Genomic DNA, 72,089 nt, shown 5'->3' on the forward strand with positions numbered 1-72,089 from the left:
AGATCTCTGGGCTTCAAGTGAGGAAGGAGCCCCCGCAGAGATGCTGGGGCTCCGTGCTGAGGCCCCCCCAGCCGGCCTCCCTGCCCCGAAGCCCACTCGCCCCTCCAGCACTGAGCCCCTCCGCAGCTAAGACTGAACTTGCAGCTCTCTCACAGGCAGACATGCTCTCAGCAGCTGCTTTCATGCGATTGAAACGCCCTGTGATCCTGTGATCCTGTTGCCGCGGATGCTGGCGGGCTGGGCTGTTTGACACTTGTTTATTACTTCACTCAGACAAAGAGCATGAGAGCATGTGCTGGGAAGCTCCCGGCAGCAAGCGCTCGGGACATTTTGCTGGGGTGATTTTAATTAAGGACAGCAAGGATCACCCAGCTACGTGTCCAAAGCTGGAGCTACAGACTCAAAGAGCGAGGCAAATCCTGTGGATCCCAAGAGGGTCAAATTGTGCTCCAAAGAAGAGAGTTTCAAGGGAAAAGAGGGGATCCTGGAAGGTGGAGTGGTGAGATGGGAATGGGGTAGGACAGCCGTGGGGTCCGTTCCCGGCCTTGCCGTGGGCCGGCTCTGTGGCCTCTTGCAAGTTCCTTGGCTCTCTGAGCCTCAGCTTACTCACCTATAAAATGGGGTAATAAGCACTGCCTACCAGGTGACTGTGAGAATCAAATAAAATACTGTGCTAATCAAAGGGGGTTCTTTTCACTGCAAGGACCACCCAAGCTAACTCAGGAAGCTGGGGCATCTCCCAACATCCGTGGATGCTGGTGCGTGGAGACTGGGTCTGGAGTCAGCCGTCCGTCTGTCTAGCTGGTTCTGGGGACCACGTGCTCATGGCCTCTTGCCCCCATGCCTCTCCTCCATCCTCCTCTTTCTCTCAAATGGCTCCTGCACCCCGCTAGCTCTGGTTTGTTTGAGGACGGCAGTGTCTGCAAGGCCTGTACTCTGCCGGCCACTGTATCCCTCAAGTTCCCTCATCTGCATCCCCAGAGAAGCGCTGACTGGGCAGCTCCTGCCTGGGGCCGGGGTAGACAGGACGTGGGTCACTGGCCTATCGCTGGATGGGCTACCCTGGTCCCAGGGTCCACCCTGTCTCAGTCTCTGGGGTGAGCTGGAGTGGGGTCTCCAGCCCCAGCAGTAGGGGTCACAGTGTCGGTAGGTTCCCTGGGCAGGGGCCCTGTGGGGTTCCGTGGGGATTACAGCCCTGGGGCCTGTGTAAATGGGCCCAGAAGATGTCACTTCTCTTTCTCCCAGCGGGTCATGGACTCCCAATTCACCGACTCCACTGGGAAAGGTTTTCTGCACCCCTCCTGGTATTTTCCATCCCTCATATATGTTTCTAATTACATCTTTGGAGGCTCAGGGCCCCGTTAGCCGGGAGCTAGTCTGAGAAATACAGGCTGCACTGTGGTGGTGGAGAAAACCTGTGCTCTGGGACCATGAACTGTTCCGGAAACAATGCCAAATAAAGCAAAACAGAGACACCTTCCTGCAGAGACCTGCATCTGTAACCCATGTGGCTGGACCCTTTGTGCAGTCAGAGCTGCGCCCACGGGAGGAGAGCACTGCCTGGAGAGATTTCTTCCTCTTCATTCTTTGGGGGATATTCCTCTCGCACCCTGCTGCCTCCAGCCCTGGGGGGCCCTCCTGGTGTGAGTGGCTGCACATTCACGCACACACACACAAACATGCACACACACATAGCATGCACACACACACAAACACACACACATGCACACACACGCACCACACAGAGCATGTACACAAACACACACATATGTACACACACTCACTACAAATAGCATGTACACAAACACAAACACACACATGCACACACCACATAGCATGTACACAAACACACACACATGCACAGACACCACACATAGCATGTACACACACACAAACACATGCACACACACACACACCACACATAGCATGTACACACACACGCAAACACACCACACATAGCATGCACACACACAAACACATGCACACATGCACTCACCACACATAGCATGTACACACACACAAACACATGCACACACACACCACACATAGCATGTACACACACACACATACACACACTCACTACACATAGCATGTACACAAACACAAACACACACATGCACACACCACATAGCATGTACACAAACACACACACATGTGCACCCACCACACATAGCATGTACACAAACACACACACATGCACACACACCACACATAGCATGTACACACACACAAACACACACACGCACACACACCACACATAGCATGTACACAAACACACTCACATGCACACACACTCACCACACATACCATGTACACAAACACATACATATGTACACACACTCACCACACACAACATGTACACACACACACGCACACACACTCACCACACATAGCATGTACACACAAACAAACACATGCACACACACACTCACCACACATAGCATGTACACACACACACACTCACACTCACCACACATAGCATGTACACACACAGGCACACATACTCACCACACATAACACGCACACATGGGCAAACACACACACCCTCCAAGGGTTGCCAGCACAGGGAGGACACCCCACGCCCAGCCCCACAATTTACACTGTGGCTCAGGCTATGATTCAAATATTCTACACCGCCGTCCCCAGACGCCTGGGAGCCTCGCCCCCGGAGCACGCACTCTCTCCTCTCAGGATTTCCACGTTCACTTCAGCCAACACTCGGTAGCAGATCTGTTTACTTTCCGATGCTGTTGTAACTCGACCTGTTCTTTCAACAGCAAGGAAAAGCCGGAGGAGCTAAACCATTTGTGTTCAGGGAACTCACTGCCTTCCTGCTCCTGACCTCTGTCTGTCTGTCTGTCTAGTCTTGTCCAGAAATCAGTGTAGCTACTAAAAAAGGACATTCTCTTCACTTTCTCTTGCCCAGTAAGAAGCCAGAGCTAGCAGTGCTAAGGAATAACTAATAAGCTTACGAGCTTCTGCTTGAGTCTCCCTGTCTGGTTCTAGAAGGTTCTTCTGCCTCCACAGAGTCCCACGGGTGGTCAGTGTGGAGGAAGGAGAAGGAAGGGGCTCCAGAATGATGAAGGCTTCAGAGCCCCTTGCCCCATGAGTCAGTGAGCTCACTTACTTATTTCACTTTTGTTCATTCTGGAACCTTCCTATGATGCCAGCTAGTATTAAAAAACCTTTCCACTTAACTGATTAACAGGGAATAATAACAGAAATGTGCAAAGTGGCCTCAGCGGGAACCAAGGTGTGCTTCTCTAGGGGCTGCTCCACCCTCGCCGTGCCCCTTTGCTCGAGTGCCAAACCCTCAGGAAGGAGAGCGTCTGCTTGGCCCCGGGTGTCGGGGGACATGGCCCGAAGTGCAGGTGGCAGGAAGCGACAGTCCTCCCGGGAGCAAGTGGCATGGAGGAGGGGCAATCGCCGAAGGAGACTGGGGGGCTGCTGCCAAAAGAAACGGGATGGGTACAGGGAGAGCAAGCACCCAGGGGGCCACCTGTGTGACTGGGGGACACCCGATCAGCTCAGAGGCTTCCAGCCTCAGGGCGGGGAGATCAGGGCCTCCCTTCCCAAGGCAGACCTTCCGCAATGGCTCTAGAGCCGGGGCGCCCGAGAGCCAGGCCACCTCCCCCGTATCTCCTAAGCGACATTCAGAGGTCCCAGCCCACGGGGCTTAGCCGAGCTGGCCCACAGTAAACGCCGACGCCGACACGAGCTGTTGGTGAGAACAAAGCCTCAGTAGAAAGAGGACCCTTCATTTGTCCAGAGGCTGGGCCGTGCCTCCCATCCCGCAGTTGGTCTGGCGGAGCAAGGGGTTCCCGGAGCTGGACGGAAGGGGCGGCAGCGTCCGTAAGGAGGAGGGCTCGGCTGCCGCCTGCGTCCTCAGTGATGAGCCTGGGCAGGGGCCGTGGCAGAGGGACCGCACGAGCCCGGCGTGGAGGCGAGGATCTGCACGGGGAGGGAGGGGGCAAGGCCTCGGGCTGGGCGGCGGGGCTGCTGGGGCTGGATCCCAGCGTCCGCCCGTGGTGGTGAGAGCAGGCAGGTCACCGCCCTCTGGAAGAGAAGCGTCGTCCTCATCAGTGGGGTAACAACAGCAGCTGCCTCTTCAGGTCGTTGTCCGGTTGGTTCTGGGGTAGAAATAATCCAGAAGCAATATGGTGCGATGCTTCTTGGGCTGGAATTCCATGGAACGCTAAGTACGCCATCCTTCTCCCCGATGGCCTGGCCTGTGTCAGCTGACAGTAGAGGCCCCTCTAGGATTTCCAGTGCTCTAAGGTGCCTGTAATGGTGCTGACAAATGTGGCAGTAAAGAACCTTTTGGGTTATATTTAACTCAGTGGTTTCCACAGTTATTAACAACAACAACCAAAAAAACCCATGAAAAGACTGAAAATACATGTTGGGATTCACTGGTAGAGGGGTAGGGGCATGGGCGTTGGGGTCACCCAGGTGTTTCCTCTGCAGGCCTCTCTGAGCCTTGATTTTCTCTTCTGTAAATTGGGGACGTGAATGCTGCATCCCAGTGTGGTTGTCAAGATTGCACAAGGTGATTTGCACAGGTGCTTAGCACGAAGCCCAAGCTTGAAACTGGAGCTTGACAATTTCCACTAAACTCTTACACTGAGAACAAAATGTATTCTCTCATAAATTGATTATAGTGCTTTAGCACTTGGTAAAGGTTATCAGTAAGGAACCCCAGCAGATATATTCATAAGAACAACTCAAATATCCCTCACATATGGACTCTAAAAGAATGGTACAAGTGAACTTATTTACAAAGCAGAAACAGGCTCAGACATAGAAAACAAACTTATGGTTACCAAAGGGGAAATGTGGGGATGGGGGTAGGGATAAATTAGGAGGTTGAGATGAACATACACACAGTACTATGTGTGAAATAGACAATCAACAAGGACCTACTGTACAGCACAAGGAACTCTACTCAATACTCTGTAATAACCTATATGGGAAAAGGATCTGAAAAAGAATGGATATATATATATATATATATATATATAGCTGAATCACTTTGCTGTACACCTGAAGCTAACACAACACGGTAAATCAGTTATACCTCAATATAAAATAAAAATTAAAAAAAAAAGAATGAGAGGTTGGTAGATAACCCATACCTTTTTGGAAATATTTCTTTTATGTAGTTGTAGATGATTATTTATCACCATACAGGTATATTAGTGGATAAAAAGGGAATTGCTAATTAAAAAAGAACAACTCAAATTTCTAATCATATTGACTTATATAGAATACAAGAATAAGAATATGTAACTTTTGATAACGTAAAGAATTTTCTTGTAGATACCACTGCTCGTGACTAACATTTTATCACATACACATACTGGTCTTACATTGTGCTGGGAAGATTAGTCCTGGTTATGCAATATGGCAGCTCAACTATATGAACACCCCAAACAGGGCCAGAAAGAGCAATATGATGTCTCAAAACAAGATGGAAAACCCCAGACATTGTCCCTGGGACTCAGCTGTCATCAGCTGAGGTTAAACATGGTCACTGGCAAGGAAGGAGAACAGCAGACTATGAAACCTCCTGCTTCCCTTACTGAGTGCCCGTGGGTGTGTGGCCTCTGTCTCGTGGGTGTTTGTGTGAAGACTCACGGGGCTTATGAATGTTTATATAAAGACCGTGAGCTGAAATGGTTCATCTTTCAACAGAGACGACAACCAACAGAGAGACATCCAGTTCTCAGAAAAGACCAAATTTAAAGCCGAAAGTAAACAATTGTCATAACATGAATTCAAAGTAACACTCTAGTAAAGCTTCTGCATCATCTATTCCAGGGGTCTGCAAACTTTGTCTGTGAAGGGCCAGATAGTAAATATTTCAGGCTCAGTGGCCCAGACAGTCTTTGTCAAAACAACTCTACTCCGTCGGTGTAGAGCCAAACCAGTCACTAAACTAACTGGTATCAAACTTACCTTCCCACTGTAAATCACTAGAAATCTGGTCAAAATACTTGAAACAACTGTTTTTAAGTATAAACTGACAGGCAGGGTAGGATTCTAATCTCTGATAAAATATAAATAAAGTAAGCCTTACAATTGCCCTAGCCTTCTGCCTGTTTCTGAGCACATCCCAGACCAGAGCGCTGAGAGGGGTACCTTACCATGGTGGTCTTGCTGGGTTGAGAAGTCAGAGGTCAGAATTGGGGCAGGATGAAGTGGCCAGAATTTGCTGTTCAGAGTGCTGGAGAGGAGAGAGCTATATATAGAAGGAGCATGAACTATGTGTCTAGCAGTCCCCTTGAGTCTTAGATTGAATGCTAAGCTATACATTTATATAAGTAAATGATAAAAACTCAAGGAAGAAATAATAATAATTCTACATAAATTCAGAAAGTAAGAGAAAGGAGCATATCTCAACTCATTTTATGAAACCAGCATAACCCCAGTATGAATACTTACAAAGACATTACAAGAAAAGAAAACTACAGAACATCCCTCATAAACATAGAAGCAAAAATTCTTAATGAAATGTTATTAAACCAAACATAGCAATACATATAAAAGGATAATATAACATGACCAAGAGGGGACTATATCAAGAATGCAATGTTGGTTTAATATTCAAATACCAATCAGTGCAATCCACCACTTTAATAGAATGTAGTAGGAATAAACACATATGATCATCACAATAAATATAGAAAAAAAGGCTTGACACAATTCATCATTCATTCTTGACAAAAATTCTCAGTAAACTAAAAACAGAAGATAATTTTATCAATCCAATAAAGAGCATCTATGAAAATATTTACAGCTAACATCATATCTAATAGTGAAAAATTGAATATTTTCCTTGTGTGATCAGAAACAAGGTAAGGGTTTCTACTCTAACCACTTCACTTCAATACTGTAGTACAATCTCTGTCCAGTGCACTAGGATGAGAGGAAAAAATAAAATATGTATAAATAGGAAAGGAAGAAGTTAAATTGTATTTTTTTCCCACAGAAGACATGATTATATACATGGAAAATCCTAAGAATTCTACAAAAAAAAAAAAAAGCCACCAGAATTAATTAGTGGATTTTGCAAAGATGCAGGATACAAGTAAATACCTGAACATCAATTGTATTTCTATATACTAAAAACAACAACAGAAAAGGAAAATAAAAATACCATCTACACTATCAGGCAAAATCTTGAAATATCTGGGAATGAATGTAACAAAATATAAGATTTGTACACTGAAAACTACAAGACATTGCTGAGAAAATTTTTAAAAGACCTAAGTAATAGCATGCTCGTAAATTAGAGGATTTAACATTGTTAACATATTAGTTCTCTCAGACTTGTCAAATGTATAGATTTAACACAAACTCAACCAATATCCCAGCAGGATTTTTGGTAGGAATTGACAAGTTTATTTTCAAATTATTATGGATAATTATTAAATGTACTAGAAATGGCCAAACAATTTTGAAAACATAGAAAGTTGAAGACTTCCACTACATAATTTCAAGACCTACTACACAGCTACAGTAATAAAGACAGAGTGATATTCACTAAGGGTATCCATATCAATCAATAGAACAAAAGAGTCAACAAATGGTCCTGGAACAGTTTGATATCCATATGGGGAAGAATTAACCTTGACTCTTACCTCAGCGCCTATACAGAACTTGATATGAAATGTGTCACAGATATATACATGAAAACTAAAACTGTAAAGCTTCTAGGAGAAAAAATAAGAGAAAATCTTCATGAGAATGAAGTAGGCAAATATTTTTTTACACAAGACTCAAAAAGCATTAACCATAAAAAGAAAAAATCAGTTAGTTGAACTCATCAAAATTAAAACTTTTGATCCTTGAAAGACTTTTAGGAAAGTAAAAAGGCGGTCAGAGACTGGGAGAAAATAGTCTCAAAACATATTTGACAGAGGACTTATTTCCAGAACATATAAAGAAATCTTTAATAATCAGAAGATCAACAACCCAATAGGATATGAGCTGAAGATTCTGAGCATTTTACAAAAGAAGATACATGAATGGCCACTAAGCGCCTGAAAATGTGCTCAGCATCATTAAGATCATCAGCCATCAAGGAAATAATCATTAAAAACCCGATGAGACAAAACTACAAACCCAACAGAATGGCTACAGTTAAAAACTGGCAACACAGAGGTCGCAGCTGGTGACCAGGCGGTAGAGGGTGGTGCCTCCGTGAACAAGGTCCTCACCCTCCCATCCGGGAGCCAAGGCTCTGAGTGTCCCTGACTCTTGCCCTGCCTGTGTGTTCCTGAATGGGTCCTGCAGGATCCAGAGCATCTATGAGGACTGCAGCCTTTGTTCCTCCCAGAGTGGCTCCTTTCTATCTTTGTACCCTTCGGATATAGCTCCCATGTCTGCCACTCCCATCCCCACAAGCCTCTGACCACACTTTCCCAGCGTCCTTGGAGTTCTTTGACAAATTCCAAACTCATCCTAAGATTCCTGGGTTCAACAGGCTCTCCCTTTTGCCCCCCGTTGTCCTAAATGTGGCACAATCAGTGTTCCTTATAAAAGTGAGAGATGAGCAAGCTTGTCATTTCCTGAGTTTCTAGAACATCTAAAACTATAAAAAATACAACTGTTTTGAGTTTGGCAAAACACAAACTGCCAAGCTTCTTGACTTCATTTTGAAGTCTGTGTTTACTTAGAGTATACATGTATATATTTTCTGATATTTTATTTTCTGATGTGTCTCTTTAGGTCTTGCAAAACGATCTCATAAGTTATGGAATTTTCAAGAGGCTTGTAGAGTTTGTGAAGGAAAACAATTAAAACAACAATATGTTAAGTATTTTCTTCCTTAGAAACCCTATGACTCAACAGATCCTATACCAGGCAATACCAGCTCTCTCATCCCACACTGCAGGAATCTGTGGTGTAGAAAAGGAAATGGAGTGTGGAAACAATAAGTATATTCAGCATAGAAATTAGAAGCACATGTCTCTGTCTTCAGGGTTTTCCCACAAGAGGGAAAATGTGAGCAGAGCACAAGAGGTTTTTCTCAGGAGAAAAGTCCAGGCTGCGGGATCTGTTTTTAAAGTAAGATTTGGGTGTTCTTTAAGGGAACTAAAGATCAGAAAGCCAACAGCTCCCTGACTATCCAGTTTGAGACTACAGTAAACCAAACTGGTATTCAGCTTCCCCTGGCTTTGTGCATGGTACTGAAATATTTCAGAGAAAACAGACTGGGAGTTAGGAGGGCCATTGTATACATGCCGACTATTGGTTTTTTCTTCCCATCCATTACATTTCAGTGTTTGTGAATGTAAAAATAAAACTCAAATCAACTTCAAAAGTTGATGAAAAAATGAAATATCAATTACATATGATAAACCAAGGAGGATTGGCCAGACAGGATTATACAAAATAAAATAACAGATCCTTGAAGGCAGAATGAACATTTTTCACAACAGAAAGACCAGATCTCAGCCCTTTTCTGACTTGCATCTTTGGTTCTGGGTTTAGAGCTGGAAGTAGAGGTCAAAGTCATGGGTCAACCTAAGAAATCTATCACACTGAGGTATCAATGAAAGTGCTGTACAACAGACAGACAAATATTTAAGACAGACATACAAGAAAAACAGACATATAAGACAGAGAGAGACGAACAGATGGGCAGACAGGTAAGACAGATAGGAAAAGTGGAGGGCCTTTCTTGACCAATCAGTACCTTCTCCCACGAAACTCCCGGTCCCTAGGGATTTAGAGAAGACAAGGTGTTCTTTCTCCTTACAGCAAAGACTGGAATTTTTATTTAATAGTTCTATATTTTGTCAATATTCAGACACCAAAATGAACAAAAACGCCTTGGAGTAAACATTCCATCTAGACCCCTGTACACGGACAAGATCTCAGTTGATCTCCAGAGCACACTGGGGCCACAAACCCACAAGCTTCACCTGCTGTGATGGATGTCTACTTAGGAAGGTTTAATACTTGGGCAGGTCCTGAAGTTTGAGTCTGGAAAAGAGTAAGGGTCCTTCCCACCCCAATATCCCTGGTTCCCAAGTCCAGTGAAGGAGATGAACATTTGAATCAGTAGACTGAGGAAAGCAGATTGCCCTCCCCTTTGTGGGTGGGCCTCACCTAATTCTTTGAAAGCCTGAGTAGAACAGAACGGCGGAGCAAGAGAGAATGTGCTCAGCTCTGGCTGACTGTCTTCAAGCTGGGATGTTGGTTTTCTCCTGCCCTTGGACTCAAACTCAGACTGGAACTTACACCATCAGCTCTCCTGGGTCTTCAACTTGCCAGCTGCAGATTTGCGGACTTGCCAGCTGCAGATCTGGGGACTTCCCAGCCTCCATAATAACCACAACCCCATGAGCCAATTCCTTATTATGTATGTTAATCTCATCCAGAAAAATCCTCACAGACACACCCAGAAATAATATTTGGCCAGATATCTGGGCATCCCGTGGCTCAAACTAACACATGAAATTAACCATCACATTGTACTCTCCACTCTCATCCCCCTGCAGCTATCATCTTTTCTTTCTGCTCCCTTCACAGATAAACTTGCCCAAACTGTCCTCACTCACTGTTCCCATTTTCTCATATCTATACAACTATACATCAATATATCTTTATTGGTTCCATTTCTGGGAGAACCCAGAATAAAACAAGCATGCATAAAGGATTGTTTGTACTCGTGGTGGTTTTCACTGGTGGTGATCATGGTCATCTTGGCTGTGTTTTTAAAGATGAGTGGCATGAAATGATGAAAAGGAGACAATGAGAGCAACATGTCAAAGATACAGGAAAGAATGAAAATCAGCATGGAACGGTCCTGAGAATGGAGAGGTCTGATGGGCTCCAAAGAGGCTGGCTGCAGCAGTGTTGGGGCCACTCCTGCATCGTACCAGGCGAGAGGGAGGATAGGATAAAGGAAGACACGAGTGGGAATGATGATGCAAAATTAGAGCACTCCATGTGATGGCTTCTACTTTCTCCAGGAAGAAGGAAGGCGGATGTGTTGAGAGTTAAGAATTGCCTGGGGGGGGGGGGAAGAATTGCCTGGGGTCAGAGGCTTGAGTAGAGTGAAGACCATAAATCTGAGAGAGGGAGATTCCCTCCCTCCTGTGTTTCCACCTCCCTCCTCCTCAAAGCCATATATCATGGGCAACTATGTCATTAATCCCCACAGCCAGGTTTTTATTAAGTGCAAGAAATTTTGCAATATGATATAAATTTGATAAATGCTTGAATTGTTCTCTGGTGTTCTGTTTTTCATGCTGCTTCACTAACCCAGCCAATTTTTTATTCTTATAAATATTTCCAGTCTTTGTCAAACTAGGTGTTTGGCAAGAAAGGTCCACATCTGTTCACACATGGGACAAACCAGACCGATTTCTGACAGCCAGTAGTTTTTGACAAAAGAAGGGTGTGAATCTGCTCTCTCAGTTTCTAATAATAAGAGCAACAATGTGTCAGACTATATGTTCCAAAGACACATATTAATATTCATACATATTTATTCTTACAGCGTGATTGAGGCTCCTCCCACTCCCACTGAGAGGTGGTGTCTAGTTTCTCCACTCAGATCTGGGCAGGGACTTGTGACTGCCTGACCAAGGGAGTATGACAGAAGTTTGATGCTATATGATTTCCTATGCTAAGTCATAAGAAAAGAGACGGATACAGCTTCTTCCTGGTCTCCCGACCCCTCTCTTCCCCTTCTCCTTCTCCTTCTTCTGCTTCTCTCTTTCTCTCTCTCTCAATGTCAGGATGTTCGTCTTTGAAATCCAGAGACCATTATGTGAGGAAGCCCAAGCCACATGGACCGACCCACACGGAGAGGGGTGAGGTCTCCATCAATAGGCAGTGCCGATTCGCCAACCACGCAAATGAGCCACCTCGGAAGTGAGTCCTCCAGCCCGTCCAGCCTTCAGATGACTGAAATCCTAGCTGACACCTGCCTTTGCAACCTCACGAGAAAGCACACGGCAAGCTGCTCCTGGATTCCTGACCCACACAAAGTCATATGAAGAAGTACATAATTTATCATTGTTTTAAGACACTGAGTTTTGGGGGGCTTTGTTTTGCAGCATCGGAAAATTAAAACAAACAACACGAGTAGATTCAATAAATCGTGCTTGACCATCTACCTCTGTCAGAGTTCTCAATGCCCAGCACAGAGTCTCAGGGGGATAGTTTAGGGTATTTGATTTACAGATATCACCACACAGAGTCTGCACAAAATCCCCATGAGTCATGTACTGAGATTAGACCTATTTTACAGATGAGGAAACTGAGGCCCAAAGGTCACAGAGCTGGTAACTGGGAGGCCTAGGACAAGAACCTCTGTCTCTGGGATGACCATCAGAGCCTCCAAAGACATGCTGTCCCTTTGCCTCAGTCTCTTGAGGTCCACTGGGCCCATCTCAGGTCATAGATAAAGGTTGGCCCTGCCACCAACTAAGGGGAGACCAGCTTCGTGTTTCAGGCCAAGTGGCTCCCGGCCAGTTCTTCTACCTCCCCGTCTGCTCACTGCCCCACTGCTGGTCCTCCTGGAAAGACTGTGGCTCTGACTTCAGGAGTGTTTGTGCCTGATTAAAAAGCCAGTGGATGGTGGGAAGAAGAGGCCAGGATCTGCTGGAGGCTGTGGTGCAGTGAGAAACATAACACTTCTCCTTGGTGATGTCTGTTTTAGGCAGTGGAACCTGGGCCGATCAGAGCACCTACAGCCTCTGTCCCCCAGGCGCTGACCCTGCCACACTTCCCCAAATTGTCCTGTAGCCTCATGCCCTCCAGGCCCTGGGCCGCTGAGCCTGAGGCTCTTTGGGGCCTCTGCAGGGATTCCCTCACTTTCTTTCCAGGGGAGGTTTTCTAAGATATGTGCAATTATACCCATCAGTCCATCCTTTCTTTCCTTCTATTCATCTACTTTGTACGTTAAGGACGTTTCCTGAAGTTTCTTGCCTGTGAATATCAGCCTTCCCTGTTTTCCAGTGTTGATTCACTCCCCAGCACTATTGTTCCATCATTTTCCGTGGGGATTTTGCAGAGAGCGAACTTTGATTGAGGGGCTTGCCGTCTTGAACCAGATACTGAACATTTTTAATGGTCAGAACATCTCTGCAGAGTGAGTTAATCCAGGATGGGGAGCAGGATTTTGGGCAGCCCTGGCCTGCAGGAGGAGAGAGGTTGGGAGGGGGTTGCCCAGGCCTTTCTGACCTCACACCTTTTGCCCCTTGGAGGTTCTCTCAGGAGAACATGAGGACCTAGGGGCAACAGGCTCGGTGTGTGCCCTTGGCTAGAAACTCCAGGTCTCTAGATAATTTTCATCTTTTGATTGTCGTTAGAAAGGGTATACGATGAAGAGTACTAACTATTCCCTGAAGTCCTGAAGATGCAATTTCCCCACCCACAGCTCAGGGCTACTGGCCAAAAGCTGTTCCCGCGAACAAAGAAGAAGATGGCCTGTGGGGACATGAGTCAGTGACCTTGGCCTTGGGGAGGGCTGTGGTCCCGAGGTTCCAGTTAGGAAAACTCTGCACATTCTCCCACCCAGCCGAATCCACTGGAGCCTATGTGCCAGGAGACCCACAGACGATACAGTATTTATGGAACAGCAAGGAGGTCTCTAGGGACTGACATGACATTTTTGGGGCCATGGTCTGCTCTGCGAAGTCCTACTGCAAAGGGGGCCAGATCCCTACACTGGCCAATCCAGTCTACCCTGGTGCATGACTTGAGGCTGCATCCTGACCTGATGATCAAGCCCTACTGTTCTAAGCATCTGCTGCTTCTCCCACCCCTGGTCTCCTCAACCACACAAGGAGACCCCAGCAGCACCAGGGCCAGCTCAAAGGGCCATGGTAGGTCTGGCCTTGGTAGTTCTCTGGACAATGTGTAGTTAGGTTCACCGCAGGTCTTGCCATGACCATGTTGGACAAATGGCTGGTTTGGAGGCCTGGAGGCTGGGTCCATGCTCCCTGGCCCTTTTACAGCTCAAACCCCAGAGCCCAGACAAGGGATTCTGGAGCTGGATCCCTCGGCAGGACCTCTGTTGTATGCCATTCCCTGAGCTCAACCACTTATTCTTACTAGAAATGAAAAACCTTATTTTCTCCACGTGTTATCAAAGTAATTTGTGCTCATTCAGGAAGATTTACAAGACGCAAAGAAGTAGAAAGAAAAAAATACACGAAGTACCATCACCACTATGTATACTTTGGTATATTTCCTCTTGGTCTTTTAAACATGCATAAACAACAATATGTGTGTGTTCTGTACAAAAGTCTAACTAACCCAGGATCTTCCTTTTTAAACTTATTATGTCATAATCGTTTTCATGTTATGAATTTATTGGGGAATCTGCGTAATGGCTCTTTAATATTCTATCAAGAGTATTCGTAATAATTTTTTCACATTTCCTATGATTGGATATTTTGGAGTTTTTCCCCCCTCAAGTTTATTATTGCAAAAATGCTGAAATGAACCTCTGCCTATTTTTTTTAAAAATTGCTTTGGTCCCCAGAATAGATTCCCAGAGAAGAAATTAAGAAGTAAAAGAATATGAACATTTTTCAATCTCAAAATGTTTTGCAAAATTTATTTCAAAAATTCTTGAAATGATTTATTTTCCCTCCAACAGTGCATTAAAGTGCCTATTTACACACATCCTCTCTGGTTTTGGGTGATCTGAAGCATAGGGGAAAAAACCCAACAACAACTTGCTATTTTAAAAACAACTCCATGCACAAGATGCACATTGTAGATTAGAACATCCATCCACATATTTCAACAGGAAATCTCCCTCCCAAGCCAGAGTTATAGTATTTCATTCAGGTGAACTGAAGCAAATCTGGGGGAAAAAGAAACCGAAAAAACTAAGTTGAGGTGGTATTTGAAAGATCCTAAATTTTATTGAGGAAAACTGTTTTCTCTCTGCATGACTAATCCCTTCCATCCCTAAAAGGTGTGTCTGAGACAGAGCTGAACTGCAAGGACAAGGTCAGATGGACTACAGGCCTCTCAGACCCGAACCTGAGGTCACCTGGGGACATCAGCCAGGCTGCCTGCCAGACAGGCTCTAGGACGGATGCTCCCATCCAGCTCCCTTAGGAAGTATGTCAAATTTGTCAAACATTCTATACTCTTAACGTGTAAAGAAAGAAAGGGGGAAACGAGGTAGGAAAGTAGTTAGAAGTATTGAGCTCTGGCCTCCAATGGGAGGAGGTAAAACACAACTTCAGTGAAGGAAATTGAGACCATCTTACTCTTTTTCAACAAACAGAATGTGGGGGGAATCCAAAATGGAACACAGTGACAAATAAACCTAAATGAAAAATGAGAGGGCTGAGAAGCAGTGACATCCCACTAGCAATGAACACACCCGCTACCCAGATCTTGGTTTCTAAATAACATTGTCCAATTAAAGGAACAGGGCTCCTTGGAGAAACAGATGACACCAGAGCTGGCCCAGGGAATGTACAAGATTAGCCGGGAACATTCTGTAGTGCCAGAAAATATGACAGTGATCCAAAAATGATGGGGTCATTGCCAAAACAGGAGCCAACTCGAAGCATCACCAATGACTAAATCTGGGACAAGTTGAGCAATTAAAAAAACTCATCATATGATAGTCATGGATTATAACTCCTAGAATAAACTAAATACCCAAGAATTCATATTAATACAAATAAATAATTGAACATATAAAATAAGAGAAAGAACAGTTCTTACAATAAAATTTCAGTTAATACATGTAGAAAGAATGATGAAAATAATAAGTCACTATCTGGGTAACACATACTAATAATTGTTGTAGGCAAATGGTAAAATCGGTGAGTGAAAAGTATGATGAGAAATGGGATGTTTACATAGTCTCAAAGTATCTCCCCACCAGATGCTAATTAAGTACAAAGGGAAATATGCTAATCTGACAGTAAAGAAACCTGGCAGAGACCACTTTAGGCAAATCATCAAAGTGACCATTAGCAGTAATAAGACATGGACCTCATGTGCCCACAGCTATGATGCACTGAGAAGGGAGTAGCACTGTTTCTGGGGTATCCTTGGCAAAAAATGCATAACCTCGGCCTCATCATGAGAAAATATCAGGCAAATACAAACTGAGAGACAGTCTGCAAAATGATGGCTGATGTTCTTCACTCACACTGAGGTCATAAAAGACAGACTGAGGAACTGTCCCAGATGGAGGAGACCAGGGAGACAGGACTACCAAATGCAGTGTGGGATTCAGAATCAGATCCTAGACCAGAAAAGGACATGAGTGGGACAATTGAAGTGAAATGTGAATAAGATCTGTAGATTAGTTAATAGTGTTATATCAACATTAATCTCCTGGTGTTGATAATTGTACTATTGGTTATGTTAGAAGTTAATATTTGAAGAAGCTGGAAGAAGAGAGTATAGTAGAATTTCTATACTATTTTTGCAATTGTAAGTCTGAAATTATTTCAAAATAAAAAGCAAGAAAAAAAGATGGCATACTTTTATAGGGTTTCAAAGCTTTTCATTGGGAATTTCATTTATTAATCACTTTGGGGAAAATTGAAAATTTAAATATACTTAAACTTTCATTAGGTCATGTGACTTGATCTGTTTAACAACATAGAGCTTATGGAGGTAAAATTAGTTAGGAAAGGGACTGTATTTTATTTTATTTTATATTTTAATTGAAATATAGTTGATTTACAATGTTGTGTTAGTTTCAGGTGTACAGCAAATTGACTCAGCTATAGATATATTCTTTTTCAGATTAAGGGACTGTGTTTTAGTGTTGAGCTAATAGCAAATAGTCATCCAAAAATAAACATGTTGACTACTAAGAGGTCGAGTTGAACTAATTATAGAAATCCTTGACATGCTATCTTGATTTAAAAAGAATTCAAACTAGCATTTATGGGAACACTCGGTAAAGATTAATTGAGAATCTCCCCAAAGTATGTATGTAATCAAGGCATTTTCAGAGACATACCTTGGATTTCCTGCAACTGAATTAAGAAGCAGGTCAATTAGCTCTTCTAGCTGAAAGCTACCTTCAGTTTCATGGATAATTAAGCCAGAGCTGTTGGATCACTCGAGTAAGATGTAAATTGCTGATGATTTCAGAATGACCTAATAAGGGAGACCCTCCAATTGGCTATGGGTTTTACTAGAAACTGAAGCAATAGTCAAAAGTCTGGGTTTTAATCACATTTAATCCCTAAATCTCTGAATTTGCTGTTTGGCATGCATTTAAATCTACAGATGATTTCCATCACAAAGCTTCTACTAGATCTTCTCATTCAGGGTGATATTCTAACCTTTCGTAGTTTTTATATCCTTTACTCTACCAAATCCTCACTAAGATGACCTAACAGAATAATAAGGAAAATTCTCCATGATCACTGGGAATTGGGAAAGGCACCATCCAAATTCCTAAATTCCTGATGCTCTGAAATAAGAAATGGTACCAGAAAAAAAAAGAGATTAAAGGAAAATGTGGACCATCCCACCATTTACATCTTCCAGAGGGGGCTACAGATTATGGTGGTTGAGTGCATAGGGGTTGAATTTCAGTCCTGCTGCAGCCAGTCCGGGGCAACCTCAGCCTATAATACCTGCCTAGAGAGAGAGGTGGGGAGGACAAGTCTCTGCATGGAGCAGAAAATTCTGTTGCATCAGCTCAGGCTGACCTCTGTCAGCTGGCAATGGGAGTTAAAGGCTAAGTACTCCCAGCCAGCTGAAGACTGCCACAGCAGATGGCCCACTGGGAGGGGAGACTCTTCCCCCCAGAAGACTTCCCAGGTGTCTGCCACCGTCCATTACCTGCCTTGCACATCAAATTACATTAAATCTACCAAAAAGAGATGCCAAGAATTCTAAAATGTTCCATTCTTTTACCTGGAATAGATTTCCCTCTGTAAGGGTTTAAAAAAAAAAAAGCATCTAAAACTCACTAGTTTCTGCACATGAAAAAATGAAAACCAGTTGGCCCATTCAGGGAAATTGAATCTCTATGAAACAGAGGTATTTTAAGAAACAAGAAAACTTAACAAAAAGAAACCAAGGTTAAGAAATTTGAAATATATATTGTAAATGAGACGTAAGGAAGTATTATTTTCTTCATAACCGTTTCACTGGTGCAGTTGGAGAAAAAGAGCATTCTCAAAGTATTATATACCCAGCTAAACTACCAATAAAGAATAAAGGCAAAATAAAGACCTGTTAACATTCAAGAAATCAGAATATTATCTTCTATATGTCCCAAAATGTGCTTTGGAATAAAATTCAGCAAAATCAAAGAGGAATCTAAGGAAAAAGAAACAACTCAAGAATCAGTGGGCATAAACAAGTGCAATGAAAAGAAACTCCAGGTACTAATATCAAGACAAATGACATATGGAGGGTGAAAAGGCAGCCCATAGATAGGAGGAAGATACATATGCATTATATATATCTAACAAAAGGCTCATCTTCGGAACATATGCAGAGCTCCTAAAGTCAATAGTAAAATAAGAAAACCAATCCAACAGTAAAATGGTCAAAAGACTTGGCAAAATATGATATCCAATGACCAACAAACATATGAAAAAATGCTCAACTTCATTGGTCCTTAGAGTAGCGCAAATTAAAACCACTGTGAAGTTTCTTTATGCACCCATCAGAATGACTCAAATAATAAATTTTTTAAAAACACACAATACTGTTGATCAGGATGTAAAACAACTGTAACTTTCATACACTGCTCATGGGAGTGTAAACTGGTAAAACCACTTTGGAAAACTCCTTAAGTTAAACAGAAACCCTTGGATCAGGAATGCAGAATTCCAGATCTGGGCTCTTCCTGCTGTTTACCAGGAGTGTGCATCGGGAACTACTCCGCAAGAAGATGGGTGTAGTGACAGTCAGGGTGCCAGCAAGAAACAGATGGCACACTCAAGCTGGGGAGTGTGAGAGAGTTTAATAAAGGAACAGTGAACAAGGCAGGGCCTGACTCACAGGCTGCCACACGTGAGCTAAGTCTTTAGCAGAAACCCGGTGCCTTGTCCTCAGCAGCATGTCTCGTCACCCCCAGGGAACTTGCGCTGCCCATTGAAGTCGCAACTTTAGGCTCCACTGCAGTATAGTCCTGAGTTCACTAGGAGGCGCTGTAATGGGTCCACTGGGGTTGAGGCTACCATCACTTGTGTCCTCATGCCAGTGGCCAGTAGGTAAAGAAAGGAATCGCTCTAGTGACATTTTGAGCCACATCATTCTTTGTGGTGGGGCTGTTCTGGGCACTGTGGGGGACATAGCAGCATCCCTGGACCCTGTGACCTCCACCACCAATTGTGACAACCAAAATACCTCCAGACATTGCCAAATGAACCTTGGGGGCCAAAATTGCTCCTGGTTGAGAACCACTGATTGAGGTTATCATGTTCAGCCACGGGGACATCCCAGGATCTGGACAAATACATTTTAGTTCTGACAGCCACACAGTTTCTTTGGATTTGCTTTATGATCTGCTCCCCTGCCGAGCATCTAATGCAGGCGAGGTTAGGGTTCCGGGTCAAAGGTCTCATAAAGGCTTTCACTGTCCAAGGCTACCTTCTCAGACAATCTCAGGCTCTTGCCAGCTCCAAAGATGGTTCTTCCTGTAAAATGTATAAAAAAGACAAGGTTTATGTTTTCTAATACCTTTTAAAATATTTGGTATTGGTATCCACTTGGTATTGTGGAAAGAATGGGTTAGAATCAGAGGGAGTTTAGGATCTGGGCTGCACCATTCCCACCGTGTAAGGTCAAGCTCCTTGGGGTGGGGGGCAATTTCCTCAGGCTGTAAAACAGTACAGGACCCACAGGCTTCTCTGCAGGAGTGAATGGTCTCAACTTGTAAAGCATTCAGTAAAGCCTCACCTGATGCTTCTTTCCTGGTTGAGGTTGGGTTTCTAGTTACCCCTCTTCTCCTTTTAATGTGCTGTTTCTCCCCCTTATTATCACAGTGGGTGAGAAACGTCATGAGGAACGGCGAGCTTGCCCAGCTGCTGCATGAAGTCTTGCTTCTCCTTATGAACCGGGCAGAACCGACAGCGCCACACAACTGAAACAGAGCCTGAGAACTTTATCAGCTTCTGAGTCGCCACAGAATCACCCCTAAGGATGCAAGTAGGTGGGATGTGCTGACGAAGGAGGCTTTGTGAAGCCTCAGAATCCGCTCAGCCCAGGTTGGCCAAGGAGCAGGGGTAGGGAGGGGGTGGTGATCGATTGGTTGTCATCTCGGCCCCGCTTCTGTAGCATTGACTTAAGTCAGGAGCCAGTCGAGGAAGCTTGTTTCAAGGCCTATTCCTGAGAAAGCAGTTTGGGGAAGGCAAAGGGGAATCAGGGAAATAGAAGCATGTGTGTGCGGGTAACACATACACAGAGGTACATAGGAACACACACGAAGACAGTCCCACATACACACCGTTTCTCACACATACACATTTGCTTACACGTACCTGTACACACAAGCTCACACACAGACTTAGTTTCTCAGTCACACACACACACACACTTCCTCATGCTCACACACAGGCTAACACATTCACATACTCCTACACACACGCCCTCTCACACGCACTCACTGACCCACACACAGACTCTCTCACGCTGTTGGGCCGCAGCCCGCAGCCCTGCAGGCTTGTAATTGCCTGGCCGCCAGGCCGAAGAACGAGCCCAGAGACAGCAACAAGGACATCAACTGTTTATTGGACTGGGGGCCTTACACATCCGACACTAAGGTCCTGTAGCGACACACCACCATGGATGGCAGTAACCTTCCCTGCTCCGGGGAGGAGAAGGCTGCCATTTATACGAGGATTGATGTCGGGCGGCCTCCTCAGTTACCATGGAAACCATCCGCGGGGCGGGGGGTGGGGGGGCACATCCCTCAGCTTAACAAGCGTCTCCGGGGTAGAGTTTCCCTTTAGTGAAGTAGCAGGTGGAGTGTTAGAACCAGCCGCGGGGCGGGGGCCGGGCACGTTTCTGCGAGTAGCTGCAGGCGGAGCAGGGGCTGGGCAAGCACAGGTGCAGAGAGCACGAGATCAGCCATCGCGAGTGGCTGGACTGCGCACGCGCGCACGCGCACCCTCCCACTCAGCGCTCGCCCCATCCATGCCCGGCTCCCGCCCCATCCATGCCCGGCCCCCGCCCCATCCATGCCCGGCCCCCGCCCCATCCATGCCCGGCTCCCGCCCCATCCATGCCCGGCCCCCGCTTCCCGCTTCCCGCTCTGAGTCAGGGTTCCCGTCATGGGCTTGGCAGTGGGTTCACTCCATCCTCCAGCCGCCTCATCCCGTGATGAGTCACGAGCTTCTTGTTTATTTAGCCACTGGGAGAACCTGGGTTTCTTCCAGGTGGTTTCTTGGGCGGCGGGAGACGTGAGGGAGGAGAGGCTGGGAGAGAAAAGCAGGGTCATTCTGGACCAGGGACTGAGGAAGGAGGTGTGAGCGGAGGAAGTGCCAGCTGGTGCCCGGCCTGGTTTCCTTCGGTGGGCGCCAGGCCTCCAGGGGCCCCCACCTGCCCGGGGAACAGAGGCTAGAGGCGGGCCTGCTGCTCTGCAACTGCGGAGGGAGCGGCCTGTGCAGAACCGCGGAAAACAAGAGCCCGCCACCAATCTCACCACCGACACAGCTGAGCGAGCTCAGAAGCAAAGCAGCTTTAGAGATGTTTTGCCTTGAGCTGATGTGGCGTTCGGAGAAATCCCAGGAAACAGGAGGTTTTAGTAAATAAAGATGCTGTCCTGAGACTCTGGCGGGCCCTTAGCTGAGATCCGTTGATAAGGATCCGGAGGAACGGCTGGGTAACAATGATGCTTTCTGTCTTTGCTTCTTCAGGGCATTGGTTGACATTTTTTTAAGACAAAAGGGAAAGTAGGACATTTTAGCCGCCAGAAATGTATGAACTTAGCAAACTTAACTGCTTGTCCAAGGAGCTTAAATCCAGTGATTTACAGAGGCCCAAATGCAACTCTAAAATTCCCTTCTAACCAGACCAGCCGTCCTGCATTTTGAGGCATCAGGAGTGAATTTGGCTGGCATTCATTAGCATAATGAATGCTAATTAGTGCTGGTGGCCCTGCAGGAAGGCTTCGGAGCAGGTTCAAGGGGAAGCAGCGCAGGCCCGTGGAGGCGCCTCCTTGGAGGAGTGTGGGGACCAGCTCCATAGCCTTGCTTTTCCTTCAGAAACTGCAGAAGGCAGAACCCAAGTTGCTCGGAACATGGCTTGGCTCAAAGCGTGAGTCTGAGGCCGGTGGAGTCAAGGCCGCCGCCCGTCCGGCGGTGACCCCTGCACAAGAGGCAGGGCTCCAGGCGCTGACCCGGGACTGCTCGCGGGCCAAGAGGCCGGGGAAACCCTCACGTCGCAGCCTCGGCTTCCCTTTATCAGTGGGGGGGGGGGGGGGGGGAGACAGTGGTTTCAAGGAAAGGGCCTTGTAGGCTGAATTTTACAAAATTTGGTTTCAGCTCAGAAGGAAATGGAGAAAGAAAAAGAAGAGGAGGTGGAGAGGGGCAGTGGGGTTGAAAACAAACTAAGCATCGAAGAGAGGGAAATAGGTCCGAGTAGGGGAGTGGGGTGTGGAGGACGGAGAGGGGAGAGAGATGGTGTGATCCTCGGGTGGTGCCAGAGAGGGTGGCCCGGTGGCCCGGTGGCCTTGAGGAGGGGCCTTCGTGGGACCCTGGGCTCAGACTTCCTACAGGGAGAGTCTGAAGACCAGATTCAGGCTTGACTCAGGAGTAGGTGGGGTACGAGGAACCCAGAGGGTCCTGGACCAGCCTCGGGTCTCCCCCAGTAGAGAGGACTGGGTGGGGAGCAGGGCTGAGGGTTGATTCTCCTGGTGGCGGGAAGGTGCGGGGGCACGGCTGGCCTGGGCCCAGGTGCTCCACACCTGTGTCCCCTTAGGAGGCGGAGGGAAGTCACGGGCCCTGCTCCCATGGTTGCATGCATTTGCTGACCTGCAGAGACCCTGCAGCCCATGCCTGGACCCTGGTTCAAAGCCTGGGTCCACACGGGAACCTTTTAGCCATCCTTAAAGTGAAGCTCAGGCAGTGGCCTCGACTGGGCCCAGGAGGGAAGCTGGGTGGGCTGGTCTGGATGCGACCTTGCGGCTGGGCTCCAGCACGAGCCCCTCCCCTGCCCCGCGTGCTGACCGACCCCTGCACCCCAACCCCTGAGAGGGCTTCTGTCCAGAGAGGGTGCCCATGCAGCTGTGCTTTGTGGGACAGACAGCAGGGGTGCATGGGAAAGGGAGAGAACATGTAGGGAAGGAAGAAGACAAGTGAGGTGAGTTTTGGTGACTTATTTCTGCTATGCTTGAACTTCTAGTGGGTGATCTGGTGCTTTGGTGTATGTACACACATCCATATATATGTTTGTATGTGATAATGTATTTGAATTTAAACTCATTTTAAATTTGGACGATGCCAGAGCGGTTAAGGTTTACACTTCAAACTTGAAAGAAACAAAATCCTCTTCCTGGTAGAAAGACTTAGTCAGTTAGACGAAAATGCTGGTTCATTTCTTTGAAATGCTGAGGAGATGCATTTCTAAACTTGGGCCTTTTTCATTCTCAATTTTTAAAGGGCTGCAAATTCCTTTTCAGGGATTGACATTAAGGATATTTAGTCTGTTAAAATTCACAATCCTATTATGATGTTAGAAAACAAACTGAGCATTTAGTGCCCCTCTTAATTTTTGTCTACACCAAACTGGACACAGAAAACGACAACATAACAATTCAGTTAGTCTACACTGATGCTTTTTAACAATGGAAAAACCTTCAGTTTTTTTGTGTTCTTAATTACAGGATGGGTTTGTAAATGCCAAAGTTTCTAAATATATTTTGAAGTTAATTGAATGACTAATTTCTCCAAGAAATCTTCCACTCCCCTGGCAGAAATGAGGCAGAGGGAGGCTGAAGACCTTGGTCATGACCAGTGCTGGTGTCTGGGGACAGTTTTTGTTCTGTCATTGGGGTCCGGTTTCTCTTATAAATGAAGGATTAGTAGGTCACAGAGAGAAAGGGAGGAAGGGTGCCGTACCAGGAGCCCGGTTGTGGTGACTTGGGCGGACACTATTAAGGTTGGTTTTAGCCAAGCTCCATAGAAAGTGGACCCCTGGAGACAGGGAAAGGGGTGCATGACTCCCTCGGAACTCCTTTCGGAACACCAGCTCTATTCTGCAAATGTCCCCCCAGAAACACACTCACCCAGCATCATGACACTCTTGAGTTCTCACTCCAAAGGGCGCCCCTCTTTCTCCTGTGCTATCAGAGGCGGAAGCTGTTTCTAGCTCAGACGAGGGTGCACAGGCCGAGACCCCCGGTGTGATGGGCAGACAGCCCAGGAGGACTGGGGAGTGTGTGTCTGTCCCGTAAGGACTTGGTGACTCTCTGAAAGGACCTCCATCTTCACCAGTGTGACCTTTTGACCACTCATGGCCCTGCTCCAGATACTTATCAGGCCCTTACCCTAAAATAACTTGTGATTCCTTAAGGACAAGTATTTCCTGGTTTGTGTCATTGCCAGTCACCACTCTGTCCAGGCAACTTCAACAACCTTGTGGCTTTTGTCTTTGTAAACCCCTGACTCTTTTTCTTCCCCAGAACACTCTTGGGGATTTAGCCTAATCTGTGTCTCCTGAATTGCAATTCTTAAGACCCCAAATCAAGCTCTCTGTTCTTTGCAGCCTTGACAGTTGTTTGACACCAGGAAAAGTCACTCACTTCAATGCATTTTTCTACCACATCCTTACACTCTTGGCAAGTTGTATTAAAACGTGTAGACTGGTCTCTGCCGTGCTGTGGAGGGGGAGATTAGGGAAGACGGAGATGGGGTAGACCAGGGTCCGCAGCTAAGCCCAGGGTGACAGCAGTGACAGCGTGACTGGGGTGGACAGCCTCCCAGCAGAGCACGACTGCATGGCTGGGAAGGTCCGGGCAGCAGGGGGCGTTGTGAGCGCCGCTGTGAGACCCCCTCGGTCATGGTTGGCTAGCTTGAAGGCAGGTCAACTAAGACAGTTAGGGGTAGCACTTCAAGCAAAAGTGATTCTTCTCTTAGAAATGTTGAAGGCAATGGGTTTCTTTTTCTAATCATCTTTCTTACCACTTGAAGCTGGATTTGAAACACCAAAGAATGATTTCAGTTAGAGAAGCGTACAACAAATAATGAGCACGTAACTTCTCAGACGTCTGGAACGTGGTGGGAGATCAGGGTTCTGGGGCAGGGGGGATAAACGGGAAAGCACGCCGGGGACTCACCAGGTGTTGGAGGCTGTTTTTCTAAAACCGTGAAGACTTGTGCGCCCAAAGCTGGTTTTGGAAGTTGGAGTGAAAACCAGCCATGGCTGTTAGAAGCGTGTTTCAGTGACTGGGAGACACTGTGACTTTTCTGCATCACTATATAAACTAGGAAGCAGAACGCTGATCATCAGGGTTGACGTGGTGGTGCTGGACAGTGGCGAGAGCCAACGTCCCCACGCCTGAAAGCCAGCTCTCCACGGGGTCAGCCACGCCCCCTGCAGGGCAGGGTGCTCTGTCCACACCAGGAGCAAGCCTGCCCCCGTGACCCCCAGGGGCCGAGCACGGAAGCATCCTTTGGAACTTTGAGACCATTAATTAATGTTAGTCCTTGCCTGTGTTCTTCACCCCAAGACGCATCTCCAAAGGAAGAAGAGCCTGCCCCGTTCAGCCAAAATGCAGCACAAGTATGAGAACAGAGCCTTTTGCTTAAGCCATTCTTAACAATATATTTGCTTCCTTTGGAAATGCCATTGTAATTTTCTAAATAATGTAGTGGTAAATATTATCATTCCCAGAATCTTTAGCCACATCTGAGATGACTTCTTTAGAAAGAAATGATGAGAAAAATTACTGGATCACGTGGCTAAGAAATTCTTGGGGTGTTTACACCTGCTGCCTTAATCTGAACATTTGATACTAAGGATTTCAAGATATCTCAGTTTTCTCTCTGAAACTTCCTGTGGAATCAGTCGTCATCATCTGTGGCCTCAGAAGGACTCTGGCCAATGCTTTGGTCTCCTTCCTCTGGGACAGTGTGACAGTTGAGATGACCAGCTCCATCACTGCTGTGTGACCTTGGGCTCACTGAAGCCACGCTCTTACCATTTACAAAATGGAGACACAGAGGTCAGCCCCATAGTTTTGTGGGAATTAAACAATGTATATGGAGAACATGGCAGTGTGCTATACTAAAATAACAAACCTTAGTCAAACACTAAATATATAAAAACACTAAAGGCAAAAGTTAACATCAATTCTGAGAGCTAGAGTGTCTTCCTCTTCTGATGACAAAAGGACAGAGGATCACAAATCCCGGCTGTTGTTTTGCACGTTCACGCCTGGCTCCCAGGAGCAGCTGCCATGGTGGACGTGAGGCCAAATGTCGGGGTCAAGAAATTTGGCAAGTGGTCCTTTGAAAAATATCACGAAGGCTTCCTTTATCCATTGAGGAAACATCACCATCAGAGAAGACTATTCATTTTCATGAATAATATTAATTTACTAATGGATTCCCCACTTGTTCTAGAAAAAAATATGGAGGGCATTTAGAGAAATTCATTCAGGATAAAGAGGATTAAGTAAAAAAATCAGGGTGTGTGGGCAGTAAATAGAGGGAGAGAAAGAGCAAGTTTAGGAAGAAAACCCAGCGTCACATGGGCACGGCTCTTAGCTCCCCGTGGGCCAAGGCGAAATGGCAGGTGTGGTGGTTTCGGGATCATAGGATCCACCAGCCTCCCTCTCCGGACACAGAGGCCTGGCGGAATTTCTCACTTGCGAGGGGTCTCCTGTAGGAACGTTACTTGGTGATATGGGTGCTGCCTTCCCCCTAGTTTGACAGGAAACACAAAAGCTGTGTCCCAAGGCTCCTCTTCAGGGTGTCTCCTCAAGGGCAGGGCCAGCACGAGGGTAGAGCGAGGGTCTAGAATGAAGACTGCAAGTCCTCGGAGACACCTCCCTGGCTTTCCTTGCAGAGAATCACCTGCAGGGCTGGCTGAGGGCGGGTTCCCGTTTAGTATGTCTGGACTGGGGTTCCTAGGTGATGCCCAACTTGTGGCCCAGGGAACACACTTTGAGAATCAGGGCTTTCGGGGCCCCCTCTATGAATATGATTTTTCACAACTGAAAATATGATGAAACCTGGATAGCCGAGCACTTGGAGTTAATTTCCTGATGAGAGCAGACTGCTTTCACACCCTGGGTTGCAGTCAAAGGCCGGGCCGCACACTTGAATGTGCAGGGCCAATGCTGCCTGCCTGTTGGTGCTGACAGCCTGACCAGGACTTGGACCTGCAGCCACGCTGCTGCACCCCCGGGGGGAGAGGGCATGTCCTCAGTCGGCCCCCAGCTGGCACTCCCTGTGCTGACAGTGCAGATGACCTCTCTTCGCAAACATCCAGGGTAATTCGATTTGGTTTTGTCTATTTTATTTTTTGAGATTAAAAAAATTATTTTTATTTTTTTAAATTGTTATTTTTAATTTTATTATTAATTAAAATTTAAAAATTTTTATTATTATATTTTAATTTAATTTAATTTTTAAATTTAGCCTACATTTGGATTTGGTCTTCCAAACTTATGAACTCAGGTATATGACCACTGCCCCCGACCCTGTCCCCCCCAGAATTTCACCTTGGCTGGGTCTTTTAATTTTTTTCCCTAATTATTAGGGATTCAGCTCTAAATTCGCTACAGATTTTCTATCTTGCCAAGTCTTAGTAAACTCATCCATTCCACTTCTATGACAAAAGGACTGACATCTCAAGGGCTGATCAAAAAAATTAAAAACTAAGAAAACAAAACTTCTCTTTGTCAAAAATATCTAGTATCTAAGGGCACTTTCTCCAGCCTTTGGATAAGGTTTATTTCTCTAGGAGACTATGTTTTCATCCAGGAGTGAGTGATAGTGGACTGATAGCCACAAAGCCTGGAGCCACAGGAATGGCCCTGCCCACCAGGTGAATTACAGCAGCATTTTTCAGACAATTAGAAGACCGAGTGACAGCACGGGGAGGGGTAAGAATCACGCAGACGTCTGGCTCTGCCTAAACCACGTGCTTCAGGCCATTCAGTGTGGACCCTGTGTGTCTGGCTGCCCTGGTTGGAGCCCCAGGCTGCCCCGAGGAGGGCGTGAGTGGACGTGAAGAAACGCTTCCCTGCAGGGGATCCCGCATCGAGAGCAGCAGCTCTGGGCACAGGGAAGACATCAGGTGCAGCATCAAAACAACCGCTGAGCCGAGATAACCTGCATCCTGGAAGACAGGGTGGAACACAAAAGCCTCCTGCCCTTTTGAAATCAGTCCCTATCAAAGTGTCTCTGGCAAGACGCAAGCGGCTGCTCCCATATTTCCATCCATGTTCTTTGTGTTTTATGGGGACGTGGGCTCAGAAACCTGTGTAGCAGTTCGCTGGAAATCTAGATTTTTACAGGAAGGCATCCAATCGGCTTAAGGCTGCCAGATGGATTTGGAAGTTCTTGGACCATTCTCCTTTGACATCACTCACCACCCAACCTCACAAACAACCTACTCCAGTTTTTAAATTGTTATTTAACTGACATGGGATACCTGAAAATGGGTTTTTATCACCATATGGATTACTACACGTGGGGCATTTTGCCGGTTGTCCTGAGTGGCTCTTCTTGGCATCTAGGCACTGGCATACAATTAGGAGAATATTATTAAGTCAAAACTGATTTTTGGCGATTCCTCCCATCATGTGACTCACGTGGAAAATGGCCTGGTTCCTCTTTTATTCAGAATGAAACCTTTGCCTACAGCTCCACCCAGGAGAAATCTTGTGATTAACATCCAGGGTTTACACGCTTTGGTCAGGTGGATGCACACACGTGATAAGTGAAGTTCACTCATTTTTTGTTTTCTTTTTTTACATATATCCACTCTTTTTTATTAAAAAAATTTTTTTTAACATCTTTATTGGAGTATAATTGCTTTACAATGTTGTTAGTTTCTGCTTTATAACAAAGTGAATCAGCTATACATATACATATACATATGTCCCCATATCCCCTCCTTCTTGTGTCTCCCTCCCACACTCCCTATCCCACCCCTCTAGGTGGACACAAAGCACCGAGCTGATCTCCCTGTGCTATGTGGCTGCTTCCCACTAGCCATCGTTTTTACATTTGATAGTGTATATATGTCCATGCCACTCTCTCACTTCATCCCATCTTACCCTTCCCCCTCCCCGTGTCCTCAAGTCCATTCTCTACGTCTGCATCTTTATTCCTGTCCTGCCCCTAGGTTCTTCAGAACCATTTTTTTTTAGGTTCCATATATATGTGTTAGCATACGGTATTTGTTTTTCTCTTTCTGACTTACTTCACTCTGTATGACAGACTCTAGGTCCATCCACCTCACTGCAAATAACTCAATTTCATTTCTTTTTATGGCTGAGTAATATTCCATTGTATATACGTGCCACATCTTCTTTATCCATTCATCTGTCGATGGACACTTAGGTTGCTTCCATGTCCTGGCTATTGTAAATAGTGCTGTAATGAACATTGGGGTACATGACTCTTTTTGAATTACTGTTTTCTCAGGGTATATACCCAGTAGTGGGATTGCTGGGTCATATGGTAGTTCTATTTTTAGTTTTTTAAGGAACCTCCATACTGTTCTCCATAGCAGCTGTATCAATTTACATTCCCACCAACAGTGCAAGAGGGTTCCCTTTTCTCCACACCCTCTCCAGCATTTATTCTTTGTAGATTTTTTGATGATGGCCATTCTGACTGGTGTGAGATGATACCTCATTGTACTTTTGATTTGCATTTCTCTAATGATTAGTGACATTGAGCATCCTTTCATGTGTTTGTTGGCAATCTGTATATTTTCTTTGGAGAAATGTCTATTTAGGTCTTCTGCCCATTTTAGGATTGGGTTGCTTGTTTTTTGATATTGAGCTGCATGAGCTGCTTGTATATTTTGGAGATTAATCCTTTCAGTTGCTTCATTTGCAAAATTTTTCTCCCATTCTGAGGGTTGTCTTTTCATCTTTTTTATGGTTTCCTTTGCTGTGCAAAAGCTTTTAAGTTTCATTAGGTCCCATTTGTTTATATTTCCATTTCTCTAGGAGGTGCGTCAAAAAGGATCTTGCCGTGATTTATGTCAAAGGGTGCTCTGCCTATGTTTTCCTCTAAGAGTTTTATAGTATCTGGCCTTACATTTAGGTCTTTAATTCATTTTGAGTTTATTTTTGTGTATGGTGTTAGGAAGTATTCTAATTTCATTCATTTACATGTAGCTGTCCAGTTTTCCCAGCACCACTTATTGAAGAGGCTGTCTTTTCTCCATTGTATATTCTTGCCTCCTTTATCAAAGATAAGGTGACCATATATGCATGGGTTTATCTCTGGGCTTTCTATCCTGTTCCATTGATCTATATTTCTGTTTTTGTGCCAGTACCATACTGTCTTGATTACAAGTTCACTCGTTTCTTGAAAAGATGTTGGAAGAACTGGTTTCCCACTGTCTCGACTGACCCAGGAGAACATTGTCCATCACTTAAATGAAGAAAATTTCCACCCTGGTTTTAGCCTGTCTTTACATATTTAGATAAAATTACACTGTCTTTTCCACTGGGTTCTGAAAACTTCCTTTCCTTAGAGAAGCAACAAAATCACAGGAGTGTTATTACTTTGCTGGACCTTAAAAAATGATCAGATTACCCAAGGTTATCAACTCCGTCAAAAAGGCAAGCCTCCATCTTCCTCCAATTGCAGTGTTATCAGTGGTTCGCAAGTGAGGGGATACCCAGGCATAGCATTTGCTTAAAAAGAGGTACAGTTGACCCTTGAACAACTTGGAGGTTAGGGGTGCCAGCCCCACCCCGCCAGTGCAGTTGAAAATCCACATATAACTTTTGATTTCCCCAAGTTAACTACTAATAGCCTACAGTTGACCAGAAGCCTTATCGATAACAGAAACAGTTAATACGTATTTTGTATGTTTATATATATTACATATGTATCTACAATAGAGGAATCTAGAGAAAAGAAGATGTTACTTAGGGAAGAGAAAATACATTTTTAGTAAAGTACTGTGTTTATCAATACCGTAAGTTTATGTCATCTGTTTACAAGATGAATTGTCTGTCTCTCAGTACCTGCATCAACATTGTCTAATATGACACAAAACACTGTAGATGTTATACATATTACTAACACTAGACCTCAAAAATTAAAAGCTAATGTGAAAAAATTCATATTTATTTATAGGTATAACAATTGCATTGATCTGAAGAAGCAGCAATGTGATTGCTTTATGGTTGCCTAGTGTAATCGATCTGATTGCTTCACAGTAGACTAGCCTATATCCTAATGAATGAATCATTATAAAACTTTTATAGCATGGAGTATTACAGTCACATTCATAATACAGTATTGGAAATATTGTTATACTTAAAAAAAAAACACCTCTGATGATAGACTGATATGCAGTATCTCCAATATCTTAGGCGAGAGGGACATATTGTATACTGATGTAATTCTTTGAAAGCGTAGTCATAAAATAGTAAGAAAACTAACATATTATTAATTTTATCCTAAATATCACTTATCTTACACTTATATAAGGACAAACTAGTACATATGTATATTTTATGCATTCATAACTTTTCTTATTTTTATCAATATTTCTAGGCTATGTGTGATTCATCTGCAAGTTTTTTCAAATTGTTGAAAAATCTCTAAAAATTTTTCCAATCTACTTATTGAAAAAAAAAATCTACGTATAAGTGGACCCGTGTAGTTCAAACCCGTGTTGTTCAACGGTCAACCATACTTACTCCTCATGAGCTGTCAAGAGTCAATAGATGCTTTTGTTTCCCTGCTTTTCAATGCAGAGTTGATTGCAGGTTGTTTTAAAAATCCTCCAAACTCATTGGAAGCTAGGAGACTCCTGGAAAACTGCTAATCCTTCCCAGAAGGCATATCAGCCCTCACTGCCATAATTTGGGTGGATGGGAGCAGAGAAGATGCATGCTGTTAGGTGGGGTTCTGTTCTTCCTGTTTTTGCTACATAAAGTGGAGATGAGGTAAGTGGGGAGGAGAGACCAGGAAACTGTCCCTTTCATAACCAGTACATTCCTCTAAACGTCCTTAATGAGTGGTTATCTAACTTGGTTCCAATGATACCTGATTGACAGGACTCTCTTGGTCTCTGAGACAGTCCAGACCACTGCTGTGTAATACACACTGGGCACAGGTGGCCGGCTGGTGAACACTTCGAAGGTCCAGACTGAGATGTGCTGTGAGTATAGAATCCACATGGGATTTCAGAGACTTAATATGAAGAAAACAATGTAAAATATCTCATTAATATTTTTTGATATCGTTGACATTGTTGAACGGATAACACTTTGGACTGGACTGAATAAAATATGTTAAAATTAATTTCATCTATTTTCCTTTGTCACTTTTTTACAGTGGCTACCAGAAAATTTAATATTACATGTGTGACTCACCTTCTATTTCTATTGGATAGGGCTGGTCTAGACAGTTTAAAAGTTCCTCTCTGGGTTGAGTCAAAACTGGCCTTCTCTAACCTTCAATCAATTTTGCTTTTGGAAGCAATAAACAAAACTCTTCCCCCTGAAAGTCCAATATTTGAGGATGATCATCTTGCCCACCCCATCTCTTCTCCTCATGCTGTACAGCCCCTCCTCGAAGACATTCCTTCTACGACATGTGTTAAAGATTATTTATGCAAAATTTGGAAAATGATTGCTGCTATCTTGCTGAACAATTTCTTTATTAACCCTAGTTGACTTTCACTGGGCTCTTCCAGGGCATGTAACTTTGATTTTACAGTGCTGTGAAACATCTGGGTCCTTATCAGTTGTGGATCATTACTCAGAGCTTAACCTGTAGAAACTAGAGAATGAGTGATGTTCTTACAACCTTAAGAGAAAAGCAAAAAAATTTGGAAATGTATCTGTTGGAGTTATGGGGACGGTATCCAGTGATGCTCTGTTCTCACGCTCCTGTCTTCTAGCTGTTGAGGACACAGCTTCACGTTAGTCGTGGTTTGGTTCAGTAAATGCTCCACCTCTTGGAGGGAAGCATCCCGATCGGCATGTTGTTGTCCCGAAGCTGGCACCCTAGCTGAGCCTTGACTAGGACATGCCACCATTCTATTAGGCTGGGTACTCACAGGTAAGGATTTAGAATCAATGGAATAGCTTAAAATCAATGGATCATGTGGTCATGCACCCGGTGTCCCATCTCCTTTTGTATATAACAGACTAGGCAGTGTTCTGTAGGATTTTTATCAACATCAGATATTTTAGATGTTCTTGGAATGTGATGCCGGAGAAGACACTGTCAGTGTGGAAGGCGAACCACATCCGGACTAGATGTCACTTCCAATAAGGATGCGGCAGTGCCCTTGGCACTGCACGGTGGAAAGGGCCAAGATAATCAACTTGCCACCGGATGGTTATTTGCTTGCTTTCAGGGATGGTGCTCTTTGGAGGGCTCAACATCACTTTCTGCGGAGGCCAGGTCAGCCTTGGTGACAGAGACCTCATACTGCCTAGCTCATGCATGATCTCCATTCCTGCCACTGTGGTGGCTCCGTATAGGGGCCCATGGTGCCAGCAGTAGGGTGACTTGTGCCAGCAGTAGGGTGACTGAACAGAGCCCGGCTCACATCCAAAAGAAGAGTTATCTTGTCACCTTGGTAGTTGAGATTGTCCTCTCTGGCGGGTGCTCTCTGGTGGGCATTAACATTGAAACCCAGGGATTTACCTGCTATGTGTCTCTACTCCCTTGAGTTTAACCATCTTTCCCAGATGCCTGTATCTCCAATTTTCCAATCTTGCTCCTTTCAGGACCCTGACAACCAGCCTAGCCATTTGCCACTGTCTTTAAGTCTATAACATAGGCTCCTAACTTTGCTCATAGTGAATGGCCAAAAGCACTGCTCAGAAATCTGCCCACTGGGACTACTCCCCTCACTGCTGTCCTTTATGGTCACCACTAAATGGTCTGTAATACGGCAGCCATGCATTTCTGGCTTGTAGCGACACATCAAGCTGACCTAAACATGAACCAGGCATGGGGTTTTGCCTCTTCCAACTGCTGATCAGAAGACACCTCCCATAAAACTACAGGCATGAGTTGAGGGAGAGGAGCTGGTACCATAGAGGCAGGAACTATCTGAGTCTGGGTTACCTGTTTGTGTAATTTCTCTCTACCTCTTGGACCTGCTATCAAATTTACCATTTTCATTGAACAGCAAAGGACTGCTGTACACATAAACCTTTTAATCTGACAGTACCGAGCTATAGCCCATCCATTGAGATTCTAATTTTAACTACTGTGTTTTTCTTTTTGAGAGATTCTAGTTCTTTTTCATATATGCCAGGTATTTTTTGATGTCTCTTGTTCATTCTTCAAACTTTCTGTACTTTGATTTCCGTACATATATTTAAGAAATATAATGTAATAAATTTAAGTAAATTGTTTCACAAACATTTTAACATATATGTATACTTGTAATATTTTTATTACATGGTTATAATTTTGATAGCTAGTGTAATGTCTTTGAGAATTTAATCCTCTAGTTTTCAGTTTATGCTGATTCTTTCTCCCCTCCCTCCCTCCCTCCCTCCCTTCCTTCCTATCAGTGGGCAAAAGTAACTCGGGTTCTAGGGCATCAAGATTGGCAGATGCCCCAAGAACAAATGCAGCTCCAGCACTGGAGTCCAGTTGTTTCTGGCCTTTGAGGATTTGCAAGCGAGCTCATGAATGTATATTAAAAAATAATGTTAATACTCTAAACCACAGTTTAGTTGTTCTAGACTTAGAGGTTTTCTCCATTTAGACAAGTATATTGGCAGAAGCAGACGTTAACCCTAGATTTTAACGTCTAAAATTAATCTGTATCTTTCCTCCTTCTTGAACACTTCAATGATTTAGGATTAACATACTGGACAATAATAGTTTATAAGTTTGGAGACATTTTGTTTTTAGGTGTCTTTATTTTAATAATTCTCAATTAGAGGCAGGGAGTATCAAAATCTTCAGGAGACCTTTCCAAGTATTACAAATGCATTGATAGTCAATTACGTGCATGGATATATCTCCTAGTTCTATCCACTGCGAGAGCCTATGCTCTGTCTGTCCACTGAGAGAGCAGAGAGCAATGACACCCCAGCAGCAAAAAGCACACCTACCCTCAGATCATTGCTTCTGGAAGCATCTCTAAAAGGAACTGGAGAGTTCCACATTTGTGTGCCTTCTGATACAAAACACTGAAGAGAACACAACATCACTTTCGTGGTGTTCATGTCAAAGATGTATATCCCGAATCTAATAATTAAGAAGCTTCAGACAAACCCCAAATGAAGGACTTACAAAATAACTGGCCTGCACTCTTCAGGAACACCAATTTCACAAAGCTTGAAAAGCTTATGTAATGAATGTATTGCATATATTAACAGTATGAAGGCAAAAAAACTTTGAGAATTCAGTGCTCTCATTGATTAAATCATCTTATAAAAGTAGCTCTAATATTTATTACTGACAAGTACATATATGTAAACTATGTACATATATATGTGTGTATATATATATATATGTTTATAAATATTTCATTTTCTAAGTAAGTTTACTTTCTGAAAACAAGGATGCTCTCTTCTGTCACTACAGTAAAATCAACAAAATCAAGAAAATTAATGTTGAAACAAAATTATCTAATCTAAGATTTGGGAAAGTTTCTATAAAGGGCCAGACAATAAATATTTTAGCCTTTGCAGGACATACAATCTGTCACAACTACTCATTTTGCTATTGTGGGTTGAAAGCAGCCACAGACAGTACACATACAAATGGGCGTGGCTGTGTGCCAATAAACCTTTATTTACAACAGGCAGTAGCCTGATTTTGGCCACAGGCTGTAGTTTGCCAGCTCCTGACGTCATCTACAGTTTATTCAGATTTCATCTACTTTCCAATAATGTGCTTTATGATGCACTTTTATTTGCTATAGCACTGCATTTAGTTGTTGTGAGCCTTTAGTTTCCTTTGAACTGGAACAGTTTTTCAAGCTTTCTTTGTTTTGTATCAGAAGACACATGAAAGTGGAAGTCCCTAGTTGCTTTTAGTGGAGATGCTTCTAGAAGCAATGACCTGAGGGCAGGTGTCATTGCTCTACTCTCTCAGGGGACAGAGCTTAGTCTCTCTCAGTGGATGGAATTAGGAGATTTATCTCTGTCCCTCTCTACCCATGCATCCATCCATCCATCCACCCACCCATCCATCCATCCATCCAGCCATCCACCCATCTTAAAAACCAGGAGTTTATGCTATATCTCTAGTTCAGTCCAACATCACAGGATTCAGTCTAATGCTTCCTCTTTTCTATAACTGTAACTCCTCTGACAGAGGGAAAACTGGATCCCATTATCTACAATATACTTATTTGTTCAATCCTAGAATACACACAAAGTAGTTTTAGAACTGCTAACTTTTACTTTTGCAAAAAAGAAACCCACTAACTGGAGTTCAACATGTTTAAAGTTCTTTTGTCTTTAACCTCTGGACATATCTAAATAGCATGTTCGAAACCTACTTGAGTTACGTCCCTTGCCTTCAGGGCAGTTATGTTATTCATTTGAAATACAGACAGAGTCACTCCTCCTCCCCACTCCTCCATCATCATTTATATTATTTCTTCTTTGAATATGTGAAACATTAACATAATTCCAAAAGTCAGAACTGTACAAAAGAGAAGTGACCCTAATTCCCCAATTTTTTCTTTCCTTTCCATCTCATTCCTTCCCATACCCTGAAAGCAAACAATTCCATTATTTTCCTTTCTCTATGTGTGCGTGTGTGTGTTTCCACTGAGGAGCAAATACAGGTATATTTTATTTCCTTTTCTCTTACACAAAAAAAATAGCAATACTCTAGGCATTTTTATGCACTTTGCTTTATTTTCCTTAACAACATAGCCTGAAAATCCCTCCACATCAGTGACTGTCATCATCCTTTATTACAGATACGTAGTACTCCCTTACATGGATATACCATCTATTCATGTGTAAGCAATTAGGTTGTTTCCAAATTCTTTACAATCAGAAACAGTGCTGCAATAAATAACCTAGAGTATGTGTGTGTATATTTATATTGTGGGAGTTGAATCTTCAGGGTAAATTCCTAAAGATTAGTTGCTGGGATAAAAAGTATATGAATATGTAGTCCTTAGATATTGCCAAATCCCCCTCTATAAAAACTGTTGCAATGTGAATTCCCACCAGCAAAGCATGAGAACCAATTTCCCCAGAGTTTCACAACAGAATGCAGTTAAACTCTTAGTTTTTGCCAATTGGATGGGTTAACTCACTGTTTCTAATTTGCATTTCTCTTACCAATACAGTTGAACATCTATTCATGTTTAAGGGCCACTTCCATAACTTTTTTGTGAATTGTGTGTTCACATCTTTTGTGAGTTGTGTATTCATGTCTTTTGTCACTTTTTTCTTTTTTCTTCCAATTCCCTCCATTTATATATTAGGAATATTACTAGTCCTTTATGTTGTAAATATTTTCTCTCAGTTGTCAGACATCTGTTTGAGTTTATTTTTGGCCATGCAAATGTTTTATTTTTAGGTAGTCAAATTGATCATTCTTTTCTGTAATCAGAATTGGGAGCCAGAGGCCTTTCCTTTGCCCAGGTTAAAGAGGAATTCATCCATTTTTTCTTCTAGTACTGGCATGGTTTCATTTTTTTACATCAAGGTCCCTGATCTATCTGTACTTTATTCTTATGGATCTTTCTATTTTTCCAACGGCTAACCAGTTTTCCCAGAACCATTTGGTAAAAAGCCTACTTTTATTCCAGTGACCTGCGATGCCACCTTTATCCTGTAGTACATCCCTGCATCCGTTTGGGTCTATTTCTCATCTCTCTGTTCCACTCCACTGGGCTGTCTGCTACCCATGCTCCAGGGCCTTGCTCTCAGTAACAGAGGCTCTGCACTGTTCTGATGTCTGACAGGATAGTGGCCCCCACCCATGGCTGCAGAGGACTCTCAGTTGTCAACTCTTGCTTGATTAGACTTAGTTTTAGATTTAGATGATACATTTAGAATTACATATTCCCGTTGCCTGTTGAACTGATTCCTGTAGTAGGAAGGATGGTCCAAAAGACATCCATATCCTAACCCCTGGAACCGGTGAACATGTTAGGTTACATGGTAAAGAGAAATTATGATAGCAGATATAATTAAGTTTGCTAATCAGCCTATTTTTAAATAGATTATCCTGATTTCCAGGTGGGACCAATGTAACCAACCACAGGGATCCTTAAAAGTGGAAGAGGGGGCAGAAAAGAGAACCTGAGAGAGGATAGTATGGACTCAGCCCGACGTTGCTGGCTTTGAAGATGCAGGAAGAGGGCCATGAGCCAAGGAATGTAGGCGGCCTCTAGAAGCTGGAAAGGGAAAAGAAACAGATTGTCCCCAACAACCTCCAGAAAGAACACAGCCCTGCTGACAGCTGATGTTAGCCCATGAGACTCATCTCAGATTGCCGAACTACAGAACTGTAAGTGCATATACCCCTGCTGTTTTAAGCCATCAAGTGTGTGGTAATTTGTTACCGCAGCCAACAGGAAACCAATGCAAACTTTTCCACAAAAAATTCTTCTCTATCTGTAATAATGCTTCTTGCCTTGAAGTCTACTTTTTGTAATATTACCTAAGCTGCACCAGCTTTTAGTATTTGCATTGATGTATCTCTTCCAAACTTTTAACAACACAGGAAGATTGAAAGTTAAGTGTCTCTCGTAAATAGCAGTTTTCTTTCTTTTAACACTTTAGAAATGCCATTTCATTGTCTTCTGGCTTTACTGTTGCTCCTTTGAAGAGAAAGTCCCCCTCCCCGCACTTCCATGCTTTTAATATTTTGTTTTTGGTTTTCAGTAGTTTTACTATGATGTGTCAGGGTGTGGTTTTTTGTATTTATCCTGTGTGGGGTGTTCTGAGATTTCTGAATCTGTGGCTTGATTTCTTTTATCAGTTTTGGAAAATTCCTGGCCAGTACTTCAAGTATTATTTTCCTTCTTTATCCTCTCTCTCCTTCTTGGATTCCAATTACTATATGGTTTGTCTCTGTACTGTGTACCAATGCTTTTCTGTGCTTCAGTTTGAATAGTTTCTAGTATCCTCCAGTTGCAGTTTTACTAATGGTTTACTCCAGTTTATGCTTATGGGTACCTCACAACCCCGAGCCTTTCGCGTTGACTGAAGCCCAGCTCAGTGGACTGAAGAAAACCAAGCTGTACTTAAATGGTTTTTTGGATTTGGCCTGTTGACCTCCTACCCACAAAAGTTTGGGGTAGGCCTTAAAGTTTACCAGATGGATAAACAGCAGTGTGGTTTAGCCCTCTCAAGTCCTGTTTTTAGCACTCCAGCCCTGTGAAAATACCCAAGTCCCACGGGTTGCTCGGTTCTTAGCAGTGGGACCAGCGTCAGCACACACCCCCAGGAAGAGGCTGCTGCAAATAACCTCCTCGTGAGCCTCTCTGCTCTCAGACCTCAGCTCATCCTTCAGGAGCTCTCCAATGCCGTTAGACAGATTTATAGTTTATGCATCCCTCTTTCTGTAGTTCTTGGCACATTGTGGGTCTGCCTGAAAGTACTTCAACCAGGAGCAGAAATACGCATGTCCTTATCGCCATCTCCACCTCTCTTTTTACGTTATTTATTTAAGGAAACTCAGTTCTTTGTCCTGCTGAATTCCCCTCATTCTAGATTTGGCTGATTGCTCCTTAGTGGGGTGTTTAACTTGTTCATCCGACTCCCACATTTCATGTAAATGAGCAGGTAAATTTAAAACCTTGATTGGATTCACATGCATTCTGTGGGGAGCGGGGCTTGCTTTGGCAAGAAAGCTTACGGCTGATGCTACGTTTACTGTGGCCCCACAGCAGGCCACTTGTGCCACTGTTAGCGACGCTAAGCCTCCATGCACGGGCGGGTCACTGCTCTCGATTCCAGGAAAGAGACGGAGAACTGGGAAAAGCAAAATGAAGAAACAGTCCAAGGCCATGCTGCAGACAGGCTGGTTACAATGGGCAACCAAAGCTTAATCTTCTTGGGGTCTTTTCAGGAACCAGGTGTAGCATGTACCCTGGAATTGTCTTCCTAAGACAAGGAAGGGAGTGTTTACTCACCATATCGTGTCCCCAGCTGCTGAAGAGCTAACTCCCTTCCCCGGGTTTGCAAGGGCAGCCCCTGTGGCAGTGTCAGAGTAACCCTCACCAGATGTACAGCAAGGTGCTGTCAGACTACACCTGCATGCAGCTGGCGGTCTCGGTGGCAGCCAGAGCACAAAGATGGGCTGATTCTCACCCCGTGGTCTCAGCAGCCAATGATACTCATTCCCTAGATGCCTTACTTATTTCATTAGGGGCTGCAAAGTACTGATTTTCTATCTATATTTTTAGGTGGAATTCTTCCATAAAGAATTTCCCATCATTGGTTAGTTGACTACTTTGCAAGTTTCAATTTTGTTACTTTGGAGATTGCTAGGGCATCAATTCATTGTTCTGAAAATTGATAAATAAGCGAGTGTACTTTCTTGTATATGATGAGGTTTTTCTAATATAATTATGACCTTGGGGTTAAAAATATAAACACATACACCTATTTTTCATGCTCAATTTGTCTCACGTTTAGCCAGTGGGAACTCCTTCAAATTGGCTTCTATAACCTTTTGAAAAACCTTATTAGCCTTTGAAACTTGAACCTAGGACATCTTCTACCAGATATCTGTACAACTGTACAATCTACAATTTTATTTTTTTTAATTTTAATTTTTATTTATTTATTTTTGGCTGCATTGGGCCTTCATTGCTGCGCGCGGGCTTTCTCTAGTTGTGGCAAGCGGGGGCTACTCTTCGTGGCGGTGCACAGGACTTCTCATTGCGGTGGCTTCTCTTGTTGCGGAGCACGGGCTCTAGGTGCACAGGCTTCAGTAGTTGTGGCTCACGGGCTCTAGAGCACAGGCTCAGTAGCTGTGGCGCACGGGCTTAGTTGCTCCGTGGCGTGTGGGATCTTCCTGGACCAGGGCTCGAACCCGGGTCCCCTGAACTGGCAGGCAGATTCTCAACCACTGCGCCACCAGGGAAGCCCCAATCTACAATTACTGCCCCAGACCTAGTATTAACCATTTTGCAAATAATTTCTTGTTCTATTTAGTTGAAAATGGAATTTAGAGACCACAACCTGGACATTAGTGGTTCTCATTGTTACTGGCTTATAATTATTCTAGGCCTTTACAGATGGGCAGAGCTAGGAAATATTTACTGTTTAGAAAGAAAATTAAACCATATGAGGTTGTTGAGTCAAATTTCAGATTAGCTTCTAACATTAAGTTATGTAATTTCCAATTGGTTTTATCCTATAATATACTTTTAATAATAATGGTAATTATTATCAAATAATGATAACAAGACAGTTTTTGAAATTAACCATGAAACCATATTCAGTAGTTTGAGATTTTTTTGTCCTTTGTATGTATCCCATTGATAATATAAAACAAAATACTATGAAATACTATGAGTCACCTGAAATAATTTTTTTTTTATGTTCGACTGTCCTCCCCTTCCATTTTAGGGAACCATTTTTATTAGTTTTTGGTTTATCCTTCAATGGCTTCTGCTTAAAATACAAGTAAATATGCATGTATGCACATGTGTATCCATTCACCCTTTCTTACCCTCAAAATAACAGTATAAACCCCCGGTACTTTGTGTTTTCACTTGAGATCACTTTTAGTACACCGAGATCTTCACTCATTCATGCATGCATGCATTCTACAGCTGCGTGGCACCACCATACTGTATACTACTGTTTACTCAACTAGTCTCCTATTAATGAACATTTGGGTTGATTCCAATCTATTAAAACTAAGACCCATGGATACAATTTGTCCTTAAACCTGGAAGTTCAAAAACTAGCAAACTAGCACTGTTACTTTCTAGGTATTGATCCTCTCTGATTTCTTGAATTTCCATTTCCTCAATTGTAAAACAAGAAGTTTTAACAACATGACTTATATCAAGGTTAAATAAAACATTAATTTAACAGGTATTTTCATAAATGTTAACAATAGCTGAAATAGCCAGTAAAGTCTATTTAAAATGAGTGAAAAACATGAATCATGTAATTACCACTATATAGGTCATTTCTATTTAATTAAGAAATTCGTAATTTAAAAGAGACAATGACAAACTAGAACACATCCACAGGAAGACAGGATAGTGAAACTTCTAGAAACTACCTTGGAAAAAACAGTTGAAGAATTCAATTAAATATTTATTGAACAAATGCAGAATAAATGAACTAGGGGGTGGTTTTAACCTGAAGATACAATAAACAACTTCAAATATTCAGAGGGCTGTCACACAAAAAATGAAAGACTTGTTCAGTATTTCTCCAAAGGGCAGACCTTGACCCAAGGGCTAAATATAAGCAACCAATAGGCTGCAGGACAGTCGTACAAAGTGTATCACTTACTAGCTTCTTTCCCAAACAATGCATTCCACACTTACGCTTCCCTTCTTCTGAAAGGAAATATTACAACTTAATACTTCTCATGAATGTCTTTAATAAGTTGCATTTTCACGGCAAGCCCTCCACTGCCAGCAATGGATGTACTCACACTCTCAGAAAGAAATCTAAAGTTAACAGGCTGGTTTACTAGGGAGACGGTCTTTGCTCCCCAGCTCTATCTCAGCATTTTGTATTTGTGATTCTCAGGAGGGGAGAGAAGAAGAGCATATTCTCCAAAGGGGGTGAATCAGAGTCCCCAGCACTTCAGATACCGCCCCTGGGGGCAGTCCTCCTCAAACCCCAGATGCATCACTGCAACTATCAACCTGTGGTAGAGATGGGAGTGTGCTGTGAGCCGGGGCAGAAGAAAACAGCTGACAACCACTGTTCTACACAAGGCAGGAGAGCTGCATTTTACGAGTCACTAGGAGATATAAACTGACTGCCTAATACTGACGGACTCCATCCAAACTGTCAAATATTACAAAATGAGAACTGTTTCAACAACCATTCAGCATGTTTAAGGACAAAATATATATAATACACTTTATATTATATACCTATTTTATCACATATTCAGTAAGGAATGCTGAGGTGCTTAATCCATCCAATAGAACTGAAAATAAAAATTTTACATTTTTCTGCCAGTATTCAGGATGCTGAAGGTGGATCTTGAACTCAGAATGGTCAGTCAGTTTTCGAGGAAAGCCACGTAATCGGTGAGTCTGGCTAGCTGCTGTTCATTGGGGATGGGCGGGACGGGGGCAGGCTCTGCGCGGTGGAGAGAGAAACACACTCAAGTCGGACACCAGGGCCACAGATCTTTGGTACTGCCACCCCCGCCCTCCAATGTCTTTAATTTAACAATACGGAAACTTTCTTAGCTTTGCCTTGATCTTGGACATTTAAAAACAACAAGCCAAGAAGCGTCAATTTTTATGAGTAGTTTTCCCAAACTGGGAGTAAAGGCATGTCTGGCTTTGCTGTTACTGAAGTTTTCCACGCGAAGGTTAAAAATACTTTTAGCAGGTAATGCGTCTACCAAGGGAACATAGCTCTTCTTGGAAAGACCCTCCCCACATGACATTTACTTCCATAGTCACCTAGGGCTAACCACATGCCAGGCACTCCTCTAGACTACTCAACTGTCAGTGAACAAAAAACCCACAACGGACCCCATCCCCCAAAAGTTTACTTCTAACTTTTAAGCTACCACGTGCCAGCCTGGGGCCGTGTCTGCGTCAGTGCTGGTGAGAAGCGCGATCACGCCTCCCCTACAGGACACCCTGCAGCCAGGCCAGAGGGGATCACTACCTCCAGGTAAGCTACAGAGGGCAGCCCACACGTGCACGGTTGTAACCAGATGTACTATTATAAATACCAAGTTAGGATTTCATCCCTTTGTTTATAAGATTAGAGCTAAGAAAAATAAATTCTACAACAGCAAACAAGAAAAACAATGAAACAATTTTTAAATGAGCATATGAAAATACATACCTGAAAAGGGAATAAACCTGTTAAAGGAAACATCCAGGGCCCCTGCAACTAAATAAAATGTAGAGCCCAATTTACAGAAGTCATTGTAAAGAACCTTCACATAGAACATGTCATTTTTAAGGCAGTGGCATTCAGACAGAGACAACAGTTACGCTCTATTTATTACATTGGTTTTTTACTCAGCAGTCTTCTCTCACCATCTAGATTGACGGGACCCCGTCTCATCTCTCCTCTGCACCCTCGCAGGTCTGCGCACATGGTGGTTTGTGCGCCACTTTACCGTGGGGTCAACAATGCCTAACAACAGGGATTCAGAGCAGACGGAAGGAACTCTGGGATGAGGCAGATCAGAAGGTTTACGGGTGTGGGCACTGCGCCCAGCTCTAAGGACCAGGAAAACCTGGTGAGCAGGAGGGAGTGGCGCCTCCTTGCAGGAAGGAACGTGGCTCATTTCAGAGAGGAAGGCCGAGGGACCAGGAATTCAGGTGGAGACAATGAGGACAGGCCAAATCATTTAAGGCCTGTAAAGGCCAGAGACCTTAATTTTGTGAAAGTTAAAGCCACTGAAAATCTTGTTTAGGAGAAGAGTCTATGTGTCTACAGCATGAGGAGAAAAGGGGAATTTCTGAATATTTCAAATATCTTTTTAAAAGGCAATAGTTTAGATATTAATAAGCAGTTAGAAATGGCCCCATAAAAGAACGAGAGATTAATACTTATTAAAAATTAAGTTGTAATAAGGATTATGAAACACTCACATAAAATAGTTTATGAATGAAGTACATTAAAAAAAAAATTAAGGTAAAAGCAGGTGACCTTTAAGATCCCTTCTACCCTAAGTGTCCATCCTATATCTGTATTTAACATGAGTCACTCTCATTTTGTTAGTATAGCAGAATTTTATATCAAATTATTCAAATTCAATGCCTGAAAAACTTCAGTGATCTTACAAGAGTTCAGCAGTGCTGCAAGACGGACGAAGAGCGCCACCTACCTGGCTTTTTGGGCATGACCATCCTTGTGGTGGAGTCGGCCTGCCATCCTTGTTCTAGGATACCTAAAAATGTGTATTTAACACAGAAATGAATTAAAAAAACCAAAAACTTTTCATTTACAAGATTCACAATCTGTCAATGACACTACTTGTATGGGAGACCTGACGTGTGTAGATTAACCTGTAATGTGTATTTTTACTAGAAGGGTATACTAGAGACAGCATTCTCATGGGAACTTATTTTTGAAATATTTCTGAAACATCTATGATTTTATTCTATCAGGCTGATATAATCACTAACAGATGATTAGTTTTCTATAATATATATATATATTATAGTATTAACCTGATCAAACCTTACTAAAGATAGACATAAGGAAGACTTATTTAGTATTTTCTATTATCATTACATCAGTAATAACAAAGACGATGGTGATAATAAAAACAACAGCATACATACACAACACAGAGGGCTGGCCAATAGGTACTGTGCTAGGTGCTTTTACAGGGATCACTTTACGTAATCACCACAACAACTCTGTAAAGGGGACATATCACCATAATTGAACAAACGTGGAAAAGGAAGTTTAGAGAATTCCAGTAAATTGCCTTAGGTCACATAGCTAGCATGGGGAAGGGTACCAGGATTCACACTCAGTCAGTTAAGAGTATGGACTCTGGGATATACTATTTATTAGATAATAAATTATGGATCAATTTCAAAATGGTCAAAACAAATAAATGTTTGTATTAGTAAGTAACAGTATGATTTACTATAAGAACGTTCATTAACCTGCCGTCTATGCGTCTAGAACTGTGCTAGGCCTTGGAAATTTATAATCTGTGGTGCTTAATGGAGCTCATATTTTGACTGGAGAATCCAACATATCCATCATCATAAAACAACGCCACAAGGCACATGCAGTACTAATATTCTACAGAAATCTAGCAAGGGGAGGGGACAGTTTGGGCATGGCCTGAAAAATGAAAATGCAAAAGCACGTTTGGAAACCAGTGGCTAAGAGTGGGGTGCAAGCACCTAGGTTACTGTTAAGAAATGGTGAGGGAAAAGTTGGGCTGAAAAGGGATGCTGGGGTGAGACCACCTTCACCACGGAAGAGTGAAACAGGGATTTCTGAATGCGAGCTCCAGACCAACTAAAACTTCCTTCCCTGAGAAAACCCGCCAACCAAACCCTCACCTAGCCAGTGCTAATTTTCAAAGGAAGAGAAATAATTTAAAGACGTTACAAAGTTTAAGCTCAGAATTATGAATATAATGTTACCCACCTGGCACGTTTAGAAGAAAATAACGTGCACATCCTTTATCTTCTTGCATCTCACGTTTTCTACCACTTGTAACAACTATGCTGTAACCTGGGGCTCAGGTGTGGGAATGTTATCGAATGCTTGACTCTGTACCCCATTCGCTACCTTTTTCTTCCAGTAACTCACTGTTCTCACCACCTTCCTTTTCCCTCCCACTCTTAGTCAACAGCAGCTCTAATTTTTCCTTCCCGGGCATCAACTTGGAGGGCTCACTATCATTTAGCAGGGCTCAGGAGTTGATCAAAGGTCTTAGAGATGAAAGTAGAAAATATTCAGGGGTCAGACCATGGGTACCATGATAAGAAATAACTACAGGAACATCAAAGAAGTTCCATAAGGAAAGAGCTAGAATAATCACATGCAACAAGCGTACATCTCAAAGACACAGTCAAATTTTAATTTCATAAAAATGGCAAAGTACTCCTTTACAAAGCTCCTGTTCTAAGACATCTCTAATTGGTGCCTGTCTTTGGCAAAAAGTGCTTTAGTAAACACAAACCCGAAATTTCTTACCCACACGCAGAAGTCAAAAAAACTCTATGAACCAAAAAGTTTTCTTTAACTCACATGGTGGCGAAATCTGATGTGAACCCCCGAGTCTTATGTACACTGCTCCCTCACGCCAACTGTGTGGAAGTGTGCACTCTGTGCTGCCTGCAGAAGTACGAGTGGGCTTGGCCACAGGTGCTGGTTGCCTGGGGTTTGTGCAGTGCGGGTCTCCTATCCCCTTTCTAAAGAACACACACAACCTAAACTCCAAAACACATCCTGTTCCAATGGTTTCAGATAAGGGACCATGGACCTATAATTTACACTTCCGTTTTCCTTGAGAGTAAAAAGTAAGCCCCAAATACCTTTCACAGCCTCTTCCACGGGAAGTCCAACAAAGGCTGCGAAATCGTCGGCGATGATGGACGTATACGCCTGAGAGACCAGGGCGAAGGCTCGCCTCCGGGTGGCATCTATTGCGGGAGGAGAGGTTTGGCAAACAGTGAACCACAAGAGCCGGCATGTTTGAGACACACAATTAAATTCTTCCATCACTGTCCTTGTCCCAATTTGATAAGCACGACTACATCAACCTAAAGATTTCCATGTTTACAGGTACAGCTGTAGGCGCCTAACATGTAAGAGGGGCTCAAATACTGCTGAATAAATACATACATTTCTTATACTTCCTCTTAGGTCAAAAAATCTCAGGTGACAATAAAAATTACAAAGATGGAAACAAGTTAATATACACAAGACTCCAGCTCTAAGAAAATTTCATTTAAATTTGGGATACATTGGGATGTCTATTTCAAAATTTTTCTTTTATCTCACTTATAAAAACTAGAATGAATGGAGCAGAAATTACCTAGTCCCATAATTAGTGGTCCCTTCTCATCAGGGCCTCTGATACAGGACCACACGTGGGAGTTGCAGAGCAAACCCTGTAACTAGAGCACCTTCCTAACTTTCAAGTCTACTCTGAACTCTTGCCGCCATTCAGGGGCAAATCCCGAATGCCTGAGCCTCACAGAAAAGGGGCTGCGAGCAATTCCAGCAACAAAACCTCCTCCCTGGAGACCACATGTGGGATCCCCACCCCCGCCCCAGGCTTAAATTTCCACGTTCAATAACTCAGGAATGAGGCAGAGACAACACCCAAACGGTAGGAAGTGGAGCCCAGCTGGCCCGTCTTCCCGCCACTGCTCCTCCAGTAACACAAAGGATCCGCCACCTGCCTTCAACATGCTCAGGAAGTATTCTGGGCTTCACTTTCCACACTCAATAGGCAAGTATCCACGTACGAGACGGCCCTGCAACATAAGAACATCCGCTCTCCACCCCGGGACCCCGCCTAACAGCCACACCCGTCCCCGCAGACACACTTTGCTCCACAGCAGCCTGCTGGCTCTCACGGGAGCCTTACACCTTCTCACCGCCGGGCGCTGGGTTTCAGCTGCCGCGTGGTCTGAACCGCCCTCCTCTCCTCTAGCCCTAGGTCTGTTTATAAACTCTCCCTGTGGCACTGGAGTCACTGCAATCTCCGCCCTTCTCTGAACTCACAGCAATGTTTACTTATTACCAAGCAATCTTTTACCACCTATGGTGTACACTGCACCCCTCCCCACCCCATCATCTCAATTACATCCGGAACTTCTCTACAGGAGGGCTTTTATATCTTTATATCCCCCGAGGGGCCCAGCATCTCTAAGGAAGTATGTGCTGAACACAGGCTTGTGGAAGGTCTCACCAGGACCCAAGCGGGCCCGACCCCAGCCTTAGGCTTTGTGCTCCCAATCTGCCTTAAAAATCGCGGACGGTCAATCACGTTTCGTCATTTCTCACTGAGGCTGACACCCTCCCTGGCTTTCACTGAGCCACTGTTTGCTCCTCTTCCAATTCCTTCCTTCTTGCTACCAGCTCTCAGCAAACGACCTTAAATCAGACTTCTAATACAGCTTAGGGATAAAGGAAGTTTTTCTGTTCAAGGCTGCAGACATTCAGTGGAAAAGAACCGAGAGCAACAATGAAAGAGGAAAATACAAGTGTGCACCAAAAACTACATTCATTCGGTAAGCTTGCCAATTTTAAAAACATTCACTTTAGTTCAAGTACTCTGGTCAGATTTCAGACTTGAAAAACATGGGGAACAGAACAAGAATAGAATGTGAATGAAAGAGAAAAACAGAATGGAGAGAAGAGAAACACACAAGGGGAGGCACAGCAGACTGCCAAGGAAAGCAGAAATCAAGGCTCAGTGACCCGCAGCATCAGTCAGACACTCAGGCGGCGTTTAACCTCTCAGCACCAATGAATCTGACATCCGCATTCTCCCCAGTCACTATGTGGCCCGGGAGATCTATGAGATGTGTGACCTCAGGAGGGCACACGTTACAACGACAAGCTGGAAGGTGGAGTAAGTTGAGCTCGCACCTCATATTGCTGGCAATTCATCCTGGGACAGTCCTGGGGAGACCCTAAGAGAATGCTCATTCTTTCGTTCAACAAATACTTAAATGTGCCTATTATCTACCAGGAACTGCCAACTGCCGGCACTGGAGACACAAGGGAAGGTGAGCTTGCGGTCCTTCCCAACCCACCTCTGCCCTTAAATTCCAGGGCGGATGGCCACCCAGGCCTGTGGCACCTGGGCTCCCTCACTCGGTGAATGGGATTCTGCAGGGCAGGGAATGTATTTCCTCTGCCCTCCCTGTCTTGCTCTGGCTGAAGCTCTGTATCCCAGCTCCTCAGGGCTTATGCAAAGAGGTTAAGGCTGTTTCCAGGGCGAAGACCCGAAGCTGCCCCTACCGCACCAGGGCAGCTCAGTAATACTCCCCACACCTCCCTCCCAGCCAGCTGCTGGCCCCGGGCTCCCGCTCATTTCCCCCACGCTTAAAGTGAGTGCCTCCTGTTTTCTCACTCGCACTGTTCTGCTTTACCATGCCAAGAACCAGGTTACACCTCAGAAGCAATCTCTACCTCCTGCCCCCTGAAAAGCTGACACGCCCCGCCAGTGATGAGCAATTCTCAACAACTTCTGCTCGCTGACGCCTCCAGAGCAGAAGGGCGGACAGTGAGGGCAGGCCGTGACCAGAGAAACAACGTAACGAGAAGTAAGGGTACAACAACATATAAGAGGGGGAACCAAGAAGACTGGAAGCAAACGCTGGGGGTGGGAGAATGGAAAGAGAGAAGCACGGTGGAGTTTTGTTGCAGGATCAGTGCTATGTCGCAGCAGACTTGCAATCTTTCAGCATGATTAAAAAAAGTTCGAGCATCTGCGTACTGAATTGATTAATCATAAATCCAGAAGCTGGAGACAACCCCATCAAATGCTGAGGTCCACAGAGTCCAAAGCAGTCTCTACTTTCAAACATGCGGGCTTGAAATCTTATCCAACTCATGACTTGGACTTACTAGAATATTACATTTCATTTCAGTAGCAAAAAAAAACACCTCTTACTGACACGCAACTTCACTTCTAGAATTAAATTGACAGTGAGGCCCTCAGCTGCCGATATAAACTCAAGCAACGTGAAATCAAAGCATGATTACAGCAAATCTAAAAAAGACTTCTGAAAACCCTACTCACCTAGCAGAGTGTACCTATTTTCACACACATTATCGACTTACTTCAACACCCCGGCACCTTAGGGGAACAGGTCTAGTCTGACTTAATTCTGAGCCACAAAGAAACACTACCTCTAAGTGCCTCCATGATTGGCTGGACCGTCTCAGACCACGGGTGAGCGCTGATGGTGGTATAGATCCCGGGGAAATCTCTCTGCCAGATTCTTTGTCCTACCGACCAAATTCCCCCAAGTTCAGAATTTGCCTGCAATAAATATCATTGCCTCATTTGAGGATATTCACTCTGCACACATACCAACAACTGTATCTTAAAACATAATTCAACATTTCTTTTAAGAGGTGTAATTACTTTTTCAGCCCAACCACTATCAAAAAGATTTTCAAATGCTTTGAACAGTACTGTAGAATTTATTTGCATGTTTTATTATAACAGAAAATTAAGGCATGAGAAAGTAGTCCAACAATATTTCACAAATAAATTTAGGAATTAGTTATCTGAAACATTGTTTTTTGAAGATATACATTTATTTACATTTCATATATACTTATAATATACAGAACATGTACTAATCCACATATACATGTACATAAAATACATGTATCTATTCTCAGGGCAAAAATAGTAGCAAAATGGCTAATAATATAGACTCCCAATCTAAGGTGTCATAAAATGTAGCCTAAGGATAAAGTTCCCACTAATATCACTGAAACTGTGCATCTAATTTACAGCTTTATTTTAAACCAATGAAGCTGGAGGAACATTCCAAACTTACTTAATAGAATGTGGAGGAAAGAAAGAGAGTATAAATGCTAATCTGATCTGCTGCTGAATATCAATAATGAACAAAGGAATTTAGGTGAATTCTTACTAAGGCTCTGTGAATGTACAAAAAATTCACTTCACATTTATGCTAGACACAGTGAATCACCTGAAATTAAAAATTTACTTCATTCCATTTTGGAAGAAACTTTTAAGTGAGTTCATCTATTCTCACATGAAAAACAAGAAATCTAAAATCCTAATTAGCAAAAATAATCTTAATGCTCTGAATAATTATTATTTTTAGAGTGCTCTTGTAAATAATACTAGTTGCAAAATAAATACCATTATAGGAAACAGCACTAATCAGTTAAAAAATAAAAACTAACAATCAAAAACCAAACTTTTACCTAAACTGACCCAGTTGTTTATTGCGTAAAGTGACACGTCTACGAAGTGTCTTAAGAAATCTGATGAACAGGAGTTGAGCACAGATTTCTGTACCATCCAAGGGAAATTAAAATTTCCGATTAGAGGAATTTGTAGATCTATTCTTAAACTTTAATACCAGTTTAATATCTATTTCTGTGATCCACATGAAAAAGAAAACAAACTTTTAAGAGACTGCTTTTGAAATGAATGTCATTACTATATTAAAGTAGTAAGGTATATTGAAGACTACTTACAGATTTTATAGCAGGTGGTATTCTTTTCCAAAGATATCTTGCATTATTCCTAATTTACATCCCCCCAAGAAAGAATAAGCAATTAAAAAAAATCACCTCCGCAAATGTTTAAAATTCTAGATCCCAGAAATATACTTTAAAATACTCTATAAAATACAGAGTGAAATTCATATAATGAATTTATCCAGGGAAAGTAACAGTGGTTTTCCAGATAAAAGACATGAAATATTTTTACCAAAGTAATGTTTTGCCATTTTTAGTGAACTTTTTTATTAATAATACAGATCTTAAATTGAGGCAGCACTACAAAGACTTAAATAGAACTGCCTAAATAATTTATTCATATATAAAATAAACAAATTCATACACTTTCAGGGTCCTGGCATTCCCTGACAATACACACAGTACACAATGCTTTTCTCCTTATCATGACCCCTCGTCCTACTAGTGGATATAGAGCCACCAAAACTTCAAGGTAGTTTTTTTTTTTTAAAGAGTTCGCAAGCTTGAATGACATCAAGCATATGACGACAGATTATAAAACAGGAAACAGATAATTTATATGCTACGTGAATAATGAAAATCTCAGTTTAGTTTAAAAGGTATGAAATGAAAAGGTTTAGAAGAATTTAAAACAAAATTTCACAGTAACCGTCAGTGGGTTGCAGAACTACAAGGGACTCTTTTTGCACAACCGTACTTTCCGACTTTTCTTCAACGAACGTGAATTAGGAATAATTAAAAAACAAAAACCTTTCAAGAACTGTCATACATGTTAGTAACAAATTCCTCTTAAGTCTTCTCAATCTTCCCTTGCAGTTTCTCTCAGTCTCAATAGAGACTGTGAAGTTAAGTAAACAGTTTAAGTAAACAGTTAAGTAAACTTTACATGTGAAGTTAAGTAAACAGAGGTCATAAAAGACAGAGGTTTTATAACAAGAGAATAAAGAAAAGATCAATAGATTTAAAGGAATTTACTGACAATGCAGTTTCTCATAACAAATTGGAATGTTTTTTACAAGGTATATGTAACACAGGTGTATTTTAAAATAACTCAGCCTAATCATAATTTCTTAAGTCATGATTCAATATACGAAATAAACATATTAAGTATTACACTAAAAAGTATAGTTCCTTGTGCCTATGCTTTAGTGATGGTACTTCAATGCAAGAATAATTTCTTGAGGAAGATGCTTCTCTTAGCTTTAGGTAAAAGGTACTTACATGTCATTATAAAGCAGATATAAAGCTAGAAGCTGACCGTACACTGGGGGTGTGGCAATTCCTCCTGGAGCCTGTAAGGTCAAAAAACAAAAGAAAAAAACCTCATTTATTCTTATACTTTTATATTTTTAAAAGTATTTTCTTAACTCATCTAAAGAGTAAGTATATTTTATAGTACTTACTATTACAGATGGAGAAACAGCTTAGAGAAGTATCTCACACTAAAAACCCAGAGTATTAAGTTTAGATCTGTCATCAGATGTGATTTCTCCCCCTCTGGGCCTCTGTGTCTTCATACGCACAAGAGTATTTAAATGGGATCCCTTTCCCAGTTCTCAAATTCTTATTTAAATAGCTTCACTATTATAGAAAGTATTTCCAACAGATTCCTAAAGCAATATGATTCTGCCCATTATACCAAATACGTTGAATAGCTACATAAATGAGTAATAAAGAGAAAAACATCACAGCTGAGTTACAAAGACACTACTCCCCCCCATTCAATTTTAATTCATTCAGAAGACATCTATTAAGTGTCTGTTAGAGAGCGGCTGCTTCTTGGCAGTTGCCTCCTTTGGTTAATTAGCTTTTTATACCAATGCTATAAATGTCTTTAAGGGCCTTTCTAAGAAAAAAAAAAACAACAACCCTTAATTACTTTAGTAGTTGCATGATATAACTTTCACCTGCCCTAATGAAAACAAACGGTAAGCTTCAGTGATAACAGGAGACTAAGAAGGGTTTTCCGAATAAAAAGTTACAATGATCACATTTTCTTGGTCTGTGTGTATGCCTGCACAAACGTCTTTAATAATATCCACATTCGCCACCTCTCCCCACAATGGGGAGGAAAGAGATTTAGTTTAATACGAGAAGCATAAAGGATGTTAGGAGCAAAGATGCACAGCGTTTTCGGGCTCACTAGCTGAAGACAAACAACAGAAAGCTCCGAGCGAGTTCGGGGAGGCCAGGCCTGGCTGCTTAGCCTTCGGAGCAGGCCCCGGCGGCCCGGACCCCACACGCCCAGCTCCCGCGCCCGCAGGCGGCCGGCCCCAAGCCCCGCGGGCCCCAGGCCCCGTTACCCTGGAGACCGGCGCGGCCCGAAGCCACGCGCGACCCCACGAGGCGAATGGTTACCTCGAGCTCCTGGTTCTCGCACTGATCCAGCAACTTTCTGAAACTAAAGGAACTTTCCGCCATCACCGCCACTGGCATTTTCCCGGCCGGTCCCGCCACCAAACCTCCCCGCCGAGCCGGACCTCAGACTGTCCCTCGGGGCGTCGCGCCCGCGATGACGTAAAAGCTGACGGTGCCGCCGAGCGCCCATGCGCAGGCGCCTCGTTGGTTCCGCCGCGTCAGCAGACATCCTTGCGGTCGGGAGGGGATGCCACCGCTCTGGCCGGCGCTCTCGGTGCTCTGGAGGACTGGCCCGGCCTCCAGGGCAGCCGCTTTCTAAGCGCGCAGCCAAAGCCGGGATGGGAGGGGTTTTGTGCATATTTGAGGACGATTAGACGTCTTTGCTTTGAGGCCATGCAAATTTAAAAGTTCAAAACCTAACTTTTGGTTCCTCCCGTACCTACTCCTTCAGCAGTCCTCCCACATCGGTGAAGGCGCTGCGGTGCCCTGCGGGGCTCCCCTCCAGCAGCCCTCACGTCCCCACCTCCGAGGGAAGCTGCGCTGGCCTGGACCTCCAGCATTGCCTGAACTGCAACGTTATCCTGACTTCCGCTCCTGCCTCCCTCCAGGCTACTCCCCACACAGCCACCGCAGCCGAAACGATGCTTTCGGAAACATAAATCAGATCTTGTTACTCTGATGAAAATGATAGCATAACAACAAATTCCTAAAATCCAGTCTTTGGCATTGCTTGCAGGGCTTCAAGATCTAATTCCCAGATCCCCTCTGACTTGCCCTGGCCATCCTGGCCTCCTTAGTTTTCTGCCCGGTGCTTATCGTTAGCGAACATAATGTTGTGAATTATTTATTTACATCTTTGTTTTGCTGCCCTTGGCTAGACAGCCAGGGAAGTGACTTCCATTTCTCCCATGTTGCAGGGCTGGCTACACTATTTGTGGGCCCAGAGCAAATTGAAAACGCAGGTCCCTTGTTCAAAAAACAGGGGAAAGTACAATTAAAGCTATGTAATATAAAGCTTTTCCCTTTATTCGCAGTGTGTCTCTCAGATTTTCACATCATTTCAGAAACTGTTATTTAATATCCTAAGTAAAGAAAAAGTAATAAAATTTTAAATTATTAGCATGAATTTTACCATCCATCTTTATGCGAAGCTCATTACATTTTATTTTATTTTAATTAATTTGTTATTGAAGCATTCTTGATTTACAATGTTGTGTTAGTTTCTGGTGTACAGCAAAGTGATTCAGTTCTATATATGTGTATATATATTCTTTTTCATATTCTTTTCCATTATAGTTTATCACAGGATATTGACTATAATTCCCTGTGCTATACAGTAAGACCTTGTTGTTTATCCATTCTATGTAGAATAGTTTGCATCTGCTAATCTCAAACTCCCAATCCATCCATTGCGAAACCAGTTTTAAAAGCAAATATAAGTGCATTTAACTGATATGTGGAATCACAGAAATCACACAATTTGTATTTCATAGCTCGTACGCGTGTGTGTATTTTATCCTTATCAGGACCATGGGAATGCTCCACAAAATGAACTCAACTGTTTTAACCACACTTTGTTTTTTGCACAAGCCCTACCAGCACTCCCTACCTTAGTTAGGCTTATTGATGTGTAAGGGAGGACTGAAAGCAAAAGGAACTATGGGTTGCCCTATCTTGCCCTTCACTGTTATGTTATTGTTTTCAAAACAAAGGAAAAGTTAGCATCATACAAGGAAGTAACACAAGTAAGAAAGAATATGATCTGGTTCCTTGATTATTCATGTTTCTTAGGACACCACTGTCTACATTACGCATTTGAAACCAGTTCAGGTTCTAAGGGAAAAATGTGGCCTTTCAGGGATGTCAGCACCCAGCGTACTCTATTGAAGACATAACACAGTTGCCTTGCACTCATGTTGAGTCTTGGGTGGGTGAATTCTCACCGTTGGGGATCCACTGAGAATTCTAGATTCATGGGGTATTTTAAACACGTTTTGGAATGGCAGACAACATACTGCATGTATCTCTTTGCTTGTGTTTCCATTGTCCCTGTGGACTTCATTTACCAAACACAAGCTAGAAGATAAAATTATCAAGGATGCTAAGACAGTGATGGCTTTACTGATTTTTTTTGCAGAATCAACACTGTTTCCATGTGGAAATGATTGTGTTTAGTAATACATTGGATGGAATATAAAAAAAAAAATGACTACAAAAGTCCCTCGAAGAATAGCCAACCTTAAATAGGAAGGTATCAAATAGCTAGTATAGCTAGAGATATTTTGAAAGAATAAAGCAACAAAGTTTCATTAATCATGTAAAAAAAGAGAAGGACTAAGGGCAGAATGATTCTGAGATCATTCAGCAAAGTTTGAGGAGCAGGATTTTGAATTTTCAACATGTGATAATGGCTCCCAGCCTATTTCTGACTAAGAAGGATTCAGTGGGAAGACGGCTAACACAGAACCCTGAAATTTCACCTGATTCCAGCAGTTTGATCATTTAAAGGGAAAACTATGATTTTAAAGCTTTGGCAGGTAATATGGGTTGCTAAAAGATGAAGACAATAGATGGTTTTTTTGCTGAACAGAAAATCACAATGAAGCTTTGGAAATACAATCACAGGTTAGAGGTAGAGTTTGGGGTGTCATTCAGACGACCAAACTCTTCTTTAACAGACAGGTACAGGGATTTGGGAATTGGAGGCTGGGAGCTACAGAGGGGAAGGAAGAGAGTCTTGGAGAGGGAAAGAGGGCTCTGGGTGTGAGGGGAATGGAGTAATTGGGGGCCTATGGTGAGACTTGGCTTACATGCAGAGAATTCCAAGTGACCATGAAGGGCTGATGGATTTCCAGGGCTGCAGTGGCTGATATTCAGTTTTAAGTTGTTACTGATGGCGCTGCACCTATGTTTTTACCCCCAAACTTTCAATAATAGGAGTGAAGGGGTATGATAAAGGGCAGTGTGGTATAGAAGGCAGTAATTCCAGGAGGTAAGACTCAGAAGAGATATAAAAACGCTGCAAAAGCAAGACAGTAGAGAAGAGGCCACCAGAAGGAAGCTCTGCTTCCCGGAGATGCTGCCTTGGGGGTGGCGGGAGGCTGTTTTTCCCACTGCGCTTGGGATGAAGGATGGGTCATCATGCGGCAGGGAAGCGTGGGCTCCTGAGGCTGGAGAGTGTAGGTCTCATACTCGTTACCCTTAGCTTAGCCCCCACTTCTGCAAGCTGTCCCTCCTCTCCCAACGGTTCTCAGAGGAGAAGCACAGTTGTCATCAAGGGGTTGGAAATGGGAAGATGGCTAATTCGGAACTCCAAAATTTCACCTAGTTCCTAAGGAATCCACTGAAACAACTAGAACTAATAAATGGGTTCAGCAAGATTGCAGGAATAGATGATCAATATACAAAATAATTGATTTCTATACAGTAACCATGAACAAACTGAAATTAAGAAAACAACTTCATTTACAATAGCATGGAAAGAATAAGATACTCAGGAATAAAGTTAGCACAGTAAGTGCAAAATTTATACTCTGAAATCTATAAAGCATTGTTCAAAGAAATTAAAGAAGGCTTAAAGAAATGGAAATGCATCTCTTGTTCATGGATTGGAAGACTTTATATTATGATGGCTATACTACTCACATTCAGATTTAGCGTAATCCTGATCAAAATCACAGCTGGTTTCTTTGCAGATATTGACAAGATGATCACAAAATTCCTATTCAAATTCAAGGGACAAGGAATAGTCAAAACAATCTTGAAAATTAAGAACAGTAGGTTTCAGACTTCCCTGGTGGCACAGTGGTTAAAAATCCGCCTGCCAATGCAGGGGACATGGGTTCGAGCCCTGGTCTGGGAAGATCCCACATGCCGTGGAGCAACTAAGCCTGTGCACCACAACTACTGAGCCTATGTTCTAGAGCCCGCGAGCCTCAACTACTGAGCCCGTGAGCCTCAACTACTGAGCCCACACGCCACAACTACTGAAGCCCACGTGCTCTAGAGCCCGTGCTCCGCAGCAAGAGAAGCCACCACAATGAGAAGCCCGTGCACTGCAACAAAGAGTAGCCCTCGCTCACCACAACTAGAGAAAGCCCATACACAGCAATGGAGACCCAATGCAGCCAAAAATAAATAAATAAATAAAGTAAGTAATTAAAAAAAGAACAGTAAGTCTCACACTTTTCAATGTAAAAACTTAACTACAAAGCTATAGTAATCAATACATGGTAGATATGTAGGTCAATGGATAATTAGAGGAGATATATAGATCAATGGGACAGATTGAGAGTCCAGAAATAAACCCTTGCATTTACATTCAATAAACTTTTGACCAGGCTGCCAAGACCATTCTGTGTGCGAAAGAATAGTCTTCTCAACACAGGGTGCTGTGACAACTAGATATACACATGCAAAAGAAAAAAGTTGGACTCCTATCTCATACTAGATACAATAATAAACTCAAACTGGATCAAGGACTTCAATGTAAGAGGTAAAACTATAAAACTGTTAGAAGAAAACATAGCGTTAAGTCTTCATGACCTGGGATTAGGCACTGGTTTCTCAGATATGACACCAAAAGCACAGGCATCAAAAGAAAAAATAGATAAGTTAGATGTTATCAAACTTAAAACCTTTTGTGCTTCAAAAGACACATCAAGAAAGTGAAAAGACAACCGAAGAAGGCAAGAAAATTTTATAAATCATATGTTGGATAGGAGACTTGGGTTTAGAATCACTTAAAAGTAGAGTGGCAAATAACCAAATTTAAGAATAGACAAAGGGTTTACGTAGTCATTTCTTCAGAGAAGATGCACAAATGGCCGATAAGCACATGAAAAGACGCTCAACATCACTACTGGTTAGGAAAATGCAAATCAGACCCAAAATGAGATATCACTTCCCACCCACTAGGGTGGTTATAATAAAAAAGGCAGAAAAATGTGTTGGTGAGGACATGGAGAAGCTGAAACACTTATACACTGCTGGTGAGTCTGTGATATGGTGCAATTTCTTTGGAAAACAGTCTGGAACTTCCTCAAAAGTTTAAACATAGAGATATCATGTGACCTAGCAATTCTATTCCTAGGTATATATCCAACAGAAATGAAATTATGTCCACACAAAACTTTTACGTAGATGTTTATAGCAGCGTTATTCATAACAGCCAAAAAGTGAAAACAATCCAAATGTCTATCAGTTGATGAATTGATAATAAAATGTGATATATCTGTACAGTGCAATACTATTGGGCAATAAAAACAGTAGAAGTACTGACATGTGCTACAACCTGGAGGAATCTTGAAAGCATTGTGTTAAGTGAAATCAGCCAATTGCAAATGACCAAATACAGTATGATTCTCTTTATATGAAATATTCAGAATAGGCAAATCCACAGAGACAGAAAGGAACTGGCAGGAGGCAGCAGGGCCTGGGGAAAGAGGATGGGCCACAGAGGACCAGAGCCATGGGTGGAGTTCGCTGACAACACAGGTCTGCATCAGAGTTGCAAGGAAGCAGCTGCAGCAGTGGGCCAGTCTTGAACCAGCCCTCCTCTGTGGCAAGGGCCTGGGCTTCACACTAAGGGTGGAAAATAAACTCAGCTCATGGGCAGCTGCCTCTGTCACAGGGTGAGAAGAACAGGCAGGGAGGGAAAGGGATGCATTTTTAATTCCTGAGCCATCGAGAACTCTCAGCAGAGTTGAGGAGTGTATTAATTCTGATGGGTGGTCCTCTGGAGGCCCAGGGATTTGGGGGGTGCCGACGTGGCCAAGAACAGGAAGGTAGTAGTGCTGTACTGCCATTGGCCCATTGACTTAGAGGGTGTTTGGGTCTCTGTGTGGTAAAATCACAAATGGAGCTCTTGGCAAAGTCATCCCCTGTGGGTGGCGTTGCTGGTGGATGCCGCCATTTTGGAAAGCAAGTTAGCAATACGATCTTAGCCTCAATGTAGAGTTCTGCCCCTGGGAAGTTATCCTGAGGGGGCCATTGCAAAGGAGGAAGTAAACATAGCTAAAAATGGCACAGCAACATAAATACAAGGGCTGAAGCACTTAACGTGACCTAAATGTTTAATAGGTGAATGGCTAAACATGTCATGGTCAATCAATTCAAGGGGATTTTTGCAGCAATTAAATTCATAAACATAAAGTCTTTGTAAAAGTAGTCTTTCTGAGACAATATTAAGAAAAACATGGAAAATAATATTATATATACCTCTTGGCTATTAGTATGTTCCAGACTAGATTTATGGATAAATATTGGAAGGGAACATAGAATTGAAAACTCTTGTAAGGTTAGGGGGATAAATGATCCGTGAAACAATATTTTCTTTTAAGATTTTTTAAAATATTGTAAAATTATTTTAATGATTTTTTTACCCCAAGTCTTAACTTTAACAATCCAAACTTAAAAAATAGGACATTTCTCTTTCTTTTATTTTCTTTTTTTTTTTTTTGGTCTCTTTCTTTTTTCCCCCTTTTGACTAATGCTTGTGTTCACAGTTGAATAATAAAAGAGAACATTTTTGCAAAACTTCTGAAAGGCCCTGGAGCTAAGGGCAGATAAATGTTAGGGAAAGTTTGGAGGAATAAAGAAAAGTGGTAAAATAAAAATGATGGCAGTGGTAGAAGCAAAGGCATTATAAATAAAGCAGGGAAGAATAGCGGATGTACAGGGGAAAGCGAGGCCAGGGATGGACAGGGAACAGGGCAGTCTTATAGAAAAATGTCATCATTTAAAGTCCCTTCTCATACTCATTATTTATGTCCTTGGTAAAGACGTGTCTCTTGGCTAACAACATGAGAGGGAATGTAAACAGTTGATTATGCTTTGTTGTTGCTAGTTTTATTTTAATTCTGTAAGCTCCATGGGGCAGTGCCACACTCTTGTATTGTGAGCACATCGTAACATAGTAGGTGCTCAGTCAGTGTTGAATGACTGCTGACTACATGTGTTCACTTTCATTTATTCCCTGAGACCAGGACCTTGCCTTGCTTGCCCTTCCTCTCTGTCCATTAATTCTTGCTTCATTTCCTTCTGTGTCTTCATCTTTGCAACAGGGTCTTCTGGTACTTTCAGCTCTGGTGGCAATTTGATGAAGAGGACCTTTCTCAAGACAAAAGGGTGGCTGGGTGCTGCTCTCCCCTCCCCACCTGTGGGGATCTGGCTCCTTGCATGCACCCAAACCTCAGGACAGGGTCGTGGCTGGAACTTCTCTTGTTTTCAAGGAGCCCAGCACAGGACATTCATGTTGTCACCTCCCAGGATCCCCCTCTGCCCTCCCCAGTAGCACCCAGAGCCTCTGCCTGGACATCTGCCTTCTGTCCTGCGACACTTCCTCATGGTTTACGCTGTTGGCTTCTGTCCTCTTCACTCTTCCGGGACTGTAGGACCACCCAGGACCCAATCCATTCCCACTGGGTCAGGACTCCGTACTCCATCAGGTGCCCTTGACTTTCCTCCCCTTGCATTAGGTCATCTCCTCCATTTCCAGCCTGAGTACAGACAGCTCTCTTGGAACCAGAAAAGGCAAATTCATGGCGTAGATCCTGCCCCTGCTGCAGCCATTACTAATCAATCACAGCCTTCTTTCCAATGGAGCCTGGATGTGGTCTTAGAATCCCCCCTTAGGATCAGAGTTGGTGAGGAACTTTGAGTAATCGGGGTGAATAAGTTGGTGGCAGCCTTCATTCCCACACAAGGATGTCATGCCCCATAGGCTTGATCAACCTCCCAATCTTGAGCATCTCCAGAGGTGGAATCAAGACGGTATCTTCCTTAGGCACTTCTCTCCCTGTTCATCCTTCTTTCCTGCCTCCTGCTTGCTCAGGGCTCCCCAGATCCCAGCAGACTTTGTGCCGGAGTGAGTTGCTGTGACCCGCAAGCCTGACCCCAAGGCTCACAGCCACAGCATGCACGTGGTAATGGACCCTGGGTTTCACTTGATTTCTCAGCTGGGAGTCTGATTGTAGCCATGCTTTGGAGCCCCCAGAGTCACCCGGGTGACCCTGTGCCCACTGGACTGTGCAAATCGCTGGCCCAGAATGTGGGGGTCCTCCTGCTCACCTTCCCACCGCGCCTAGCCCAGCTCCCTTGCAAACTGCATGTGATCAATACTCTCTCTCTCTCGGAGGGATGACTTATACCTTCCTAAAAGCAGACTGGGATCTGGAGTTGACTAATAGAAAGTCAGTTTTTGGTGGGGAAGGACATGTAGGAATTTTGGAAACCAAACAGAACTCATCGTGTATTTGTGGAATCAAAGCTGAAACCATGAAGTGTTTCCCACACAACTTACAGCAGAAGTTTTGGGATCCCAGCCTTAGAATCCTATCACTGACCTTGGGCGAGACCCTTAGCCCCTCTGAGTCTACTTCTGCTCCTGTCAAAGCGGGGTAACACCTGGGCTGCCCTGCAAGGCCGTTTGGAGGATTGGATTAGGTTAGTCTTAGTCCAGCGTTTGGGCTAATACGAGGTGATTATTGTTAACTGGACGGAAGCAGCCAGATGGACGCTAGGTTGGGATGTTCCATAACCTTATTCACACGGGGTTTTAAGACACAGCTTCTTTAACCTTTAAGAGTGGAAAGCAAACATACTACTTAAGTTTTCTGGAGGGAACAAGATCGTGGGGAAGTAATTTTCAGCTTTCTCTCCTCCAAAGCAAAGACGGGAGCCGCCTGGAAACCTTCTGGGTGCCATCTCAGGATTCGCCACTAGGGGGCGGTATCGCACCGCGAGGATCTTTAATTTCCCTACTACCGGGAGGAATTCGGACAGGCCTTGGGTTGAGCAGTTAGCACGCGGGGCCTTATCTCATCCTCTATTTTTCAGTTCAGGGCAATTAAGTCTTCCTCCTCCTCCAAATGACTTTTTCAAGTGGAAACCTGGGGCTCTGTGCTTCTGAGGGGTCCCCTTCCGTGTGCCTTATATTTGGCTCTAAATCTTCCGACTTCCTCAGGCCTGTAGTTCCCTTTTGGCTGCACTGATGGTCCAAGCAAGTGGACGTGTGTACGAGGCTCGGGGTGAAGGTCAGAATCAGCCTGGAGCATCCAGGTGCAAATCGGATGAAGGTTTTGGGAGAGCAGAGGGGAAGGAAGCTGCCAGGCAGGTTCCTCTGGGCGTCCTTGCTGGGAAGGGGGCGTTCCCAGCTGTCCTGGGGAGGCTGGTGGGCTGAAGGAGGGGCCACTGTGAAGGAGCGTGAGGCTGTGAAAAGGTCACTGCTGCATGTCTTGGAGGTCGGGGGCTGAGTCCGATAAAGTTGAGGATGATTTTTGAACTGGATTTAACTAGATTTGAATGACCATGTATTAAGCTACCTTATTTGCATCATCTCCTGCAATCTTCTTCCAAATGAAGAACCAAGGCTCAGAGAGGTTAGGTAACTATCCGGAGGTCACACAGCTAGTAAATATGAGAGGTTTGAACTCACATTCTCAGCAGCGTTGCACAGAGGCTGGGGGGACCCCTCAGTACCAATGGGCACTCTCTCCAACTATGTGACTGCTGGGGATCGGTGCCAGAGGCAGCCAGGAAACAAGTTTAAGCCCAGGTCACAGCTGAATTTCTGAGGCCCTATTATGAATCCACGTCATTCCTGATCCTTTCAATTCCGTTCTCTCTCCGCACTTAGATCCACTCTGCCCACTACCCCACCAAGACCTACTCACTCTGCCCATGTCAGCGCTTCTCCCTCCTGAAGCAGCTCTTGTACCAAGTGCCTACTGTGCGCCTGGCACCGCTCTGGCTTCTGGGGCACAGTCTCTGTCCTCAGGCCGCCCACGTTCCCATGAGGCATTTCTCTGGGGTCTGTGCTTTCTAGAGTTTACTCTCCATTCTGTATTAATTATCTACATAACACACAATCCCAGAATGCAGCAGATGACACGATAGATTTTTATCATCTCATACTTCCTGAGGTTTGGGATTCTGGTGTGGCTCAGTTGGGTTCTTCTCTCAGGGTCTCTCACAGGCCGTCATTAAGGTGTTGACTCCTCTCGAGGGCCCTGGGGAAGGAGCCCTTCCACACCCCTTCACGTGGTCCTTGGCAGGGTTCAGCGCCTCAGGGCTGTTGGCTGGAGGCCTCCCTCAGTTCCCTGCTAGACGGGCCCCCCGCAGATCAGCTCAAGGTGTCAGCTGGCCACCTCAGATGGGAGACAGCACCAAAAATTAACACCAGAGTCTTTTTGTAACCGGATATTGACGTGACATCCCATCACTTTGCTGTCTTATGCTCTTCAGAATCAAGTCATTAGGTGCAGCCCACACTTCATGGAAAGGCTCATCCAGTGAGCACTGGATGAGGGTGTGGCTACCAGAAGCGGGGGTGGGGGGGTGGGGGGGCCACTGGGGTCATCTTAGAGCTGCCCACCAGTTTGCCCTCTGGTCCTCAAAGATTCACATCCCTTTCACATGAAAAATACACTCAACTCCTCCCAAGACCCCCAAAGTCCCATTCCATTTTTACATCAGCTCAAAGTCCAGAATCTCAGCATCTGAATCAGATCTGGGTGTGAACAAGGCCCCAGGGTGTGGTTCAAGTACATTTCCTCTCAATATGTAGATCTGTGAAACTAAAGAGACACATGTCCTGTCCCTTGTGCACTGCAGTTGGGATGGGCACAGGACAACCGCTGTAGATATTCCTGCTCAAAAAAAGGGGGGAAATGGGGGCATGAAGGAGGCACTGGTCCACAGCAGTTCTGAAATTCAGTTGGATAAATGGCGACCGTTTCTGGAATAGTTTCCACATCTCTCTGGCTCCTGAATCTGAGCCATCCTTCCTTTATTCATGAAAGGTAAAACGTGTTTACAGCTAACTGGTCTCCTCAATCTATTTCCTGCTGGTCTAACTCCTCCTTTCTTTATGTGCCTTCAGTCCAAGCCGGCAGTGCTTCTACTGGTGTGATTGGGGGAGGGACACACACACACAGAGGGTTTCAGCTGTTACAGTGATTTTTTTCTTTCTTAAGCTGGGTAATAGGTATACAGGTCATCATCACTCTTTAAACCTTTTGGTATGTCTTCAATATTTCATAATAAATGCTGTAAAAAGAAAGTATTTTTTTAAAAGAAAACTCAGGGTGTTGGTGCATGAATAGAAAGACTGATTCACAGAACAAAAGTCCAGAAATAACCCAAGTACATAGGGAAATTTAGTCTATGATAAAGATGACATTTCAAATGCTGGAAAAGTGATTGGCCTTTTAACAAATGATGCTGAGAAAATTAAATAACCATTCCTCACCTCAGACACAACAATAAACTTCAAAAGAATTAGAAATATAAACGAGAAAAATGAAATCATACAAATTCTAGAAGGTAACATGAGTGAACTCCTCTATGGGGAAAAGTTTTTTCATCATGAATCAAAATCCAGATGTCATGAAAGAAAAGGTGAGTAAAATAGAACACATAAAAATTACAAAAGAACCTCTGCATACCAAAATGTGCCACATGCATTGTTTAAAACACACACGCACGATCTGCCAGAAAATACTTGCAATATAGATCAGAAACAGAAATCAGGGACAATTTCAGGAACACATAAAGAATTCTTAAAGATTGAGCAAAGACAGGTGAAGATGGCCACGTTGGCAGTACTCTGGTTTTTCATTCTCTCTGAATTCCTCCATAAGAATAGCCAGAGCAACTAGACTGAGAAGCAGAAAGCTGCGGATAACATTTGTAATAAAACTGGGTCACAAGATATTCTTAAGAACTTCAAAATACAAGCACATGGGAGCAGACCATTATCAGTACGTGAAGACTTGTGTGTTTTTGTGTCTGTGCAAGAAAAAGCAGAAGAAGTAATGGGGCTTCTGATGGACCCAGGAAGAGGAAAACCCCAGAATAGCCATGGGGGTTTCACGATAAAGCACAGAAGCATGATTGGAGCGTGGAGGCAAGGGCATTGCCAACCTCAGCAGCCAATGACTGCAGTGGTCCCTGGTGAAGGGGGGTGGAGCCGCCTAGCCCCAGTTGACTCTTAAAATGGACCCCCCAGTGCTTTCATCCAGGACACACTGCACCCGGGATAAACTGCTGGGAGTGGAATAAACAGTTTTCAGAAAAGGGGCAACTGAGAAACGGGAAAGAGAGGGTCTGCATACAACTGAAGAAGAGGAACATAGCCAGGGAATTTCAGAAACCAAGCTGCCGTATTTAAAAAATGTTTTACGTGAGTAAAGGCAGAGAGCTCCGTGGATTAGAGAAGCTAGTGTGAGCCACGATTCCTTCTAACGGGTCATGAAAACTTCGCCACACGAAAAAGAACAATAGAAAAGAATTGAGGGAAAATCCTGGACAAATTGGATAGGAAAAATTGAGGGAAAAAGACCAGAGCTCCTTAGAAAAAATGGGCAAAGATATGAACTGCCCAAAAAAAAAAGAAAAATGTGCAAATCGACACATAAGAAAAATGCTCAACTTTATGCATAATAAAAACTGGAACACTGAGTACTGTTTTCCACATGTGAGGTTGGCAAAATTTCCAGAGCTTGACAACACACCTTGTTGCTGGCTGTGGAGAAACTGGTGCTCCCATACACAGCCATGGAGAGACCATCAAGGGGTAACTCCGTGGAGGGGAATTCAACACAATATAGCCAAACTACATACACACTTACAGTACTGTGTTGAATAGCTTCTCCCCAAATTTCTGTGCACCCAGAACCTGTGAATGTGACCTCATTTGGAAATAGGGTCTTCGCAGATGTAGTCGTTGAGATGAGATCATCCTGGAGCAGGGTGGGCCTTAAACCGAATATGACTTCCTTATGAGAAGAGAAGAGACACAGACACAGGAAGAAGGTTATGTGATGATTGGAGTGATGGGTCCATAAGTCAAGGAATGCCAGGGGCTGCCAGCAACACCAGAGGCTAGAAGAGGCAATGAAGGATTTTTCCCTAGAGCCTTCCTAGAGAGCATGGCCCTACCAACACCTTGATTTTGGAACTCTAGCCTCCAGAACTGTAAAAGAATAGATTACTGTGGTTTAAAACCACATTTTTTTTTTTGGCCACACTGCGCGGCTTGTGGGATCCCCAACCAGGGATTGAACCCGAGCCCTCGGCAGTGAAAGCACGGCATCCTAACCACCCGGGAATTCCCTAAAACCACACATTTTGTAGTGTTAGGCAATATTAATACTAGCATGTATTAGGCAGCCCGAGGCAATGAATACATGTACCCTTTGGCCAAATAATGCCTCTTCTAAGAATTTATCGTGAAGACACACCTCCAATGATACAACAAATAATACATGAACCATCTTATTCATTAAGGCATTGTTTGTAATTGAAAACCATCTAAATGCTGAGACGCAGAAGACTGGTTGGCTAAACCATGGCACATACTCTCAATGGAACGCTTTTTAGAGGTATATAGCTCTAAAAAGGAATGAAGAATATCTTCATTGACTCCAAAGATGGCACCATCAATTCCATTAGTCCCAGTATGAATGTGCAGCTAACTGCATCCAGAACCTGGGTTGACCCTGAATCTTCCTTTGCCCAGTAGAACACAGAAGTGAATTCTGCCAGTTCTTTAAGAGGACTAGTCTTCAAGAAGACTGGCAACTTCCACCTCCTCTCTCTTGGATATCACATAAAAGATTGGGGGCAGACATGGAATATGGTTGGTGCATCCAACAAGGTCATGATCAAGGGCACTGAAATCATGGTTTCTTTGGCAAGTCTCATCTCTAGGGAAGGCAAGGAGGTCCTCAACTCTTTTGGCCAGGGTAAGGGAAATGGTGAGGGGCTTTTAAAAATGTCCAAGTCCTTCATTCCCTCTCTCTAGCACCCAAAATGACCTTCCTGCCAGAAAGGTATCCACAGGTAGAGAAAGGCCTGGAGGGAGGAGTCTGGTCCCTCTAAGAGCTGACATTTTCATTATGGGGTCTTAAAATAGTGTTTTAGAGGACACTTCAGCCTTTGAAGGCTTTGGATGTGTTACTCTTCTGAGCTGATCATTGCTGGGTCCTAACAAGATGGTTTCTCTGAACTGCTCACCTGGGACCTAGGTCTTCTGTTGCCACCATCAGCCAAGGTTGTGCCCTGGAGGCTCTGAAGGGCCCCACTGCTCACAGCCCTCCAACCTGTGAAGCTTGGATGATGACATTTCGTTTTCCTTCCCAGGAGGCACTGGAAATTTTCCACATGGTTTGACCTCTTTGAAGGGTTCAACCATTGCTGACATCATCTGGGGCAGATAGCAAACCGTTGCCCCATTTGCCCAGAGGAAGAGGAAAGTGTGTTTTTAAGAAACACACTAATTTCCTTTTAGAGCTACTGGGTCTGCGTTAGCTGGTGAGTGTTGAAATCCTCAGAAGAGTTTTGTGGGAAATGACTTTCCTGATATTCAATAGCACATCCTGTGGCCCCCAGGCCAGGGCCAGCTTACACGAACTGTTAATGTGCTTCCTAATTGAGGGGACAAACCAGGGTGAAGTTTCTGAATTTCAGGGTGACTGATAACAGCTCTGGCAAAACAGAGAGCCTTCAATAGAATATGATACTGGTATTAAATATGGGCTTGGAGAAAAAAAGTTATTCACAGAAAGTGGGCGGGCCAAAGAGGCATTATGCATATGATTATGGGGCTACAATTTTGCTGTTTGGTTAAATACTTATCCAGTTACAGAATTTAAATGTAAGTGTTCCTGCCCCAGAGCCCTAATCACCCAAAGGGATGTCAGTAGCTGGTTGTGTAATAAAGAGTCTGGTTGGTCTTTATCTTTGGTTCCTGGGAGGTAACCTCTAAACCTTTGGAATTTCCTGAGTGATGGGAAGGTCTTTGTTATTCATGGTGGGCCTTTTAGACCCCACCTGGTAGTTGATGCCAATGAGGTGACTCGTGGGGGACCCCTAGATATTTTATGTTTATGAGATGACTCAGGATTCGGGCTGGCCATGCCAGAAAGAACGATGATGTGATTAGCAAGTTGGAGCTTTGATCCTCAAGCTGTCAGCCCAAATCCGGGGGGAACAGGCAGGGGCTGGATGTGGAGTTCAGTCATGCAGGTGGTGATTCAATCAATCATTCCTCCGTAATGAAACTCCAATAATAAATTCTGGATATGGAAGCTTGGGTGAGCTTCCTGGGCTGGGAAAACTCTGTGCGGATCGTCACACATCAGTGACGGGAGGGTACCGCGTCCTTGAGGATATAGAAGCTTCACGTTTGGAACGCTCCCACGCCTAGACCTGCCCCATGGGTCTCTTCCTTTGGCTGGTTCTGATTTATTTCCTTTTGCTATAATAAAACTGTCATTGTTAAGTGTCGTGTTTTCCTGAGTTCTGTGAGTCATTCTAGCGGATTATCAATCCTGTGGGTGTCCATAGGGACCCCCAAATTTGTAACCAGCTGGTCTGAGTGAGGGTGGCTCTCGGGACTCCTAAACTTGCAGCTGGGGTCTGAATCTTCGCTTGGAGTTTGGCAGAACCTGGGTGGTGGTGATGAAGACCCAGGGGTTGGAAAAGGCGTGATACCGAGACTGGGTGACCACGTGGGTGAGGAGGGGCGGGGCCTGCAGATGGTGGAGGCGGGGCCTGCAGAGGGCGGGATGGCCTGGGACAAGCTCAGACAATTTTTCTCCGGGTTCCGCAACACACAGGGCAGAGAAGGCTTTGGAGGGAGAGACCTGTGCTGCGGGCAGGGGGCTGTGCAGCTGCTCAGAAGCCTTGCCCCCGCCACTGCGGTGGCCCCAGGTGACCTCACGGGTCTGTGCTGGTGGAAAGGATGGTCTGGGTCCAGTAGACCCACCAGGGCAGGGGTAGCGTTTTCCCAGGGCCACAGTGCCCAGACCCAAGACAGAGATCGATGCCGGTCACGGCGGACAGCTGAGCTCTGTAGGTAAACAGACAGAGGCCCCCGACCGCCTCCACCTGCTTTGCATTCAGGCGGCTGCCCTGCCCGCGCTGGGAGGTCTGGTCACTTTATTTTCAAGTCGAGTCAGGAAGTATCCATAAGCTGCCTGCTCGGTGCTGACAAGGACTAAGTGGCAAAGGAGTCACCTCCTGCCCCGTGGGCTCTGAGCAGGTAGATGACACAGATTCCTGTACTGGGGCTGCTGGGAAAGAACAAAGTCAGGGTGCGCTTAGAAAAGCTAAGTCCACGGGGAGAATTGATGAAAGAAGTGGGAAATCTATAGGACCTCAAAGGAGCCTTAGTGTCTGTCCTGTCGCAAAGCCTGGCAGGTGGGCACAAGACGGGGGGCGCAGGGGAAACCGCCAACAGAGACAGCCCTGGGGAGGTCTGGCCGGCAGGGGGCGGGCGTGAGACCCCCCGCGCGAGAAGCCTGGACTGCGGGCTGATTGGGGCTGCCTCGAGCGTGGTTCACGTTGGTCAGGCTGTCACACAGGCTGGGCCCTGGGCCCCTCATCCATCATCAGACTCGGTACACGGTGCGTCCCGTTTCCTCCATCTGAAGATGAGTCTAGTGAAGCCCCGATGGGTTGTAAAGCCTCTTCCAGGGTCACACAGCTTGTCCTCAGTAGAGCTGGTGTTTTATTATATTTCTTTTACTATGGTAAAATATTAGAAAAGAATTTATTTAAATAATATACAATCTGCTATTTTATTTTTTTAATAAATTTATTTATTTATTTAGTTTTGGCTGCGTTGGGTCTTCATTGCTGTGAGTGGACTTTCTCTAGTTGGGGCGAGCAGGGGCTACTCTTCGTTGCAGTGTGTGGGCTTCTCATTGCGTGGCTTCTTTTGTTGCAGAGCTCGGGCTCTAGGCGTGCAGGCTTCAGTAGTGGCAGCACGTGGGCCCAGTAGTTGTGGTGCACGGACTTAGTTGCTCCGCAGAACGCCGGATCTTCCTGGACCAGGGATGGAAACTGTGTCGCCTGCATTGGCAGGCGGATTCTTAACCACTGCGCCTGGGGAAGTCCCCAATTTGCTATCTTAAAGTGTATAATCTATTAAGTACATGCACAGTGTTGTGTAATCATAATCACTATTTCCACAATTTTTTCGTCACCGCAAATAGAAACTCTGTACCCCTTAAACAATAACTCCCCACCCCTTCTCCCCCATGTCCTGGTAACCTCGAATCTACTTTCTGTAGAAAGAGAGAGGCCTGGAGGCATTGCCCTGCCTTGAACATGTCAACTCCACTTGCCCTCACCCCACGGGTCCCTCCTCCTGGGGAGGGGGGTGGGAGAGTGAGGGAGGGACGTGGGGCTAAGCCCCCTCCTCAATGCTTTCCCAAGAAGCTCCCATGCTCTGGGTCAAGATACAAGGAAAGGAATTCATTTTCTCAGATACATTTTATAATCATACTTTGTACATTACTGTGTCAGTTAGGACTTTTCGTGCCAGAAATCCAACTACACCGTCTCAACCGACAAGGAACTGATGGGCGCAAGGAACGGAGAAGCCCGGAGTCGGGGCGTTTCAGGCAGGCTTACTGAGTGGGGTCTCATGTTGCCACCTGAACCTGGTTTCTCCCGTCCCACCGTGACTCAGTTTCCTCTGAGTTGGCACACTGGCAGGCAGGCCCAGCCTCATCTTCTCAGGTTCAAGGGCAGCAGGAGAGAGTCCCACGGGATCTGGCACCCAGTAGGCCAGTCAGCTCGAAGATGTTGTGAGGCTCTGATTGGCTTGGACCCAGGTCACGTGATCGACCCCAACCAGAGCCCGTGGACTTGAGGCAGGCCGCGTGGGCGTGCTTTCCAGGCTGAAATCTGGAAAGAGCCACCGGCAGTGGGGTGAGTGGATGCCAGGGGTCCGAACCAACAGAAAATGACCCGCAGTCAC

The 72,089-nt window shown here is 44.1% G+C and overlaps 1 protein-coding gene and 1 long non-coding RNA gene across 7 annotated transcripts; one reads left to right on the forward strand and one right to left on the reverse strand.

The window, feature by feature from the left end:
* Window positions 1-17,928: 17,928 nt before the first annotated feature.
* COPS8 (COP9 signalosome subunit 8) lies at window positions 17,929-54,489 on the reverse strand. 5 transcript variants are annotated; one of them, XM_082396883.1, is made up of 8 exons: window positions 54,317-54,487; window positions 53,180-53,250; window positions 51,956-52,004; window positions 50,621-50,753; window positions 47,284-47,391; window positions 45,102-45,164; window positions 44,108-44,149; window positions 42,353-43,381 (listed from the first exon to the last, which is right to left on the reverse strand). In XM_082396883.1, exons 1-8 carry the CDS (start codon window positions 54,392-54,394, stop codon window positions 43,302-43,304), a joined length of 624 nt encoding a protein of 207 aa, XP_082253009.1. In that variant the 5' UTR covers window positions 54,395-54,487; the 3' UTR covers window positions 42,353-43,301. The 5 variants fall into 5 exon arrangements, with proteins under 5 accessions (XP_082253011.1, XP_082253009.1, XP_082253008.1 ...); XM_082396882.1 differs by having other exon boundaries at window positions 44,108-44,155; window positions 54,317-54,486; XM_082396885.1 differs by lacking the exons at window positions 42,353-43,381; window positions 44,108-44,149 and adding an exon at window positions 17,929-19,622 and having other exon boundaries at window positions 54,317-54,489.
* Window positions 21,356-47,427, forward strand: LOC309630999. Of its 2 annotated transcripts, none has more exons than XR_014245993.1 (4): window positions 21,356-22,242; window positions 38,327-43,329; window positions 43,820-43,930; window positions 47,293-47,427. It is a non-coding gene; the product is annotated as an uncharacterized lncRNA (long non-coding RNA). The 2 variants fall into 2 exon arrangements; XR_014245994.1 differs by having other exon boundaries at window positions 21,356-21,808.
* Window positions 54,490-72,089: the final 17,600 nt, after the last annotated feature.

Source organism: Balaenoptera borealis, assembly GCF_965194805.1.
Source record: "Balaenoptera borealis genome assembly, chromosome: 6".
In the NCBI taxonomy this organism is placed as follows: domain Eukaryota; kingdom Metazoa; phylum Chordata; class Mammalia; order Artiodactyla; family Balaenopteridae; genus Balaenoptera; species Balaenoptera borealis.

Bases quoted from the DNA above. Each gene is read 5' to 3' on its own strand.
- COPS8 (XM_082396882.1), bottom strand. From the start codon at position 54,394: ATGCCAGTGGCGGTGATGGCGGAAAGTTCCTTTAGTTTCAGAAAGTTG. The intron at 52,005-53,179 runs GTAAGTACCTTT...GATGTAAATTAG, and splicing joins TATCTGCTTTATAATGACAT to GAATAATGCAAGATATCTTT. The intron at 50,754-51,955 runs GTAAGTAGTCTT...TATTTATTGCAG, and splicing joins TACCACCTGCTATAAAATCT to GCAAATTCTGAACTTGGGGG.